Source organism: Hylobates moloch, unplaced genomic scaffold (assembly GCF_009828535.3).
Source record: "Hylobates moloch isolate HMO894 unplaced genomic scaffold, HMol_V3 SCAFFOLD_2, whole genome shotgun sequence".
Lineage (NCBI taxonomy): Eukaryota > Metazoa > Chordata > Mammalia > Primates > Hylobatidae > Hylobates > Hylobates moloch.
The window spans coordinates 70,823,921-70,896,009 of NW_026652277.1; the positions used below are offsets into that span (position 1 = coordinate 70,823,921).

General features: G+C 34.6%; 1 long non-coding RNA gene and 1 other non-coding gene across 2 annotated transcripts; both read left to right on the top strand.

The window, feature by feature from the left end:
* Positions 1 to 12,400: 12,400 nt before the first annotated feature.
* Positions 12,401 to 12,503, top strand: LOC116477270 (U6 spliceosomal RNA). Its single transcript, XR_004250419.1, has one exon. It is a non-coding gene; the product is annotated as a U6 spliceosomal RNA (small nuclear RNA).
* A 3,851-nt stretch (positions 12,504 to 16,354) lies between these two features.
* On the top strand, positions 16,355 to 37,555 carry LOC131381632 (uncharacterized). The gene is made up of 3 exons (XR_009210510.1): positions 16,355 to 16,405; positions 16,711 to 16,899; positions 37,449 to 37,555. It is a non-coding gene; the product is annotated as an uncharacterized LOC131381632 (long non-coding RNA).
* Positions 37,556 to 72,089: the final 34,534 nt, after the last annotated feature.

The window sequence follows — 72,089 nt, forward strand, 5'->3', positions numbered from 1 at the left end:
ATCAGAAACTTGAGTTTGATGAATAAACCAGTTTGCCTCCATGCGCAGCTCTCTTCCACATTAGATCAGCTGCTGCCTACTCCACTGACTAAAAATAAGGAAGAAATTCTCTCTCCCCCTCCCTTCAGCTGAACACTCAGCCCTTTCATAGTGCAATGCATCCATTAGATGCATACTCATTACTATTTGACATAGCTACAACAAATTTTAAAAAATGGTCTATGTATTCTAGTTTGTGAGCACAGCAAAATAAAAATTAAGGGTTCAACAGTAATTATGAAGTTAATACGAATAGGAGAAATTGACAGGTGGAGTTTTCAAGATCACAATCTGATGTTGAGTAGCTGGAGCTATGGAGCTGGCAGTGGGTGGAGAGAAAGGTAGAGAGGGCAGATAGATATACTATGTTTTGATTTCTGTTCCATTCCAGTGAGTAAACAAGGCATTCTGAATATTCTAGGTGTTCTTGTGATTCTAAGTCATCTTATAAATTTCAAAAAAGACTAAAAATAAGATGCATCTTATAGAAACTTCTCTACTTCAGAGAGTGTGTTGGCACATGAGAAAAACCAATGCAAAAACAAACAAAATCAACAAAATAAGTTACATATATTGACAAACATGTATTAAACCAGACTTAGCTTATGATTCAATTTCAAGTAAAATAAATAAAAGAACGGAATTAACATGCACTTATAATAATATATTATGTGTGGCCAGACGAGGTGGCTCACGCTTATAATCCCAGCACTTTGGGAGGCCTAGGCGGATGGATCACCAGCCTGGCCAACATGGCAAAACTCTGTCTCTACTAAAAATACAAAAATTAGCCAGGCGTGGAGGCATGCGCCTGTGGTCCCAGATACTTGGGAGGCTGAGGCAGGAGAACTACTTGAACCTGGTAGGCAGCGGTTGCAGTGAGCCAAGATCATGTCATTGCACTCCAGTCTGGGTGACAGAGCAAGACTCTGTATGAAAGAAAGAAAAGAAAAGAAAAGAAAAGAAAAGAAAAGAAAAGAAAAGAAAAGAAGAGAAAAGAAAGGAAAGGAAAGGAAAGGAAAGAAAGAAAGAAAGAAAGAGAAAGAAAGAGAAAGAAAGAAAGAGAGAGAAAGAAAGAAGAAAGAAGGAAGGAAAGAAAGAAAGAAGAAAGGGAAAAAATATTGTGTGTTATTCTTGATTCATTTTCTTTCAATGTATTGAGAAAATATCCCACTTATCATCACTTATTCTTGAGTCATTAGCATCTAAAAACAATAAATATGTATTCCTGGAGTTCACAAAATACAAAAAAAGCAATTGAATTTTTATCAAAATTTGATATAGATTAAAAGTCTTTCAAGTTTAATTACAACATTGGACCATGAAATTAATTTACTTGATTTCTTCTACATTAGAGAATGCACAATTCCAAAGATATACACTCTTTCCCCAGAAAGGGTGAAAAATAAATTTTCTATTTTCCCTTTATCCATTGTGTAAACTTTGAAGTAGACTCAAATCTCACTGCCTACACTGGTTACTTTTATTATTTCCACCATTACTTCTGCCAAGATTATTTATTTTACTAGATTTCTTGTTTGATTAGAAGGCAAATCTGTGTCAATGTGAGGAGCTGTATGGTGTTTGGAAAAGTACCAACTAATTGTAAACATACCTGGTTTCTAGTCATGGCACTGGCTCCCAGCAGCTCGATTGCTGCCAGAATTCATCTAGTACACTTGCTATATTCCAAGCACTTGGCAACGTTCTTGAAACATATTAGCTACTCAATGAATATTTGTCTGAAAGAATGAGAAAGGGAAGAAAAGAGTTGGAAGTAATTTAATGTTTTTGATAAATCCATTCTAGTTGAGAAGAAAGAGAATGATAGAAAAATCATTCTATAGACAAGTAAGTCAGGGTAACTAATCTGTGATAAGAAAACAAATAAAGAAAAGACGAATTAATATATAATTAATAGGACAGGATATAATTTAGCAGGGAAGCAAGGTAGGCCTCCATTCATTGAAGACATATAAGTCACATGTCCCCTGGCCTATTATAGCTCTTTAAATGTCAAAAAGACAAATCATCTGAGACTGAACTTATATCTCTGTCTTATCACATACCCAAATGTGTCCCTCCTACTATTTTACCCATCCCAAGAAATGGCTCTGTCATTCACATGGTTAGGTAGCTAGAAACTCTCGAGCCATCATTGTCACATCATCCTCTTTCAATTAATGTGCCCAGTCTGCCACTAAATCCTAATGATCTGACTTTCTATTATCTTGCAATATACATTTTCCTAAATTTTCATCCATACTACTACCTATACCACCAATTTAAAAATTTATCTCCACTTAAAAAAAAAAAAGTTTTCTATGGATACACTTTGGTCTTATTCTAATTAATACTACACTCTCACAGTAGATAAAGCAATATTTTCATAGGTAAATCTAATTGTGTCAGCTTCCTACCTTAAAATTCTCAGTGGCTTCCATTTTTGTTCATATAATGAAAAAGGAATCTCCTTATGGTACTCTGCAAAACCCTCCATGGTTTTCTTTCGGTTTCATGTCTAACACACCCCCACTCCCACCCTCTTTTCTTTCTTTCCTATTTTTTAAAATATTATTATTTGAGACTGAGCTTCTCTCCATTGCCCAGGCCAGAATGCAGTGGCACGATCTGGTCTCACTGCAATCTCCACCTCCCAGGATCAAGGGATTCTCGTGCCTCAGCCTCTCAAGTAGCTGAGGTTGCAAGCACCCACCACCATGCCAAGTTAATTTTTGTATTTTTAGTAGAGATGGGGTTTCACCATATTGGCCAGGCTGGTCTCAAACTCCTGACCTCAGGTGATCCGCCTGCCTCAGCTTCCCAAAGTGCTGGGATTACAGACATGAGCCACCATGCCCAGCCTCCCACCCTCCTTTCTTTTCTCCAGTGTCACCTGCTTTATTTTATTTCTCATCTGTTCAGCACAGCTTCTTCTACAACAGAACAATTTTTTTTTTCTGCCTGACTGTAAATTTCTTTTTTCTTTCCCTGTCCCTCCCTTTTTGCTATGGTTACAGCATATCAAACCAATAATTCTCCATTCTATCATCTTCTCATGAAAATCTTTAATAGTAATTCTCACCAAGTTAATTTTAGTTATCCATCCTTTAAAGAACTTACCATAGTTGCAGCTTCACATTTATTTGTATAATTGATTGATCATTGTCCATCATGCTCATTAAAATGCAATAAGAGAGCACAGTGTATGTATCATTTTGGTCATGATTTTATCTTTTATTCTGTATGGAGTTCCTGGAACATATTAAGTTATCAAATTATGTCAATTGTAAGCGAAGAGAAACAGGAAAGGAGAATGAAAGAAAGGGACACACCTAAGAACGTGAAGAGTGGGCTGGCAAGGTTGGGGTAGGGTTGTATGGCATTCAGTCCCTGAGGGACCTTAATATACTTACATGCGTAAGAATTCGGCATATTTTCAGAATCAAAAATCGGGGAACAGGAAAGAAGGGGCAGCATACGGGCTACACTTAGCATGACATACAAGGATGAAGTCATCCAGGGCTTGATAATCACTAAAAATAAATGTATTTAACAGTGATTGGCTAGTACATCGTGCTGAAATGTTCCAAACCCTTCACATATACTAATCTATTTAATCATCATCACAATCCTGTCTATTATATTTTATTATTCCCATATGCTGATGAGAAAACTGAGGCACAGAGGACATAGTTAGTTATTTAATAGCTTAATTAAGATGCTGCAACTAGCACAGAAATGAGCCAGAATTTAAAGCAAGTCAGTCTCACTACAAAGTCTGGGTACTTGAATGCTACACCGAAGAATTTGGATGTCACCATATTATTATAGAGTAGAACTATAATAGAAGAACAATAGATCATTTCCTTCACCCCAAAATTTTTGAGTTTTAAAATAAATCCATGTATCTCGCTCAATATCATTGTGCTGCCTTTCACAAATATGTCAGTTTTTTGTCAGTCAAACCCATTATCTTCTTTTTCTTACAATTTAAACTTTTGTTTTATTGTGATAAAAACACTTAATATGATGTGTACCCTTTTAAAAATGTTTAAGTGTATGATGCAACATTGTTAACTATAGGCGCAATGTTGTACAACAGATCCCCAGAACTTATTTATCTTTTATAACAGAAACTTAATACTCACTGAACGACAAATCTCATTTTTCCTTCCCCATAGTCCTTGACAACCTCCATTCTTTGCTCTGTTTCCAGGACTTTATATATTAAATACCTTATGTAAGTGGAATCATGAAGCTTTTGTCTTTCTGAGACTGGCTAATAGTGGCCATCAGAAAGCAGATCTCTTAACTAAGCTCACATCTGCAGAGATTAAGGACTACGCTTCTCAGGAAAAGGTATATGCCCTTCCTCTTCATGCAGGTCTTCTGGAATCCTGCACATTCCAAAGGCGTTTCCCCTTAAAATTTAGAAGGGTTCATGGTGATGTAGAACAATCTTTAGCAAAAAACTGGTAATACTGCTTTTTAAAGCTGGCAATTAATAGAAAGGATAGGGGGACGCTGAATAATTCTGGAGTTTAGGATAACTTTATGGTTTGTTTTCTTTAGCTTCAAGGAAAGTAAAAGCCACACTTGAATTTCATCCATATGTTCCTAAAAATGTTTATCTAACACAGTATCATTTCCAAGAAAAGTTCATTCTAAACAGTATAGGCAGGCCTCAACTAAATTTGTTTGTAGCCATTTTTTTTTTTTAAATAATCGGAAAGAGAAAAAAGCTGACAGAGTAATTTAGTAAGCCATCAAGGTGGAATGGGAATCGAATCAGAATTAAAATTCACAATGCCTACCCTTCTTCATAAACATTCACACACTTACATGGAAGACAAAACACAAAATAAATATGTGCATAATATTTTAACTTTAAAAAGTATAGGGATATAGATAAGTTATGTGAAAGAAGGTAATACATCTAATCTTTGCTGATGCTCAATAACTATAAATAAAAGTATAAATGTGTACATGACGGATGAATGCGTAGAAGATATTTTTCTTATATATAAAAATAAACCTCTTTAAAAATATTTGTGTGCACAATTCAGAACATATTATATACAAAATAGTTATTAAAATAAAATATGAGGATAATCTCACTAAGATAAAATGAGTTCTACTTGTATTCAGTTGGTTTATATATTGTAACCAGTGATTTGTCCTAGCTTTCAAGATACAACTTAAAAACACTTAGAACCCTATAAAATATTTTTAAGACAAAAACTATTCAAATTAGAGGATGTTAATTGTTATTCAAATTATTGTTACCTAATTCATTTATTATTTGATTTAAAATTCCCAGAGGACAGATGCAGCATTGTATAGATATTATTTAAATCAAACAATAGTAAAAGTTGAACACAAGGTTCACCAAATCTGACGTATTTCAATTAAAAAAACATAGAAATTCAAAAAATTTGTGATGTATGTACATTAAGGAACAAAAAGGAACTATAAGGAGGGCACTAAGTCCTTCTAGAGAATTTTATAAGTTGTTAATAGAAAGGAGAAAAAAATAGAGTGATTTTTGTATTAGAGTACTTGAGAGAACCTTGGAAAAATTTCTATTCCTAAGGCAGTTTTCACAGAGCATCAGATGGTGCCCTTGACAAAGATTGACGTCTTAAATGAGAAAGTTATAGAGCAAGTAGAGAAATTCAAGTCCAATAAATCACCAGGACCATATGGTATATATCCAAGATTTCTGAAGGAAATAGTGTGAACTTTCATAGATACAAGGGGAAAAAAGCATGAAATATAGCCTTAACTGCAGCATCTGCTTTTAAAGATTGGAAGACTACTAATTTAGTACATAGTATATGAAAGGAAAATATCTAGAAGACGATCAAATAAAAAAAATTCAATGCTTTCTCCTTGTACATGTGATATTGAGTAATCTTGGACATTTCTGTACTGTATTCTTCTCACTTTATCTTTCCTGGATTTCTTATTTAATAAAGCTTTTCTGTCATCTCTCTTGCTAATCTTGGCTATTTTCCAACTACATACTACTTAATAAGCCAGTGGTTGATACTCCTGGATATTGAAATTCATTTTCACTTGTCAAGCCAAAAACAGGTTAATTAGTAGTGTTATCACCCTGGTTCTTTCTCAGAATATTTGCAGTGTTTCTTTTTCTGTTTTTTTCTTTCTCTCTCTCTCTCTCTCATGGCGGTTGTGTTGTTGTTGTTTCGTTCTGTTTTGTTTTGTTTACCTGAAGATAAATTTAAATATACTATTTTTCAAACAGAATTGATATTGCTGTATTTTTTTTCAGCCATTTACTCATTCTGTTGTATTTCATGTGTTAATCAAGAAATCTGTTGTTATCATTTGAGAGTGTAAAAAAAAATAAATTTGTTTACTTTTTATTAATGTATCAGATACATACAGAAAAGTGTACTAATAATAATTGCTTAAACTCAATGGACTTCTACACATACACGTACTAATATGTGACCTCCAACTAAATAATCATAAAGCACGTGGTATCAAGAAGTCTCTTTACCCTCTGCCAATCAGTATATTCTCAAAGGTAATGACTATTCTGAATTCTACTATCCTAAATTAGTGTTCTGTTCTTTGATTTCAAATACATATAATCTTATTGACTATTGTCTGGCTCCTTTTGCTCCAAATAATGTCTGTGAGAGTCATCAATGCTACAGTATCTATTAATAGGTTATTCTTATTTTATTTATAGGTAGAATTCATTTTATAAAAATATAGTAATTTATCCACTGTCTTATTGATGGAAATTTGAGCTGTTTCCAGTTTTTGTCTCAAGTGTAAATAAGCAATAAATATTTTGTATTCATGTCTTTTAGGAAACATATGCACCATTTTTACTTGATTATAAACTTAAGAACAAAATTGTTAGTAATAGAGTAACCATTTAATTAAATTAAGTAAATAATACCAAACTGTGTTCTAACGTCTTAATATCGTTAACACTGAAATAGTAATATATATTTCAGTTCAGTTGTTTCACATGTTCACCAACACTTGGTATCATGAGTCTTCTCATTTTTATCCGTTAAGTGAGTAGCGCTATCTCATTGTGGAATTAATTTACATTTTATTGAGGAGTAATTATGTTAATACATTATATTAAGTTTATTCACTATTTGACTATGACTCTTTGTAAAAATACATATTAAGTTTTTGCTAATTAAAAAATTCAAGAGTTTTATCTTTCTCTGATTCCTAGAAAAACTTTACTTATTCTAGATTTGGGTAACTTGTTGAATTTATCATCTATTTATCAATTTATTCATTTGTATATAGATGTCATAAATTTTATTGAAGTTCAGTGAAGGTTTTTTACATTTGTGCTTTTGGAATCTTGTTTAAAAAAATCTTTGCCTGCATTAAGATCATATAAATATTTGCTTATAATTTAATCCAAAAGTTTTATTGTTTTACACTTCACATTTAGGACTATGATTCTTCTCTAAATATTTTTGAGTAAAGGGCTAATGTTTACATTTTTTTTCAAACAGAAGTCAATATTTTTCTGCAATATTTATTTGAAATACCAATGTACCTCACCGAATTGCATTGGCAACTTTGCAGTCAGTCAAACTAAACTGGACTCTGTAATGTTCTATTATTCTGTTGCTTACCCTGTGCCATAGGAAGAAATTTAAGGTCATAGCTTAGAACCACCTGAGGGTGCATAAGAACCTTCTAACTACTATAGTGGCGTCATCAAAGATTACTCAAAAATAACAACACACAAACACACACACACACACACACACAAACACGTACAATGAGAGACAAAGATTGAGAGGAAAGAAAAACTTAAAGCAATCATAGAAAAAATACTTGTCAGTTTATATCATCCATATGAAGAAAAATAGTAAAGATTTGTTTTCCATAATTCAGCCACAGAGAATTTTTAAAGCATGTGTCAGACAATGATAATCTTTTAGCTGACCACTACTGCTGTTTTTCATTGCATTTAGTTGCCCAACAGTTTACCACGACCTTTTAGCTCCTACATATTGTGGGTTATGACAAAATCTGCAACCTCGCCTCAAGCCACCTTCCTATGGTTCTTGTTTTAATCTGGTTTGTCCTGCTATAACAGAATACCTGAGACTGAGTAATTTATAAGAAATAGAAATGTATCTCTCACAGTTCAAGAGGCAGAGAAGTTCAAGATTAAGGGGCAAGAATCTTGTGAGACCCTTCTTGCTGTATTGTTCCTTGTCAGACGGTACAAGGCAGAAGGGCAGAGAAAGGGCAAGACAGAGGTAAAAGGAGGCCAAACTTGTCCTTCAATAAAAATCCGCTATCTTGGATGATGAACCTAATCATAAAATAATGGCATTAATTCATCCATGAAAATAGAGCCCTCATGGCCAAAACACCTCTTAAAGGTTTTATGTCCTACTACTCTCACAATGGCAAATAAATTTCAACATGAGTTTGAGAGGGAACAAACATACAAACCATAGCAGCTCTCAATGTTAAACCGCACTAGATTTTTCAAACAAGCTAGTGTTGTTCGATCTTAGCCTTTGAAATTCCTATTGCATTTGGGATACTAGTTCCCAGATTTTTGCTTTGCTAAGTCTTTTCTAACATTCCGGTGTCATATTACATTTCCAACTCTGATATATCATGAATCACCAAATTTAAAATGCCCCACCTCACTTGAGCCACCCCAACCAATTTCTATTATATCCTCCCATTTTATTTTATTAAAGCATTTGCCAATCTCTGAGTCTCATTTATGTATTTGCTTTACAATCAATTATTAACGTGTACTTGTTTTCTACTAACATGCATTTGTTTAAACTTTTTATATAAATTAATTTTAAGTATATTAATATTGGTCACAAGTCATATTTATTGACAATTTATATCTTTTGTCAAGCTCTAAAAATATAATGCAGACTGCAACACACTGAATGATATAGGATTGAACTATTTTAATAAAAAGATAGATTATTTCATTCTAAAATACACAGAGAGATGAAAAATAAATCAAACATAGAGGGTTTCTGATAATTTTAGGCTTAGACTGACTATGCAGAAAACTCTTGGAGTCGTCCTACTAGACAACTTGACACTATGTAAAATAATAAAGGCAAGTATCAATCCAGAATGTTTAACTCTTATAAAATGACAATAAATCATATAATAGCTAAGGATTGTTGTTTGTTTACTTTTTAAAGCATGAATATTTATGTGCATGTGTGGTGGGGGGCAGGTGGGTGTTTTACTCCTTTCACATTCTAGCTCCTTTGGAAAAAGTTTTTTTTGTTTGTTTGTTTTCTTTTTTTTTTTTTTTAGCAGTTGCTCAAAAAATATTCCTTGAAGTTATAAGTCACCTGGAATTTTAATCTAAGTGAATAAACTAATTATTTAACATGCTTGGTTCCACACACTGTAAGTTCACAAATTGCAAAAAAAAAAAACCTGTGTAATTATTTTTCAGCCCTTTATACTCACCCATTTTTGTTCTGTCATAAAATAATCATATACTGATTTTCCACAATCTTTAGGGATCGTAACTAGACTCATTTTAATTCTCACCATCGAAATATTCAAATATTCTACTTCTTTCCTAAAGATTTGTGCTAAAATTCTTAAAGGCCCACGTGGCAAAGAAAAGGCAATATACTGTCGAGAAAATAACTCATTACCAAGGTGAACAAGAGAATAATTGCCTTAGTTTTCTTATCTATAAAGATGAAGTATTGGCCTCTCTCTCTCCAGTCAATCACAACTCTAACTCTCCATAATTTTATGTATTAAAAATGAATAATATATACTAATGTTCTTCATAATTAGGATGAAATATTACTCTGTATTAACAGGAACAGTACTGGTGGCTTCAAATCTCCTCTTCTCCTTAGCATGGAGAAGTCTGGTGTTCCTCCAAAAATGGCCGCTACTTCCTGCCTGGAATACAAATGTTCAGTAATGAACAAATGTAGATGGTTCCTATACTAAAATTTTGGCAATGGTAGAGTCAGTGACAAAAGGTACATGTTTTCAGCAACAGCAGCGGCTTCTCTAACAACAACAGAAATAAGTCAATTAGGTCCTTAGCAGTTTCCACTCACACAGGGAAACTGAGGAGACTCTGGCAAAAACAGAGGGTATTATAGCCAGCCAAGAAGAGAGAAAATCTTACAAGATTGTGCAGGAAGAAACAGAGAAAGATAAGCCATTTGTTTCGGCGTGAAAGACTTGAAACCAATAGCGAGGGAAATGAAGCATAAGTTACATCTAAGATGTGTGAAAGGAAGAATTTTATTCTGCCAACATCCAAACTGTGATGAACAGTAACAACCAAGAATACCAGCAAGGAACTGTTCTCCAGATGCAGTAAGAAAGAAAAGTCAGCTAGGGCTACAATCATTTTAAGACGGAAGGTTTTTATTGTTTCTATCCATTTTCAGTAACAATTAAGCTTTCTGAACAACAGAAGTAAGCATTGGAAAACTTTTTTTAAAAAAGTGGGAAAGTATCAGTTTATCTTATCAGGTAATAAGCATGCTATTAGGAAATTGAAAAGTTTTTGTCTGATCTTTTAAGCTAAGAACTTTGGATAATATAATTTTTGTGTTTTCCTAGCAATGAATTTTCCTGACTTAGAGTATACTAGTAAGAGTATGAAATGCCTGCATAACACAATTCATTTTGAATTGTGAAAAGAATGTAACTAACTCCTTTTGATTCTTTTTTAATCTGTTAAAGTCTCCAGTGATCTTAATACAAAAGAATAAGGTAGTTCCAGGTCACTCAGACAGAAATCTCTCAGTTGAGCTTGTTCCATTAACAGCTAAAAATCTGCTTTCCTTTAGCAGTTTGGTCAATGCCTCCTTTTAGATCATGGTGTCTCTTTTGGATATTTTTTAAAGTTTAGAAAATAAATATAAGGAAAGGAAGAGTTTATCCTTTTCTAAAAATTAAGTATTATAAATAGCTCAGACAGGGAATTCCTACAATGCTTAAATATTTATTAATAAATTTGTTTGAAAATTGTGATTGAAGAAGCTGACTCTTAACATGAGTAGTTCTAGAAAAAAATGAAAAATAGAACAATCAAAAATACTACATATATATATATATATAAACTTTGCAGCTAGGAAAATCTTTGATTTATTTTTTCTTTAACCTACAGTTAGGTAAACCAAATATTCTTAACCTAGATATTCTGAAAAGTCAAGGATCTCTATGATGAAAGTCGTCTTTCTCTAAACATGCCCTTCGGCTAGTCCGAGTGTGGTGGTGATTACAACTGATTGATCACAACCAGTTACAGATATCTTTGTTCCTTCTTCACTCTCACCACTTCATTTGACTAGTCTTAAAAAATAACTGAATTAGTAAATAAATTTTTTATTCTCTCCAAACATATATCTAATGAGAAATTTTCCCCCTGTTATCAGTGAGAGGCACTGTAATGTAGAAAAAAAACCATTAATTTGGGCTTATATTCCAGATCTGTTATTATACAAAATAAGTTATAGTTGATCCCCCATTACTTCATCAGTACAAACAGAAAAACCAATCCTGCACTTCGGTGATAATAAATTTTTGTAAGGATATGGTATGATGGAAGTCAAAAGTCAGTTATCAAAAAATATTTTTCTGATTCTTTTTTGTGTCCCCTAATAAAGTAAAAGCAATAATCCTTTTTTTTTTTTTTTTTTGAGACGGAGTCTCGCTCTGTCGCCCAGGCTGGAGTGCAGTGGTGCAATCTCGGCTCACTGCAAGCTCCGCCTCCCGGGTTCACGCCATTCTCCTGCCTCAGCCTCCCGAGTAGCTGGGACTACAGGCGCCCGCCACCACGCCCAGCTAATTTTTTGTATTTTTAGTAGAGACGGGGTTTCACCGAGAAATAATCTTTTTACAAGTGAGAAAATGTATATTAAAATGAAGAACAAGTTATAAAAACTGAATTAAGAGGCCATATGAAAGAGCTAAAGTAAATTAGAGATTATCTAGCCTTAAACACAAGTTACAGATATGATAACTAGGCCTAGAAGAAGGAATCATTTTATTAGGGTCATGTTATATAATAATGGCAGAAATGGAATTACATCATGGTCTTCCAATGATTCCATCAATTAAAGCTTATTCTACTTGCCTTCTGAATATCCCATCATTAGTATCAGTAACTATTGATTAAATACATAAAATGTGAAGTCACAGAGCTAACAACTAGAGATTTGATAATGACTGCAGTTATTTGAGTCCTGCTGTAAATGAGTTTATATGATCTGGAGGAGGAAATGAAGGAGTAAAAAGGCAATCATTAATACAATAAAATAAGCTTTAAAACCATAAAGAAATTAAAACCATGTTACATTGTACTCATTTTGGCAGCATATACTAAAATTGGAAAAATACAAAGAAGATTAGTATGGACCATGAACAAAGATGACACGTAACTTTGCGAACCATTCCATATTTTTTGATAGTAAAAACACTCAACAAACTACGAATAAAAGGGAAAATCTTCAACCAGGTGAAGGGCATCTACAAAAACCCACACTAACACTGAATTTAATGGTGACTCTTTCCCATGAAAATCAAGAATCAGACAAAGACGTTTTCTCTTACAACTTCGATCAACATTTTCCTGAAGAGTCTAGCTTGGGAAATTATGCAAGAAAAATAAATAAAAGGCATGCAGATTGGAAAGAAAGAAATTAAACTATTCTTATTTGTAGACGTCATGATGATGTATATAAGAAAATTTTAAGCAGCCAATAAAAAATACTAGAACTAAGTGAGTTCAGCAAGTTTCAGGATACAAGATCAATATGCAAAAGTGAACTGTATTTCTAAATACTTGTAATGAAAACTCCAAAAATGAAATAAAGAGAGCAATTTCATTTACAATAGTATCAAAAAGAATAAAATGTATAGAAAAATATTTAACAAAAGACGTGCAAAACCTATACTCTGAACAAAATATAAAACATTGCCAAAAGAAATTAAGAATTTAAATTATTCTTAAAAATTTTATTTTCATACATTGAAAGATTTAGCATTATTAAGATGGCAATACTCTTAACTGATATATAGTTTCAATGAAACCTTTATCAGAATCCCTGCTTACTTACTTGTAGAAATTGACGAGTTGATTCAGAAATTTTATGGAATTGCTAGTGACCCAGAATAGACAAAACAATCTTGGAAATTAAAACAAAAACACACCAGAAGGATTCATCTTCCTAGTTCCAAAACTTACTATGAAACAATGGTATCTAGATACTGTAGTACCAGCACATGGATAGACACGTAAATCAATAGAAATGAGAGTCCAGAATAAACCCACATATCTATGATTAACTGATTTTGAACAAAGGTGTCAAGACTTGCCAGTGGAGAAAACTATTCAGAATTTTGATTCTGAATTATAGTTATTCTTCATAAATAATATATAGTTATTAATTTAATAATTACATCCAATAATTATCTAATAATAATATTACTATCATATTATAAACTGAATTATAATTATCATTAAACTTTAAGATGATCTGGAAATTGCACACATCACTTTTACTTATAAGCCACTGGGACAAACTTCTATGTCCAAAGCTACCTGTAAGGCAGATTGGGAAATTTCAATAACCAAACATACAAGTAATACACAAAGGTTCTTCTACCAAGTGGAAGAAAGGGTGTGTGTTTATGTGTGTGTTTGTGTGTGTGTCTGTGTGTTGTGAGAGAGAGAGAGAGAGAATACTAAAAGGCAATGGTTTGTCTCTCACAACTTCTCTATTAAAAATTTTCACATGATCTTTCATTATAATTGTGATCAAAATAAAGCTTCTGACCATGGTCTAGAAAGCATTATATTTTCTGACCCCTCATCTGCTGCCACTGTCCTCTTTGCTAATTAAACCCAGCTAACTTTCCTTCTATTCCTTTCTATTTCTATACCAAGCTTGTTTAAACTTAGGATATTTATATGTTGCCACTTGCTATTTCTTTGCATTAGAAAAATGCCTTCTTTCATATTCTCTCATGGTTAGGTCTTTCTCCTTATTCAATTTTGAGTTCTTTAGGGATGTTTTCCCTTGACCACCCAAACTAAATTATACTGAGTGCTATCGTTCTCCTGTTCTATCCTCCACCCACATAAAATTAACGCCACTAACTGTAATTAGTGCTTTCAGAAGAATTACAGTAATTCCCTTATGTAATAATCATCATTATTGCCTTCAACATGCTCTCATTTGTTTGTTTGTTTACTTAATATCTGTTTTTGCCCACAAAAAGTAATCTCAGTGAGAATAATCTTTGTATTTTTTCAATCATCTTGATGTCAAACAAGCAATAAGTAATTATGTGTAGAATGTGTGATAAAACTAGTAATTAATGTGATGGTAGAGGTAGTATATGAAACCAAAGACACATAGAAAAGGAATACTTTATCTAGGGTTGGGAGGGGGAGGACAAGTTTCCTGGAAAAACATCCTAAATGATTATTTTAAATTGGAGCCAACTGAAGCAAAGGTAAAAGAAACAATTCAAAAGGCTTAAAGGTTAAAAGAAAAAGGAAATATAATTTATTGAAGCATCTTCTTGAAGAAGTGTCCTAAGGCTGGGTTATTACTATTTTTGCCAACTTTACAGAGTTATGATTGGCAAATACAATTAGTTGTATATATTCAATGTATATAATATATATATACATATATATATATATAGTATATACATACACATTATGAACTTATCACCACCAAGTTAATTCAATTCTCATACATGTTATCTCGCATATTTATACCCACATTTTTGCGAATAAGAATCCTTAAGATCTACAAACTTAGCAAATTTCAAAAATATAATACATTATTTTTAACTATAGTCATTATGCTTCAGTTTGAATTCTAGAATTTATCTGATAACTGAAAGGTGTGCCCTTTCACCAAAATTTTCTCATTTCTCTAATCCCCCAGGCCCCAGCCCCAGGTAAGCACTATTCTACTCTGATTTTATGAGTTCAACTTATTTTTTATTTTAAATTAAGTGATATGATAATGATGCAGTATTTTGTTTTACTGTATCAGGCTTATTTCATTTACCATAATGTTCTTCATGTTTATCCATATTGTTGCAAATTATAAGATTTTATTCTTTTTTAAGGCTGAATAATATTTTAGAATGTGTGTGCATTTGTGTGTGTATCATGTTTTCTTTATCCATCAATCCAGTTACAGGCATTTGGGTTTTTATATCTTGGCTATTGTGAACAATGCTACAATGAATATGATACTCATTTCATTTTCTTTAAATATATACTAAGAAGGGCAATTGCTAGAGCATGTAGTAGCTATTCTTTTAATTTTTGAGCAAACTCCACACTGCTTTCCATTATGGCTATACCAATTTACATTCCCACCAACAATGTATAAGGGTTCCCTTTTCTCTACATCCTCTTCAACAGTTTTTGTTTGTTTGTTTGTTTGTTTGTTTGTTTTACTTTTTGATAATAGCCATTCTAACAGATGTGAGATGACATCTCACTGTGGTTTTGATTTATATTGCCCTGATGACTAGGGATGTTGAGTACCTTTTCCTATATCCGTTGGTCATTCATATATCTTCTTTGGCAAAATGTTTATTCAGATGCCATGTTATATAACACAGAAAATGGAATAATAAAATTCAAGACTGGAGAGGTAAGTCAGAGTCAGACCATAACAAAATTATCCATAGGGTGGTTGTCACTTTGTAAAATAGTCCTATGCTCACTATATGTCATATTCCTTAATTTTACTCAGATCATTAAAAGGCTTAAAATAGTTTTTTAAAAATATAGAAATAGCTCTAACAATTGCAAAAATTAACCTATCTTAAGTTTAAGCTTTCAGATTACATTTTCGTAGTGTCTTGGTACCTTATTATCCTGCTTCATAATGAATAGTTTCCTGCAGGTGTTCACAGCAAGAAATTCTAGAACATTCCATTCCAAATATTATGAGGGAAAATGTTTTAGCACTTTGTACAAGAGTACAGCAATATAGGGTCTATGTATAAAATGTCACATGCAATAAGCAAAAAAAATAAAGTCTTTGAAAATACCATGCATAGAGGAAATAGAGTCCCTGTAATATCCTAAAAAATTTCCGTGGAAGACATTAAACTTCCTTTTATTCAATGCTACCTTAATCTTTTAATACCTGTGTTTCTTTAACAAGGCATAAAGGTGTCCCACAGCCTGGTCTGAATGGTGTCTTTCTAAAGCTTCCTATGGAGAACTACTTCTAACAGCCCAGTGGTGATGGAGAGTTTCTTTCCGTTATTCAGAGTAAGAGGATTGAAGCTCGGCAGGAGGCGCTCACCCTTTATCCTACCAATGGTAAAGCACCATACATTGGCTTTACACTGATCTTCTGAATGAGATGAAAGGGTTTCATTTCTATTATGCATTCACATTTTAGCTAGTTTTTTTTTAATGCTATGGGATACCACATTAGAGAGCATATTTTCAGACATACCAGGATAAAACTGAAGCTCTAAAATCAAATGTACACTAACCTCACTGTTAAAACTTAAATCATTTACCTTCTATACTTTATTATTTATAATAAGAAAAAGGTTTAAACTTTTTGACTTCAAATACAAGTTTTCTTCTTCTTTTTTTTTTTTTTTTTTTCTTTTCAGAAATAGCCCTCCTCAGAGTTTCTCAGTCATTTCAGGGATGTTCGCGTCGTACCTTCCACAGAAAGTTACCAAATGGGCTCCTCTGCTGCTGCTGCTTAGCCTCCTTGCCACGTGGCCATCTTGAGCCCCATGAGATTACTGCATCATTCAGAGGCTATTCTAAGGACATTGCTCACAACAGCATCTGTGGTAGGTGAGAAAGAAGGATCTTCTCCTGTCTTCGAACCTTATGTGAGAAAGGCCTATCTCTTTAATCCACCACAGTTCAGCAGAGAAGCCACAGTAACTAATAATGAGACTTTACTGGATGTTTGATAATAATAAAAGGCTACTATTTTCTAGAAAATAACTTACAATACTGTAATTCATGGACAGCAACCTTCTGAGAAGTATCTCTCAAGCTTGATACTTCCCTCAATCCCAGGGTCACGAACGCCTCAGTCAACACCATGGGCGTGGCTCAATCTCCCTCTACTTTCCAGTGTAGTCTAAATTGTCTTCAAATTCAAAACCAAGAACAATATTTGTTCTTATCATTGAGCATAAGCCTATTTTTCCCCATTATTGGTGGCTTGACAGAATAATTAGGACAGAAAGGCCTTTTCCCTTCCAGAAAATCTGCTCTTCCACCTTAGAAATATTATCTGGGCTTAGAACTCTAGCTGAATACAGTCCCACGTTAATTCTTTTCTCAAAATCTGAGTAATCCAGATTTAAATAACACTTTTTGTAAGACAGCAGTGGCCCAGTTGAGCTGCAGCTGCATCAAGCTCAGTCCAGTTTTATTTTGTTTTGTTTTATTTTGTTTTACGATCTCTGCTCATTAGAACACTAAAAATATTGGGGTCCAAAATTACTTCATTATATTTTAATATAACAGATTTTGAGAGATTATTATATTTTTTACTTAATTGAAAATTTGATAAATAAAATCCATACTAAATCAGAAATACTGAATATGAGATGATTTGACTAATTCTGAGACTTTAATAATTCATATACTTTTACTAAGTGTTTTTTATATACTTTAAGTTCTGGGATACATGTGCAGAAGATGCAGATTTGTTACATAGGTATACACGTGCCATGGTGGTTGGCTGCACCCATCAACCTGTGACCTACATTAGGTATTTCTCCTAATGCTATCACTCCCCTAGCCCCCAACTTCCTGACAGGCCCTGGTGTGTGATATTCCCCTCCTTGTGTCCATGTGTTCTCATTGTTCAACTCCCATTTATGAGTGAGAACATGAGGCGTTTGGTTTTCTGTTCCTGTGTTAGTTTGCTGAGAATGATGCTTTCCAGCTTCAACCATGTTCCTGCAAAGGACATGAACTCATCATTTTTTATGGCTGCATAGTATTCCATGGTGTATATGTGCCATTTTCTTTATCCAGTCTAGCATTGATGGGCATTTGCTTTCCTTCAAAGTTTTTGGTATTGTGAACAGTGCTGAAATAAACATACGTGTGCATCTGTCTTTATAGTAGAATGATTTATAACCCTTTCAGTATATACCCAGTAATGGGATTGCTGGGTCAAATGGTATTTCTGGTTCTAGATCCTTGAGAAATTGCCACACTGTCTTCCACAATGGTTGAACTAATTTACACTCCCACCAACAGTGTAAAAGCATTCCTAATTCTCCACATCCTCTCCAGCATCTGTTTTTTCTGACATTTTCATGATCGCCATTCTAACTGGTGTGAGATGGTATCTCATTGTGGTTTTGATTAGCATTTCTCTAATGACCAGTGATGATGAGCTTTTTTTAATATGTTTGTTGGCTGTATAAATGTCTTCTTTTGAGAAGTGTCTAAGATTTTGAAAACAACTTTTACTTAAAGATTTACCTTAGTCAAGCTAATTTCACAAGTCATATTGCAAAGGCCTATGATAGATGTTTAAGTAAATATTATGGCAAACATTCTGCTTTTATTCTAAATACTTCAAAAATATGAGAATTCTTTCAGTTCAGATGACCATCTAAATAAGAACAACATGTAGAATGTTTTATAAAGGACCTGAGTTCTTCTCATTGTTCTCAGTCTTGTTGAAAACGAGATAAAGTGATCATTTAAAATGCATTTTAAATATCTACAAACTTTTTCATATTAAAATGTTAGATCCACATAATACACAGAAAAGTAAATATGTTTAATCTATTTCCTTTAAAACTTGCAAATTTATGTGAAATTAAGACAGGTCAAACTCATAGAAGCAGGGAGTTGAATGGTGGTTGCCAAGAGTTGGGGAATGGAGGCAATAGAGAGATTTTGGTCAAAGGGTACAACTTTCAGTTATAAGATGAATAAGTTCTGGAGATCTAATTTATAACATAATGACTATAATTAATAATACTATATTGCATTCTTGAAATTTGGTGAGACACTAGATTTTAAATGTTCTCACCACACACGCCAATAAAAGGGTAACTGCGTGTTGTGATGAATATGTAAATTAGCTTGGTGGTGACAATCATTTCACAATGTGAAATGATAACCATTCATAGTAAGGTTAGTAACTCTTACCTTATTCATTCTACATACAATTATTGCTTGGTCCTCGTTAAAGATTGGGAGCAACTACCTTTTGCTGGAAAAGAAGAAGGTCTATCAATGATCTCTTAGGCTTCTTAGCACAGAATGTATGAAGGCCAACATGTTGTCATGCTCCATCATTACAGTAGAAATTTAAATACATTTAGTACATGCAGTAATTATCAGTTAAGATACTCATTTTTGATGAATAAAAGTATTGGAAAAGCATTAAATTAATAAAATGCTATAAAATTACTAAATCTGTCCTGAATGTCTGAATATAATGTTACAGTGCTATGAATAATTTTTTTGAAAGCCGTAAGTCCAAAAGGAACTCTCACCCTAGGAGAAAAGGTAAATATTTATTACACATTATAATAGTAGTGGGATAGGATATATTACCTGGGTGATAATCCAAGGGGACATGAAATAACTATTTCTCCCGAGTGATAAAAAATTCATCTGTAATGAACTTTGTCTCTGCGTTGGTCTATTCTCCCTTCTACTAATGGCACTCTGATTCTCTTCTGAAGAATCATCTTTAATTTACTTTCAGTCCGTACAATCTTAGTAAGAGTCATTCTCCTCAACCTTATCCCAATTTTGTGCTCTAGGAATTAACCCATGACCAGGATCAAATCAATCAATTGTATATATCATTTTGGCATGTTCACTGTTTTAAGATTGACACATGACCCAAGTCTTAACAATGAGATCCAATTCTGGCTCCTGGAAAAATAAGCAACCTGTCACTACTGAGGCCATTAGCCTGCAACTCCAAAGATCTATCACATTGACAGAGCTCTTCTGAGAGTAAAAGCAATTTATATTTATATACATATAGATAATTTCTTCATATATATAAAGAATATGTAATTTATTTTTATATATATAAAGAAATTTGGGCAAAGAGAGGTAAGCCTTTGCAAATGTGGTTTGAGTTTCTGGAGACAGATATTGCTAAAAAGGAAATCTTTGCTGTTATTTTTCAGTTGGAGGAAATAATAAATTGTTCCTTTTCAGTGTTTGATCTCTCCATTTTAAAAAAATGTTTTCCTAAAACCATTTTTTTTTTCGTAATCAAGATTCTAGGCAGGGCTAATACTTTATCAGAAAGGAGTTTAGATGAGCTTTCAACATGCAGAGAAATTTGAACATTTCTAGCCAGAGGAAAAATGTAAACAAAGAAAATGATCCAGGGAAATACACTTAAGGTGTGATTTACCTTGACTATAACACAGGGAAACAGAGATTTCTTAATGGAATATATACTATACAAAGAGGTTTGGGGCAAGACCGTGCACATTCTTCAATGTCAGAACCAGAAGTTACAATTCTATTCTACAAGCAAAAATGTGTCGTAGACCATTTTAGATAGAGTAGGAGAATGACATGATCAGGTCTGAAACTCTGAAAGATTGTGCTGACAACATTTTACAGGATAGTTTTATAAGAGAAAATTCTGGAGAAAGAGTTTCAGGGTCATGTGGCTGACACAGGAATAAACCATTTTTGTGAAGCAGCTGTACCCAGAGGAGACAAAATAGAAGTGGATGAAGAAGTCTTATGCTTAATTCACGACTTTCTCTATTACATGATCATGCCGTTCACTTTTATTTAACGTGACTGCAAAACACATTACGATAACCATAGAGATGTCAGTGGAAACTAACATGTAGAACAACAAAATGGAGGTTACAGTTTCTGTGCTCAATTACTAGGAAATATAAACGAAAGCTATCAGAGATATCTCACATTAACTGGAGATAATAATGTGACGATCAGTTTGGCCACAGTAAAAACATATTGTTGTATGTATGTTTAACTTAAATTTTATATGATAATACCACTGTGAACTGTTAAATAAAATTGTTTTGAAATGTCATTTAAAAAGACACTACCCTGTCATAGATGAGCTTTTGCCTGAGGCATATTTGGCATAATTTGAAAAACAAATAATGTTGTAAAGAGTCCACTGCAATTCATTTTGTTTTATTGAAATTACAACTCTCTTAATGAGATGATAAACACATTTAGAAAGTTACAATGGTATAGGAGTCTAGGTCAAAATTTGAGTTTAAACTACAGTAATGATGATGAAATTTTAAAAGTGTGGGCAGATATGAAGACCATAAAAAAGATAGAATGGGATATTATCCAGGAGAACTTCCCCAACCTAGCAAGGCAGGCTGACATTCAAATTCAGGAAATACAGAGAATGACACAAAGATACTCCTTGAGAAGAGTAACTCCAAGACATATGATTGTCTGATTCACCAAAGTTGAAATGAAGGAAAAAATGTTAAGGGCAGCCAGAGAGAAAGGTCAGGTTACCCACAAAGGGAAGCCCATCAGACTAACAGCTGATCTCTTAGCAAAAACTCTATAAGCCAGAAGAGAGTGGGGGCCAATATTAAACCTTCTTAAAGAAAAGAATTTTCTACCCAGAATTTCGTATCCAGCCAAACTAAGCTTCGTAAGTGAAGGAAAAATAAAATCCTTTATAGTCAAGCAAATGCTGAGAGATTTTGTCACCACCAGGCCTGCCTTACAAGAGCTCCTGAAGGAAGCACTAAACATAGAAAGGAACAACCGGTACCAGCCACTGCAAAAACATGCCAAGTTGTAAAGACCAGTGATGCTAGGAAGAAACTGCATCAACTAACGAGCAAAATAACCAGCTAACATCATAATGACAGGATCAAATTCACACATAAAAATATTAATCTTAAATGTAAATGGGTTAAATGCTCCAATTAAAAGACACAGACTGGCAAATTGGATAAAGAGTCAAGACCCATCAGTGTGCTGTATTCAGGAAACCCATCTCACATGCAGAGACACACATAGACTCAAAATAAAGGGATGCAGGAAGATCTACCAAGCAAATGGAAAACAAACAAACAAAAAAAGGAGGGGTTACAATCCTAATCTCTGATAAAACAGACTTTAAACCAACAAAGATCAAAAGAGACAAAGAAGGCCATTATATAATGGTAAAGGAATCAATTCAACAAGAAGAGCTAATGATCCTAAATATATATGCACCCAATACAGGAGCACCCAGATTCATAAAGCAAGTCCTTAGAGACCTAGAAAGAAATTTAGACTCCCACACAATAATAATGGGAGATTTTAACACCCCACTGTCAACATTAGACAGATCAATGAGACAGAAAGTTAACAAGGATATCCAGAAATTGAACTCAGCTCTGCACCAAGCGGACCTAATGGGCATCTACAGAACTCTCCACCCCGAATCAACAGAATATACATACTTCTCAGCACCACATCGCACTTATTCCAAAATTGACCATATAGTTGGAAGTAAAGCAATCTTCAGCAAATGTAAAAGAACAGAAATTATAACAAACTGTCTCTCAAACCACAGTGCAATCAAACTAGAACTCAGGATTAAGAAACTCACTCAAAACCACTCAACTACATGGAAACTAAACAACCTGCTCCTGAATGACTACTGGGTAAATAATGAAATGATGGCAGAAATAAAGCTGTTCTTTGAAGCCAATGAGAACAAAGACACAACATACCAGAACCTCTGGGACACATTTAAAGCAGTATGTAGAGGGAAATTTATAGCACTAAATGCCCAGAAGAGTAAGCAGGAAAAATATAAAATTGACACTGTAACATCACAATTAAAAGAACTAGAGAAGCAAGAGCAAACACATTCAAAAGCTAGCAGAAGGCAAGAAATAACTAAGATCAGAGCAGAACTGAAGGAGATAGAGGCACAAAAAAACCCTTAAAAAAATCAGTGAATCCAGGATCTGGTTTTTTGAAAAGATCAACAAAATTGATAGACTGCTAGCAAGACAAATAAAGAAGAAAAGAGAGAAGAATCAAATAGATGCAATAAAAAATGATAAAGGGGATATCACCACCGATCCCACAGAAACACAAACTACCATCAGAGAATACTATAAACACCTCTATGCATATAAACTAGAGAATCTACAAGAAATGGATAAATTCCTGGACACATACACCCTCCCAAGACTAAACTAGGAAGAAGTTGAATCCCTGAATAGACCAATAACAGGCTCTGAAATTGAGGCAATAATTAATAGCCTACCAACTAAAAAAAGTCCAGGATCAGACAGACTCACAGCCGAATTCTACCAGAGGCACAAGCAGAAGCTGGTACTATTCCTTCTGAAACTATTCCAATCAATAGCAAAAGAGGAAATCCTCCCTAATTCATTTTATGAGGCCAGCATCATCCTGATACCAAAGCCTGGCAGAGACACAAGCAAAAAAGAGAATTTTAGACCAATATCCCTGATGAACATCGATGCAAAAAGCCTCAATAAAATACTGGCATACCAAATCCAGCAGCACATTACAAAACTTAACCACAATGATCAAGTTGTCTTCATCTGTGGGATGCAAGGCTGGTTCAACATACACAAATCAATAAACATAGTCCATCATGTAAACAGAATCAAAGACAAAAACCACATCATTATCTCAATAGATGCAGAAAAGGCCTTCAACAAAATTCAACAGCTCTTCGTGCTAAAAACTCTCAATAAACTAGGTATTGATGGGACGCATCTCAAAACAATAAGAGCTATTTATGACCAACCCAGAGCCAATATCATAGTGAATGGGCAAAAACTGGAAGCATTCCTTTTGAAAACTGATACAAGACAGGGCTGCCCTCTCTCAGCACTTCTATTCAAAATAGTGTTGGAAGTTCTTGCCAGGGCAATCAGGCAAGAAAAAGAAATAAAGCGTATTCAATTAGGAAAAGAAGAAGTCGAATTGTCCCTGTTTGCAGATAACATGATTGTATTTTTAGAAAACCCCATCATCTCAGCCCAAAATCTCCTTAAGCTGATAAGCAAATCCAGCAAAGTCTCAGGATAAAAAATCAATGTGCAAAAATCACATGCATTCCTATACACCAATAACAGACAAACAGAGAGCCAAATCCTGAGTGAACTCCCATTCACAATTGCTTCAAAGAGAATAAAATACCTAGGAATCCAAGTTGCAAGGGATGTGAAAGACCACTTCAAGGAGAACTACAAACCACTGCTCAATGAAATAAAAGAGGACACAAACAAATGGAAGAACATTCCATGCTCCTGGATAAGAAGAATCAATATCGTGAAAATCGCCATACTGTCCAAGGTAATTTATAGATTCAACGCCATCCCCATCAAGCTACTAATGACTTTCTTCACAGAATTGGAAAAAACTACTTCAAAATTCATATGGAACCAGAAAAGAGCCTGCATCGCCAAGTCAATCCTAAGCCAAAAGAACAAAGCTGGAGGCATCATGCTACCTGACTTCAAACTATACTACAAGGCTACAGTAATCAAAACAGCATGGTACTGCTACCACAACAGAGACATAGATCAATGGAACAGAAGAGAGCCCTCAGAAATGATGCTGCATATCTACAACTATCTGATCTTTGATAAACCTGACAAAAACAAGCAATGGGGAAAGGATTCCCTATTTAATAAATGGTGCTTGGAAAACGGGCTAGCCATATGTAGAAAGCTGAAACTGGATCCCTTCCTTACACCGTATACAAAAATTAATTCAAGATGGATTAAAGACTTATATGTTAGACCTAAATCCATAAAAATCCTAGAAGAAAACCTAGGCAATATCATTCAGGACATAGGTGTGGGCAAGGACTTCATGTCTAAAACACCAAAAGCAATGGCAACAAAAGCCAAAATTGACAAATGGGATCTCATTAAACTAAAGAGCTTCTGCACAGCAAAAGAAGCTACCATCAGAGTGAACAGGCAACCTAAAGAATGGGAGAAAATTTTTGCAACCTACTCATCTGACAAAGGGCTAATATCCAGAATCTACAATGAACTCAAACAAATTTACAAGAAAAAAACAAACAACCCCATCAAAAAGTGGGCAAAGGACATGAACAGACACTTCTCAAAAGAAGACATTTATGCAGCCAAAAAACACATGAAAAAATGCTCATCATCACTGGCCATCAGAGAAATGCAAATCAAAACCACAATGAGATACCATCTCACACCAGTTAGAATGGTGATCATTAAAAAGTCAGGAAACAACAGGTACTGGAGAGGATGTGGAGAAGTAGGAACACTTTTACACTGTTGGTGGGACTATAAACTAGTTCAACCATTGTGGAAGTCAGTGTGGCAATTCCTCAGGGATCTAGAACTAGAAATACCATTTGATCCAGCCATCCCATTACTGGGTATATACCCAAAGGACTATAAATCATGCTGCTATAAAGACACCTGCACACGTATGTTTATTGCGGCACTATTCACAATAGCAAAGACTTGGAACCAACCCACATGTCCAACAACGATAGACTGGATTAAGAAAATGTAGCACATATACACCATGAAATACTATGCAGTCATAAAAAATGATGAGTTCATGTCCTTTGTAGGGACATGGATGAAACTGGAAAACATCATTCTCAGTAAACTATCGCAAGGACAAAAAACCAAACACCGCATGTTCTCACTCATAGGTGGGAATTGAACAATGAGAACTCATGGACACAGGAAAGGGAACATCACACTCCAGGGACTGTTGTGGGTTGGGGGGATGGGGGTGGGAGAGCATTAGGACATATACCTAATGCTAAATGACGAGTTAATGGGTGCAGAAAACCAACATGGCACATGGATACATATGTAACAAACCTGCACATTGTGCACATGTACCCTAAAACCTAAAGTATAATAATAAAATAAAATAAAAAATAAATAAATAGATTTCCCTAAAAAAAAAAAAAAAACTACTGTAAGACCACACCCAAGAAGTGGCCACATTTTTTTTTCTATTGGGCTTGTGAGCTTCCCAGAATAAAAGTAGGAATAGGAAATAGAAAAAAAAAAACCCTGCACACTGTGCAAGTGCACCCTAGAACTTAAATTATAATTAAAAAAAGAATAGTTAAAATTTTAATTGATTCACTAAAATTTGGGAAATTAATATGAGAACGCATTTCTAATAGATGAAGAAAATATTTATTTAACTGGCCTTATAACACTATGCGTGGATGATATCTGGAATGACAAAGGCTCAGCTCCTTAAAGGAGGAAAGTCCAGACTTATTAATATTCCAGATGATCCAGAAATGGAAGGAGAAGGAAATTAGGAAGGTTTAGTTAAAACTGGAGAAAGAGGGAGAAGAAATCGGGAAACATCTAAAACTTTCAGTAACGTAAATAGAATCTACCAGATGTTTATTGTGAATCCTATAGCAACCGTTGGAATAAATATATAGATAGATACAGTTGGTCTAAATTGTTGTAAAGGAAATACACTTGAACGCTAAAACATTTCTCAAATAATTCAAATGCAGATAGACTAGGTGGTGTATTAGCATTCTCCAGACACAGAATCAATATAATTTCCTTCTTTATTTCTTTTCTTTCTTTTTTTCTTTACCTGAGAGAGATTTATTATAAATAATTGGCTCACAAGATTGTGGATGTGACAAGTCTCAAGGTGTGCAGGGTGAGGCAGCAACTTGGAGACCCAGGAGAGCCAATGGTGTAGTTCCAGTCTGAAAGCTGGCAGGCTGGAGAGGCAGGAAAAGTCAATGTTTCAGTATCAGTCTGAAGGCAGGAAAAAGCTGATATGCCAGTTAGAAGGTAGTCAGGCAGGAGGAATGCTGTTCTACTGGGGCCTGCATCAGCTTTCTTTGTTCTGGCACTTTCACCTGATTGAATGAGGCCCACTCACATTAGGAAGGGCAATTCACTTTACTCATTCTGCTGATTTAATTATTAATCTCAAGAAAAAATCCTTGCACAAACATACAATATTGTTTGACAACATAGCTGGGAACCCTATGTCCCAATGAAATTAGTGCCTAAAATTAACCATCAAGATGAAAAAGGAAAAATACAATCGATATAACAAATAGAAAACATACAGCAATATGGTAGAGTTAATCTCAGTCATATAAATTATATTAAATACAGATAGAGAAATGCTTCAATTAAGAGAAAAAAGTGAATTAAAAAGTAAAATTAAACAATGTGTCATTAAGAGGAGATATGCATTGAAAATGAAGTAAAGATAAAAGCAAAAATATTGAAAAAGATTACCCTGAAAGCATTAATCATTAGAAATCTGGATATTATACCACACTAACTAGACTTCAGGGTGTACAGTATTATCAGACATAACAAAAGGCATTTCATAGTAAAAATCATTAAAATCATACCATCAACAACAAAAATGTGTTGTAGATCTAAATATGTATGAACCTAATATTAGAATTTTTAAAATATATTAAATATAAGCCAATGGACTGAAAGAACAGAGAGACAGATAATTATAGGACAGTAATATTTCATAGAACAAATAGAAAATGAGTAAGATAGAAAACTTCAAGAAGATGAAAAACTAACTCAAACTAATTTATATTTATAAACCACTACAAACAACAATTATACAACAAATTATTTTCTAGTACAACAGAGTGGTCAGCAAGATAAATTGTGTGCTGGGCCATAACGTCTCAATAAATTTAGAAAAAATGAAATCACACAGAATATGTCCTCTCATGTTAAGGGAAGTGATTATTTGATATTTAAGGTTTTCGTTGTAAAGATTTTCCAGTCCACTTGAAGTTCTATGCACTGTTTCACATATAGTGTAGTTAATTTCTAACAAAGAACTTAAAATCATTTCCCTTGTTCCTTGTGTCATTTCTATAATTCGTTTAGCTTATCCATATGCAATAATCACTCACTACATTGGGGTTATTATGACATTAGGCAGTTATCTTTTAGACTCAGAGAGTTCAGTCACACTCCTATGGTAACACGGTTTAAAATTTTGCAATTGAAACTCATACCCTATGCACAGAATCAAGTGCATTGGTGTTCAACATTTTTTTCAAACTCTGTTCAATGTCAACGTCCCTCTTGCCTTGCAGAGGCTGAAAATATAAATATAAAATTCCACAGACACCTTTGCAGCAACAGTTATGGATAATTAAGTGTTCACCCTCAGGGACATTCAAGTGCGATTTAGAATACAGAGTGAGGCAGATGTCACTCTTCTGCTAATTATTCAATTACTGCTGGCAAGTCCATTGTGAGGACATCTGAGTTTTCATTGTCAACTTCTTCATAATAACAGCTTCATGGTTGTGAATTTCTCTGGTTATAGCTTTATCTGCCCATGGATCTGGAGCTAGGACTTATGGTTACAATTGTCATTTCCATAGGTAGTTTTCTGATTGTAGAAAAGTCAGTAATGCTCCAGTGGCCCAATTCTCTAGCGTCATTTTAAAAGTCAGTCCTGACAACTAAATCTATAGTGCATTTATTCAGAAGCCTTGGTGATTCTTTTGGCCATTTACATTCCTTTCTTCGGGAATTAGTGCACTATTTAAAGTACAGGCTAAGCTGCTTTAAAAATAAAACAAAAAAATAGAATGGTCCAGTCAAAGTAAACTAGCATTTCATCTTTCAACTAACAGTCTAAAAGTTTGTAAGTAGTCCAAGTTGCACCCCCACAAAAAAAATTTCTAAGTGGTCATGCGGAGACCCAGTTCCCATTTTTCCTGTTGATCTGTACTCCCCTAACTTACTGACCTCATCTGCAAGGCTAAAACAGTTCACAAGGACCTCAGCCACATTCGAACCAGTGACACTAAGAAAGAGGAGGTAGAGGTCAGGCAGTCTTCTTGTAAGGATGGCATACAAAAGTTGCAATTCCCAATTCTTTTAGAATTCATTGGTAGTTACTTAGTCATAAAGCTTCAACTATTGAAAGATAAGTTAGGAAATATAGTGTGTGCTATGTCAGAAACCTCGGGGGATTATATGGCCAAAACAAAGAATGAGAGAATGGGTATTGAGGGACAATTACAGTATTTGTCACAATAAGTTAAATAAATTCTATTCTCGACAGTGAAACATGAGAAATACATGCTGGGTGGCAATAATTCGTATAATAGTGTGCTCTCCATAATAATGTAATTCATTCATTCCTTGAATTAAAATGTATTGCCACCTACCACATCAAGTTATATAAAAACAGTGGTTCCTGCCCAGAGGAAGCTTATTAAACAGTTTTAAACACAGATAAGTAGACAGTAAAAATAATAATGTAGCTAATACTTTGAGTCCATATATGTGTCATGCTATTTAACTGCTTTATGGTTTTGTTAATTTTGTAAACTCCAATAATTTAACGAGGTACTTATTATTACATCCATCTTAATGTTAAGAATTCTGAGACACAGACAACTTACATTACTTGTCTAAGATCATAGAGGTAATTGAATTGGAGAAACAGAGTTCAAATTCAGATATTATTTTCCCAGATTAATGTAGTTAATCCTTATGTCATACTGGGTTCCATTACATGTGGAAAAGTACTCAGATGAAGCAATTACTGAACACCACAGATGCTCGTAGGACAAAAAGTTAAAGTGACATTTTGGCATTATTTGTGATTCTGGTTGCAATGTGAAGGTGGGGAGGATGTTGTATATTCATACAATGTGATATTTCTTAGAGATAGAAGGAAAAAATTACTGCTACGTGCAAAACCAGGTGTGAATCTCAAAAACAAGAGTGTATATTGTAAAATTCTAATTATATGAAGTTCTAAAGGGATAACATTAATTTGGTGTGAAAAACAAAATATCAGAACAGATATACCCTCAAGGAGGATGGCTGCAAATACCCCCCAGAAGTGTGGCTGATTGACTGAAAAGGGCAAAAGAGAAATATCTGGGGGTGAGGGAAAAATGCTATAATTGATAAGACAGCGTTATGTTAAACCTACTTATATTTTACAATTAAATTGTGCATTTCACTTGGTGTACATTTTACTTGTAATTACGAGCTTTTGAATGTTAGCAATGGTGAAGATTAAATATTTTGTAATATCTTTTGTGCATTCTAGGCCTGAAGAAATAAGGAACTATATTAAGGTTAAAAAATAGAAAATCATTAAAACTTCCTTTCTTAACATATGTAGGCCACAGGAGACATGGAAGAAGACAGAAAAAGAGTTAATAATCTCTATCTGATTTTTGGCTTGATCAACTGAAAAATGTAGGTGCTATTTACAGAGATGAAAGAATGGAGAAAGAAGAAATAGGGAAAATATCTAAAGGAAACAGATTCTGATGAATATTGAATCCAAGCAAGTGGATGAATTCTCCCAGATAAAGGATATGAATTAAGAAAAGCAAAAATAATATTTTAGTGTTATTGATATTTGTGGAAAAATACAAGTTACATGGAGAATCACGATTGAATATCCAGAAAGCAGTTCTAACAAGTGAAATGGCAGGATTATACTTTTTTTCTACATAACATTGGTTCTCAAACTTTAGTATGCCTTGTCATCACACACCTGCAAGGGTTTTTGAAGTACAGATTTTCACAGATTATTGGATTCTAACTCCAGTTTCTAATTCAGCTATCTTAATGTCAATTATTTTTTGTGAGATGATGAATATTAAGATAACTGAAATAAACTGAAATGACCCAGTCATAATCTGTTTGTTTTATATCTTTATGGAAATGCATGGTGACTACTCCTAAAATGAAATATGTGTCATTGTATATGGAGTTATATACACATATAAATATACACACATCGATATGTATAAATATAGATGTGTGTACGTGATATAATCTTTCCAGTTTATTATATTCTTCCAAGTTTGCTATGACAAGCCTTTTCTTCTGTTTGCCTGTGATAATTGACAATATTTGTTATAATAAAATTAATAAAAATATTCTTATATAATAATTCTGTGATCCATTTTTCACAAAAGAATCATAACTGTGTCTCTCCAATGTCTAATATTTTTGCTTTCTAAATTAATAATTATACTTTCTCTTTTCAGGCTTGCTTTAATCTTTACTTTTAATGGCAAAACCACAATTACTTTTGCACCAACCTAGTAGTAATAACTGGAAAAATAAATAGATGCTGACCTGACATTCTAATTGCTATCGTAGTTACAACTGTTATAGTAGATATAATTGTTATAGTAGTTATAATTGTTATAGTTATAATGTCAGGTCTGCATCTATTTATTTTTCTAGTTATTCCTATTAGGTCGGTGCAAAAGTAATTGCAGTTTTGCCATTAAAAAATATTAGGCAAGCTGACTCTTAAATTAATAGTATAATAAGACAGCAAGACTTCATGGGATTTGTGAATATTTTCAGTCATGCTCTTGAAGAGCATAACATAAAAGAACATTTTGCCTCCTCTTTTACTGATTTTCTATTGCATATTATCTATTTCACTTTGAAAACTACTGATAGATCTTACATGTCAACATCTGTTCAACTTGATAGCTAGGTATTAAATATATCCTATATACTTCATATTGTATTTTGTATTGGGAGAGTATCCATAAAATAATTATAAACTAAGGTATTTTTTAAACTAGTTAATAATCTAACAAGCTCCATTGCACATAATATCTAGGTTCAAATTCTCATCTACATGTTAGGGTTATATTTCGGGATATGTGTCTCTAAACATTTTAATGTTTAAGAGAAATGAAATTTCCCTTCTATATATCTCACCCAGAGTTGATGTAATGTAACCCATTTTTATTGAGTACCTCACTATGGTAGTTATCAGTGATAATAAATAAACAATGCACTAACTTTCACCCAACCAGTTGCTTTTGGAAACTTGAAATGTCCTGAGAGTGCAGAAAGCATAATCTTATAAACATTCTGGATTACAGAAGTCAGATACTGTATGGCCTCTGACAGGAATCTCTGAATCTCTTTGAGTACAATTGTTATAGTTTTGAGGCACCTTGGGTTACTGTGGTTCTACAAGCCCATCATTATCTACCATAGGCACTGCTGCCACCTTTTCTCTCTATCTTTGTCGGTCATTGGCTTGAAATTCCGTAACTTGCAAAGTGGTCTGAGACCTTAAAGGTTCTAATAGTGTCTTTGTAAATTTTTAGCTAAATTTCAATAAAGGAAAACAAAGTTACAGCACTTGTGATTTATTATCTTACAGTTTTAAATGATCTAAATCTTCAGAGAACTGTATCTAACACATAGTACATATTCCAAAATTTTTAGCTGAATCTGAATCTACATATATAATCAGAGCATAAACAAATGAGATAAGTAAAAATGTGAGGCAACATGAAATTAAAAAGGATAGAGATGACAGTGAGATTATGATAAAAGGGAAAATAATACTGTCGGAAGAAAAAAATATTATAACTAAAGTCTAGGCCAAGGAGTAATGTTTTATAAATGTAATTAAACCTAGAAATTTGAAATCACTGGGAAACCACTGAACATTTTTTTTAACTAGATAATAAGTTAAAATCCAGTGTGTTGGTAATACACACTGAGGAGGCTTATCTACATCGTTTTTTGTTCATAAAAATTTACTTGGAACCTGATGTTAGGCACTAGGGATTCAGACGTGATAAGTTACAAAATACACTTGTCCTATAAGGGATATATTAGATTGGTGCAAAAGTTTTTTAATGGCCATCATTAAAAAGTCAGGTTACAACAGGTGCTGGAGAGGATGTGGAGAAATAGGGACACTTTTACACTGTTGGTGGGACTGTAAACTAGTTCAACCATTGTGGAAGTCAGTGTGGCGATTCCTCAGGGATCTAGAACTAGAAATACCATTTGACCCAGCCATCCCAATACTGGGTATATTCCCAAAGGACTATAAATCATGCTGCTATAAAGACACATGCACACGTATGTTTATTGTGGCACTATTCACAATAGCAAAGACTTGGAACCAACCCAAATGTCCAACAACGATAGACTGGATTAAGAAAATGCAGCACATATATACCATGGAATACTATGCAGCCATAAAAAATGATGAGTTCATGTCCTTTGTAGGGACATGGATGAAACTGGAAATCATCATTCTCAGTTAACTATCGCAAGGACAAAAAACCAAACACCGCATGTTCTCACTCATAGGTGGGAATTGAACAATGAGAACACATGGACACAGGAAGGGGAACACCACACTCCAGGGACTGTTGTGGGTTGGGGGGACGGGGGAAGGATAGCATTAGGAGATACACCTAATGCTAAATGACGAGTTAATGGGTGCAGCACACCAACATGGCACATGGATACATATGTAACAAACCTGCACATTGTGCACATGTACCCTAAAACTTAAAGGACAATTTAAAAAAAAAAAGTTTTTGCTATTAATTCCAATGGCAAAAATCACAAGTACTTTGTACCAACCTGATACTATATACATTGAAAGAGATTTGTAATATTAGAAGAAATATTTATATAGAGGTAGTTTTAAGTATGTCATAATTACATGAAATAATATACTAATCCTGATTTCAGATGGCATTTTTGAAAAACTGAAGGCTTTTTAAAACCTAAGCTGCTATCTCTAATTTCCCATTCTACAATTAATTTCATAATTCTTAAGAAAATCTATGCTACTTTATAGAAAAAGACACTCTTAATAATGACCTCTGCAAATTTATCTAATTCATAAATTTATCAACATTTCCTCCAATCTTGTCAGAATTTTTATTCTCTTTTATTTCTTCTTTGCCTTGTTTCTTGATAAAATAGCTTTTATTCCTTCATCTTCTTTATATAACTCATTACATGCTGACATCTTTCTACACAATTATACTCTGATTACACTTACTAAAATTACTAAGAGTTTAGAAGTCCAACTGTCTTTAACAAATTTATTTCTATTCTTTTTTGCATGATTTAACAATTCCTCTCTCTCTTCTTTATATCTTTGTTTTTCTTTTTAATCAAGCTTCCAGGTGCCATCCATGTGTTAGAAATAAATAGGCAAGACAAAAATTATGAGTAACATTGTTACAAAAGTCAAGAGACAAGGTACAAAGAAGAATTTCCAACTATTACATATCTATAAATGTTAAAAAGAAAAAGGTATAAAGAAGAGAGAGAGGAATTGTTAAATCATGCAAAAGGGAATAGAAATAAATTTCTTAAAGACATTTGGACTTCTAAACTCTCAGTAATTTTAGTAAGTGTAATCAGAGTATAATTGAGTCCCAAACAAGGTGTCACAGCTCCCTGAAGGGCTGCAGCTCTTCTTTCCTTCTTGCTGCTAGAAACGTGATGAGCAAGGAACATGTTTCAGCCCTATTTGTTACAGTTTTTTCAGCCCCACTATTCAGCGGTTCCCGTGTTCTTATCCCGTGCCCGGGAAGAATTAGGTATGTGGACAAGTGGAGGGTGAGCAAGGTGAAGAGAAGCTTTATTGAGTGATAGAACAGCTCAGAGGACACCTGGAGTGGGTAGCTCCTCTCCACGGCCAGGGTGTCCTGACAGTGTTCAGCATTCCGCAGAGAGGAGACACCGGAATGGGTAGGTACTCTATGCAGCTGGCCGTCCCAATGTCTCTTCAAGTCTGGCTGAATCCAGGGCTTTTATGGGCTTCAGAGGGAAGTGCATGCTGACTGGCTCCTGGGTGGCCATGGGCAGGCCCAGAAAAAGCACCGTAAGTTTCCACTCCGGTCCAAGGACTGGCAGCCTGGCCCCCAGGATTCAGGCCTTCTCCCGCTTAAAGGTGGGGCTTCACCAGGGACCCACCCCTTTCCACCAAGGAGTCTGCCCGCCTTCTACCACTGATGATGGTGCCCAGGATTCCCTCCTGTGCTTGTCAGCACCCAAAGTCTGGAGTCAGCACTGCCCGGAGCTTGCTCACACCTGGCCGGGTTGCAATAGCTTTGATCTTGGCCTCAAATTTGCTATGAAATCAGAGTCGGTGCTGGGAGTGGGGAAAGGCCAGGCAGTGGGAGCAGGCACCTCTGAGCCTGAGAGAAAGGACAGTCCTTTCCAGTTCCTTCCCAAGAGTGCAGAGGTGCCTGAGTCCACAGCTGCAGCTGCACTCAGGAGGGTGGGGCTCCTGCCTGCTCCCAGCCGGAAGAGCATAGGGATGCCCCGGTCGGTATCCGTGGCTAGGCAGCCGCAGCTGCACCCAGGGAGTACCCGGCTCCCGCTCTGCCAACTCCGAAGCGGGCAGGGTTCTCGCTGGCTACATGGAGTGCACAGCCTCTACTGCACGTCTCTCACTGAAGCCAGCATTATGGCTGCAGCAGCACCAAACAGGCCACCGCTGCCATCCATAGGATTTTTTTAAATGTGTTTGAGAGATGGTAGTGTTATTTTCAAGCTAAGCGATATTGGAAAAGGAGTAGATTTTGAGCAATGGTAATAAATTCCAAGTTGGCGAATGTTAAGTTTTAGATGTCTGTGAGACATCTCAGTGAAAATATCCAATAAACAGTGGAATATAAATTTCTTGAGTTGAAAATAAGATCTGGATTGGTTATATTGCTAAGAAAGTCATCAGCAGATGCAACTTGCCTTGAAAATTTCATGCTCACAGTATCAAGTGTATATTGAAGTTCCATCAGGATGCTGCACAAAAACCTAACCTAAAATGATAAGAAAAACATGAGATTCAAATGGTCTCAAATCTTTTTTCCTCTTTATTTCTATAAATGATATTACTAAATTTCTAAAGTTAGAAAGTCCAGAGTCATTCTTGACCATCTTTCTTTCAATTCTACTAAATAAAAATATCTCAAATTGTTCAATTTGACTTCATCTTCCCTCTCACAGATTTAAATCAGTGTTTCATCACTTTAACTACTATTACAGTCTCCTACAGAGCCTCTCATTTACAATTCATTTCCCAAGTATTATCTTCTTTTATGAATTTCAAACCCTTTCAACTTTCTTCTGCCTGAAATATCTTTATGGAAATTACTCATTGCTTTGTTTCGATTCTTTTTTCCTTTCTTCTTATACATTTTTCCCCATCTGCCTATCTATCTGTAGATGTAGACATTTAATTATTTATATTCATTGACCTTTAGAAGGTATGTCATTTATTATGAAATTACCCTAGGATACTGATTTTAAGTAATTTCTACAATAAAAATTTATATCCATAATATCTTTTAACTATTAGTGAATCTTTTAACTTGGTACTGTTAGACCTTAATATCAGAAAAATGGTGGCTGATAAAATAACTAACAGTGATTATCTTTATTAAATAAGGTATTTCTTCATGGAGAGATTTTGCAATTAGCTACTTAGTTCAAAAGGCACATATCTAGTGGTGACATGTGGCACTTATAATTACGTGTAAAATTATACACTCAGGTATGTTGAAATTTATGTTTAGATATAAAGACATTTATGGTTTGATTCCTATTTATTGACATCAACCAGATTTGAAAAGTTAAAAAGCTAAAAACGACAAGAAGGAATGAAGCTACAAAAGTTGTAAGGACATTCTGAAATAACTACAGTTGTTTAATTTGTTTTAATCAGAGAAGTCAGTAACAACAATAACAAGAAGACCATTAGAAAACAAAGGATTTTTCAAGGATGTGGCATTTGCACATGTGAAAATGGAGAAGGATATCACTAAAATAGAAATTTTAGCATATATATTCTAAAATAGAAAAAAAAAGCTTCCAAAATCTTACTTAGAAGTTAATCAAGATATTTATATGTTTTATGTCTGTTTGAATTCATTGAAACATATACTATAATTATCACTATGTAGTATTAATTGCAGTTTATCATAATGTATTATACATTAGAAGTTTGCCTAAAAATTTATCTCAAGTGTTCTCACACACAAAAGTAAATATGTGAAGTGATGGATAGGTTGATAAGCTTGATTATGGAAATCATTTCATAATATATGTACATTAAAATGTCATGTTTACATTTCAAATATATACGATGTTTATTTGTCAATTGTAACTTAATAAAGCTAAAAAAATCAATGTAGTAATTAAACTAGTGATTATATTACATGTATTATATGTCATCCTTAGTTGTCATAACATGTTTAAAAATAGTGCCCAGTAAAACCTTGACTAGGTGACTGCTACATTGAATTATAGATTTATGTGAAAACAGAAGTTTAAAAAGTAAAGAAAGAAAAAGTTCTTTCAGCAAATATTTGTAGAACATTGTGCTTATTATGCACTTATGTTTGTTTTTAATGAAACCTAAAAAGAATATGAATTAAATCACATTGTATTATATGAAAATTTATTCATCATCAATCATGTTTTGGGGAGAACTTATGTTTTTTCATGGACATAGGTTAGGACTATGGAACTTCAGCAACTTATTTCTTTTTTATTTTTTGCAGGTTATGAAATCAAGTGATAAAGCTGAGAGACATGAGTTTCCCTCAAGAGATGATTTTACATCCGTTTTGAAATGTTACAGAAAGATTTCTGTTTCTCTTATATATTTACACCAGTGTTATTTATAAATTTATTTACTTTTAAAATAAATATTAACCGAGAACATATTTTATACTAGGTACAATTTTAATTTTTTAATTTTTATCATAGTAGGTATATATATGTATATATAGTACATGTGACGTTTTGATACAGTCATACAACACGTAATAATCAAATCAGGGTAACGGGTATCATCACTTAAAGCATTTATCATCTCTTTGAGTTAAGAACATTATAATGTTTCCCTTTTCATTATTTTAAGACATACTCTGAATTATTGACTGTAGTTACCTTGTCGGTGCTATCAAATATTAGACCTTATTCTTTCTTTTCTTTTTTTTTTTTTTTGAGACGGAGTCTCGCTCTGTCGCCCAGGCTGGAGTGCAGTAGCGCAATCTCGGCTCACTGCAAGCTCCGCCTCCCGGGTTCACGCCATTCTCCTGCCTCAGCCTCTCCGAGTAGCTGGGACTACAGGCGCCGGCCACCACGCCCGGCTAATTTTTTTGTATTTTTAGTAGAGAATATTAGACCTTATTCTTTCTAACTACATTTCGTACCCATTAAACATCCCACTTTCTCTCTCCCTCCTTGCTATCCTTCCCAGCATCTGGTCAGCATCATTGTATTCTCAAACTCTATGACTCCATTGTTTTAATTTTTAGCTGCCACATATAAGTGAAATAATACAAACTTTGTATTTCTCTGCCAGGCTTATTTCACTTAACATAATGTCCTCCAGTTCCGTCCATCCTGTTGCAAATGACATGGTTTTATTCTTTTTCATGATTTAATGACATCCCACTGTGTTTATGTATCATATTTTCTTTATCTGTTCATCTTCTGATGGAAACTTAGGTTGATTTCAAATCTTGCCTATTGGGAATAGTGCTCCAATAAACATGGGAATGCAGATACCTCTTCAATTTATTGATTTCCTTTCTTTAGGGTGTATACCTATCAGTGAGATTGCTGGATCACATGATAGTTCTATTTTTAGTTTTTAAAGAAACCTCCATTTCTGCTTCTCTATAGTGGCTGTAATAATTTATGGTCACCAAGAGTGTATGAAGTTTCCCCTTTCTCCACATCCTCACCAACATTTATTATTGCCTGACTTTTTGATAAAAGCCATCTTAACTGGGCTAAGATAATATCTCACTGTAGGTTTGATTTGCATTTATCTGATAATTAATTATGTTGCACATTTTTATATACATGTTGGCCTTTCCATATGTCTCCTTCTGAGAAATGTCTATTCATATATTTTGCCCATTATATTATTTTTCTTATTGAGGTGTTTGACTACCTTGTATATTCTGGTTATTGAACCCTTGTCAAATAGGCAGTTTGCAAATATTTTCCCTCAGTGTTTAGGTTATCTGATCAATTTATTAACTGTATCCTCTGCTGGAGAGAAGCTTTTTAGCTTGATGAGATCCTATTGGTCCATGTCTATTTTTGTTGCCTGTGCTTTTCAGATATTACTCAAGAAATCTTTGTCCAGACCAATGTCCTGGAAAGTTTCTGCACTATTTTTTTCAATACTTTCACAGTTTCAGGTTTTAGATTTAAGTCCTTAATCAAATTTTGATTTGATTTTTGTATATGATGAGAGATAGGAGTCTAGTTTCATTTTTCTGCATGTGGATGTCCAGTTTTCTCATCATTTATTGGAGAGACTGCCCTCTCCCTGATGTATATTCTTGGCACCTTTGTTGAAAATGAGTTCGTCGTAGATGTATGGATTTATCTCTGGAATTTCTATTCTGTTCCATTGGTCAGTGTGTCTGTTTTATGCCAGTACTGTGCTATTTCGCTTAAAACAGCTCTGTAGTATAATTTAAAGTTAGGTAATGTGATTCCTCCGGTTTTGTTCTTTTTGCTCAGGATGGCTGTGGCTATTCTGGGTCTTTTGTGGTTCCATATGAATTTCAGGACACTTTTTTTTATTTCTGTGAGAATATCATTGGTATTTTTTCTGTAGATTGCTTTGGGTAGTATGGATATTTTAACAATATTAATTCTTCCAATTCATGAACATAAAATATCTTTACATTTTTGTGTCCTCTTCAATTCCTTTTATCAATATTTTATAGTTTTTATTGTAGAGATGTTTTACATCTTTGGTTAAGTTTATTCTTAGGTATTTTATTTTATTTGTAGCTTTTATAAATTGAGCTACTTTTATAATTTTTTGTAGATTTTTTCTTTGGCATATGGAAATGCTACTGATTTTTACATGTTGATTTTGTATCCTACTACTTTTCTGAATTTGTTTATGAGTTTCAATAGTTGTTTGAAGGAGTCTTTTGATTTTGCTAGACATTAGATCATATAATCTGCAAAAAGAATAATTTGATTTATTTTCAATTTGAATACCTTTATTTCTTTCTCTTGTCTAATTGCTCTAGTGATAACATCCTTGGATAAATCCCACTTGATCATGATAAAGGGTCTTTTTATTGTGTTGTTGCATTTGATTTGCTGCAGTCAGTTGAGAATTTTTGCATCTATGTCCATCAGAGATACTAGCCTATCTCTGACAGGCTGGCCATCAATAAAAATAGTTTTTATTGATGTTGTTGTATCTTTGTCTGGTTTTGGTAGCAGGAAAATACTGGCCTCATAGAATGAGTTTGAAAATATTTTCTCCTCTTAGATTATTTGGAATGGTTTCAGTGGAATTAGTATTTGTTCTTCTTCAAATGTGTGGTAGAATTCAGGAGTGAAGTCATGGGGTCCTGAACTTTTATTTGATGGGAGATTTATTATGACTTTAGTCTTGTTACTTGTTATTGGTTAATTTTGGTTTTAGATTTCATCATGGTTCAATATTGGTAGGTTTTATGTGTCTAGGAATTTATTCATTTCTTCTAGATTTTTCAATTTTGGCATATAATTGCTTGTCTTTAATGATCTTTTGAGTTTCTAGGTTATCAGTTATAATATCTCCTTTTTCATCTCTAATTTTATTTGGTCTTCTCTCTTCTTAGTCTGGCTAAAGTTTGGGTTATTTTGTTTATTTTTTCAAAAAACCAACTTTTTCAATAATCTTTTCTATTTTAGAATTTTGTTTATTTCTGCTCTGATCTCTATTATTTATCTTTTCCTATTAATTTTGGCTTGCTTTTCCTTGTCTAGTTCTGTAAGACACATTGTTAGGTTATTTATTTGAAGTTTTTATTCCCTTTTGATGTAAGCATTTACTGCTATAAACTTTCCTTTTAGTACTGATTTTTGTGTATCCCATAGGTTCTGGTATGTTGTATTTTCATTATTTTTTTTTTCAAAACATTTGTCAGTTTCCATCATAATTTCTTTATTGACCTACTGGTCATTCAGGAACATTTTGTGTAATGTCTGTGTTTCTGTACAGCTTTCAAAGTTCCTCTTGTTACTGATTATTCCATTGTGGTCAGAAAACACACATCTTAATTTTATTTCTTTGAATATTTTGTATCACCTAATGTATGGTCTATATTTGAGAGTGATCCATGTGCTGAGGAAAAGAATGTATATCCTGCAGCTGTTAGACGAAGTATTCCGTAAGTATCTACTAGGTTCATTTGATCTATAGTGCAGATTAAGTCCAATATTTCTTTGTTGATTTTCTGTTTGGATGAGCTTTCACTGCAGAAATTAGGGTGTTCAGGTCTCCAGCTAGTATTGTATTAATGTCTATCTCTCTCTTTAATTTTAACATTTGTTTTATATATCTTTGTGCTTCAGTGTTCAGTGCATATATATTTACAATTGCTATGTCTTCTTGATAAGTTGGTCACTTTATTATCATAGTGATATAATTTTGCCCTTCTTTGTCTCTTTTGATAGCTTTTATCTTGAAATATCTTTATCTGTTATGAGTATAGTTACTTCTGCTGTTTTGGTTTCCATTCGTGGAATATCTTTTTTCATCTTTTTTTTTTTTTTTTTTTTTTTGAGACGGAGTCTCGCTCTGTCGCCCAGGCTGGAGTGCAGTGGCGCAATCTCGGCTCACTGCAAGCTCTGCCTCCCAGGTTCACGCCATTCTCCTTCCTCAGCCTCTCCGAGTAGCTGGGACTACAGGCGCCCACCACCACGCCCGGCTAATTTTTTTGTATTTTTAGTAGAGATGGGGTTTCACCGTGGTCTCGATCTCCTGACCTCGTGATCCGCCTGCCTTGGCCTCCCAAAGTGCTGGGATTACAAGCATGAGCCGCCGCGCCTGGCTCATCTTTTTATTTTAAGTCTATGTATGTCTTTATAGTTGAAGTGAGTTTCTTGTATGTAGCATATTGTTTGACCTCTTTTTTAAAAATTTATTCAGCCACTTTATCTTTTGATTGGATAATTTAGTTCAGTTACATTCAATGTTATTATTGATACGTAAGGATTTATGACTGCCATTTTGCTATTGTTCTCTGGTTATTTTTTGATTCTCTGTTTCTTCCTTTATTTCTGTCTTCTATAAACATTTTTTTTTTCTGGCAGTATGTTTTAATTTCTATCTTTTTAAATTTTTGTGTATTTCTTGTATTTTTTTGTAATTTGAAGTTACCGTGATTGCAAGTAATATTTTATAACCAATTATTTTAAATTGATGACAACTCAACTCAATACAAAAAGCAAACAATCGAACCAACAAAGGGAAAACTAAAACTTCACACAACACCGTTCCTCCTACTTCTTAATTTTTTGTTTATTTCCGGTTATGCTTTTTTATAGTCTCTATCCCTTAAAAAGTTCTTGTAATTATTGTATTTTATGTTTTTTTAATTATTCCCACTCAAGATATAAGTAGTTTACACATCACAGTTACAGTGTTGAAATATTCTGTATTTTTCCAAGTACTTACTGCTACCAGTCTATTTTGTATCTTTAGATGATTTCTTATTGTTCATTAGCATCCTTTTCTTTTAGATTAATACATTCTCTTTAGCATTTCTTATACGACAGGTTTTTTTTAATTTTATCATTATTATATTTTAAGTTTTAGGGTACATGTGCACAACGTGCAGGTTTGTTACATATGTATACATGTGCCATTTTGGACAGGTTTGATGTTAATGAAATTCCTCCACTTTTATTAGTTTGGGAAAGACTATTTCTCCTTCATGTTTGAAATATATGTATATATATTTTTTCTAGATATAATATTCTAGAAGAAAAGAGTGTTTTTTGTTTGTTTCTTTCTTTCTTTTATTTAACAAGTTGAATATGTCATCTCACTCTCTCCTGGCCTGTGAGGTTTCTACTGAGGAGGCTGTTGTCAACATACTGGAGCTATTTCTTATGTCATTTGTTCTCTTATATTGCTGTTTTTGAATCCTTACTTTATACCTAACATTTAGGACTTTGATAATTAAATGCCTTGAGGTAGCCTTTTTTGTGTTAAGGTCTCTTGATGTTCTATGACCTTCTTGTATCTAAATATTTATATCTTTCTCTAAGACTAAAAAGTTTTCTGTTATTATTTCTTTGAATACATTTTCTTACCTGATCTCTCTCTCGATACATATATATATATATGTATGTATATATATATGTGTATATATATATATGTGTGTGTGTATATATATATGTATATATATACACACATACTCTTTAAAGAGTACAGCCAATACCTCTTTGATTTGCCCTTTCAAGACTTTTTTGATCTTGTAGGCATACTTCATTCTTTTTTTCTTTTTTTTCTTTTTTCTCCTCTGTGTATTTTCATATAGCCTGTCTTCAAGTTTACCTATTATTTCTTCTGCTTTATTAGTTCTGCTGCTGAGTTAGTCCTGTGCATTTCTTACTTTTCCAATTGAGTTTTTCAGTTGCAGAATTTCTGCTTGTTTTTTAAAAATTGTTTTAATCTCTGTTAAATCTCGATGATAAGATTCTGAAGTCATTCTTGATGTTATCTTGAAGTTCTTTGGGCTTCCTTCCTCAAAACAGATATTTAAAATTCTTTGTCTAAAAGGTAACTTATCTCTTTCACTCCAGGATTGGTCACTGTTGCCTTATTTAATTCATTTGGTGGAGGTCCTTTGTATTCTGGATGTTCTTGATGCTTAGTGGATTTTCACTGATGTCTGAGCATTGAAGTTTTACATATTTACTCGAATCCTTAGTCTAGGCTTAGCTGTACTCATCCTACTTGAGAAGGCTTTCCAGATATTCAAAACAAATTGAAAAATGTGAGTTAAGTCTTGGTCGCTGCAGCCCAATCAGCTCTAGGGGACATCCCAGGCCATGTAATGCTGTGGCTCTTGCAGAATCCTAGATGTATCACCTTGGTGGATTTGGATAAAATCCAAGATAATTTCCTGGATTACAAAGCAGAGTTTCTTATTTTCTTCCCTCACTTTCCTCCAAACAGAAGAAGTCTGTCTCTCTATGTGCCGTGGTGTCTGGAGTTAGGGAACGAGTGATGCAAGCAGTTCTGTGGCCACTGCAACTGGGTCTGTGATGGATCAACTTGAGCTCACCACGGTACTGGGTATCACTTAAGTCCTGTGGGGACTACTACCTGGCTACTGCTAATGTTTATTCAAGGCCCAAAGGCTCTTTTGTCCACAGGTGGTGAATCCTGAGAGAACTGGGTCCTTCCTTTCAGGGCAGTGAGTTCCCTTCTGGCCAAGGGTTTATCTAGAAAATGCCATCCAGGAGCTAGAACCTGGAATTGAGAAGTTCAGAAGTATGCTTTGTGCTTTATTTTACTATGGCTTAGCCAGTACTCAAGTTTTAAGACAAAGCCCTCTGTACCCTTCCCTCTCCTTTCCCCAAGTGGAAAACTAATAATAATAATAATTCTCCCTTAGCTGTGCTGCCTGGAGTTGGAAAACGGTCAATGAAAATACTCCTTTGGCCATTACAACTGCTGTCTCCATGTCACCGGCACTCCATGTCCATTGGCTCCAAGGCCAGAGCAGCATGAGGACTTCACCAAGGACTGCAGTCCTTTGTGGCCTGACTGCCTTCCAAATTTATTCAGGACCCCAGGGCACTTCAGTCCATTGATAGTGAAGCTAGCTGAAACTCAGCTTCCTTCCACTGAGACAGAGGATTCCCTTCTGGTAAGGGCTGTTTTAAATGCTCTCTCCATGGGCTCTGGTGAAATTCTGCCCTGTGCTGCCTTCCATTGTGACAGAGTAGCACTAAGTTCCAATGCAAAATCCCAGAATCATTTGGCTCTCCCTCCACATTAAATACACAGATTCTCTCTCCTTGAGGCACTGCCAAGGGATGGGCGAAGGATTATGTAGGCAATGTAACATTGTCTTTCTACCCTCTGCAGTCCCTCTTTCCTTGATATGATGTTAAAACCAGGTTCTGTGATTTCTTACCTGATTTTTGGTTCTTGTGAAGGTGCTTTCTTGTATGGATAGTTGTTCAATTTGGTGTTCCTTTTGGGGGATGATTGTTGGATGGTTTTATTTGGCAATCTTGCTCCACTTTCTCTTCTCCTGGTACAATTTCATGTGAAGAGAACAAAATAAAGGAAAATAAAATAAAACTTTGCTTTCATAAATCTTATATTCTAAAGGGAGGTATACATAAAATAAATAAGTTAAACATATAATGTGTCAAACTATAAAAAGTCATTGGGACAAAATAAAGTATGAATGATGCTGATGAGAAAGAAATAGGAGAATTTATATTTAAAATGACATGCTTGGAGGATAACTCCTGAGAAGACAGCATTGAAGCAAACTTCCAGGAAATTAGGCAGCAATCCCTGTAGTTACCTGGGAGAATGGTATTCCAAGCAGAGGTACAGCAGATTCAAAGTCTCTGAAGCAGAGATCTTGGTATGTTCAATAGCAGCAAGTTGATCAGCATTGCTGGAAAAAAAAGTGAAGGAAGAGAAAGAGTAGTGGAAGATAAAGCTAAAAAGTCAACAGCAGCTATAGGTCATTAGGATTTTGTGTAAAAGAAGAGCAGAGTAACAATGACCTAACATATGCAGCATATTGTTCTGACTTCCATGTTCTTTATAGATTTGGGGTTGGTGGTAGAATAGGAAGCAAGTATGTGAGAATGGATATTACTAAGAGGCTATTGCAATAATTCAGTTAAGATATTTTAGTAGTTTGGCTTGTGATATTAGTAATGGAAGTAGCAGGAATCGTTTTGATTCTGGATATTTTTTAAATAGTGCCAAAATTGTGAGCTATTTGGATGTGAGAAGCGAAAAAAAAAAAAAAAAGAAATCAGGAATCAAAAACGGCAGTCATTTGGCCAGCACAACTGAAAGTGGCTCTTCATAAGGAAAATAAGATATATGTTACAGTGAACTATTTGGTTTGGTCAATGAGCTATATGTAATAGAAGTGTGAGCCTCAAATATCTGAGGCAGGTCTCAGTCAATTTAGAAATTTATTTTGCCAAAGTTAAGGATGCATACACGTAACACAGAAACACAGCCTTAGGTGATCCTGACAACATATGTCCAAGGTGGTCGGGGAGCAGCTTGGTTTTATACATTTTAGAAAGACAGGAGACGTCAATCAATAGATGTATCATGTACATTGGTTTAGTCTGGAAGGGTGGGGCAACTCAAAAAGGGGAGGAGGCTTCCAGGTCATAGGTGGACAAGAGACAAATGGTTGCATTCCTTTGAGTTTCTGATTAGCCTTTCCAAAAGAAGCAATCAGATTTCCTTTTATCTCGGTGAGCAGAGGGATGATTTTTGATAGAATGGGAGGCAAGTTTGCCCTAAGCAGTTTCCAATTGACTTTTTCCTTTAGCTTAGTGATTTTGGGGTCCCAAGATTTATTTTCCTTTCTCAGAAGTCATACCATTAAGACAAATGAAATAAAGATAAGTTAATGACTGAAGTGGACATTTCAATTTGAGAGTATTGAGGTGAGGTGGTTTCTGGAAATAAGATTTAGGAAAATGCTGCCCAAATAGGTGGGCTTAATTTTTCCAAAACTGAGAAAATAATATGAGGAACAGGATTGGGGAAAATGATCAGTAGTCCATCTTTTATGTATCTTAAGTTTGAGTTGCCTATTACTCATGCAAGAGGATATGTTTAATAAGCTATAAAATGTGACTCATTATTATATATTTGATATTTAAAGCCATTGACCTATATGTTAACAAATTATGAAATAATGAAAACAGATGCTTTAAGGACTGGAGCTGGAGCAATTCAAAGTTTTGAGGACTGAGAGATGAACAGAAACCTTCAATGGGGAAAGAGGAGAAGTGGAGAGACAAAAAGGAGAGATTTTTGATCCAAAATTTAAATATTGAAAGTGTTTCACTTGATGGAATGTTGTAAAGGTTGTTAATAGGCTAAGAAATACTACCATTATAATTTACCCTTGTGTTTAGTAATGTAATGAACAAGTGTGAGAAGAGCAGTTTCTAGAAATGGTGGCCACAGTAGCCAGAATTTATCACATTCAAGAAAAAATGAAAGGGGAGAAACTGGAAGACAGGAGCTGTTAATATTTTTCAAAGATGGAAAGTTTTAAAAGAGAATGGAGAAATGAAGTTAGAACAAGTTTTATTTGTTGCTTTGTTTTTACTTGTTTAAGAATGGCTGAATTTCTTGTGGTCTTATATGCGAATAATGTTTACTCTGGAGTGAGAGAATAGCAATAAGAAGTATTGAAGCAATGTCTTTGATTTGGTTTGAGGAAATGACATATAAGTAGAAGCGTGTGATATGGTTTTGTTCTGTGTCCCCACCCAAATCTCATCCTGAATTGTAATCCCTATAATCCCCACGTGTCAAGGGCAGAACCAGGTGGAAGTAATTGAATTATAGGGGCAGTTTCTCCTATGCTGTTCTCATGATGGTGAGTAAGTCTCACGAGACCCGATGGTTTTATAAGCATCTGGCATTTCTTCTATTTGCACTCATCCATCCTTCCATCCTGTGAAGAAGCTGCCCGTTTCTCCTTTGCCTTCCACCATGCTGGTAATTTTCCTGAGTCCTCCCCAGCAATGCAGAACTGTGAGTTAATTAAACATCTTTCCTTTATGAATTACCCTGTCTGGAATATTTCTTCATAGGAGTGTGAGAATTGAATACAGGGTGACATCACCTGGGTACCTGAACAGTCCCCATTCATATTAAGAGTGGAAAATGGAAGATAAAAGAAGGAAAGTTAAGAAATTATCATCTCAAGAAACAATAGACTGAAAGGATTTAAAAATATAATATAAATACCAGGCAGCTCAAAGGACCCACTTGCAGTTGATAGTCATGTATATAATGTGAGGCTATTCAGTATAATTTTGTTTGTCAGTGAACCATGTTCAATTGCACAAGCCCTGTAAATAGCTGGTATTTGTCTTTGAAGTTTTACCAGCTGAGTTGACCATGCCAGAGAAGAATGAGTAATTTGATGGTGCTTGTAAGGGTGTGATTATATTGATGAACCTTGGCACACAAGGAAATTAGCATATACTCTGTATCAGAAAGAAACATTTGGTTTCAACAGTGAGGTATATATCATAAAAGTCATGTGACTAGAAGAAATAATATAGAAACAAACAAATAACTGGAGATTTAAACATTAAATTTGAGGTATGAAGGGGATGCAGTTACTGGAAATAAAGAGGTTTAGGGAAGTACTCTCCAATAAAAATGTATGTGATAATGAGAATGTTAACATAGCCACAATAGCCACTACCACATATGACTAATGTCCTTCTGATATGTGGCTGCTGCAACTGAGAAATTAACTTATTTTAATAAACTTAATTTATACAACCTGCCTATAGCTATCGGTTAATATATTTGGTAGTGCAGGTCTAGGAGCTGCTCATAAGAATGAATGGTTGAGGAATATTGGAGTAATATCAAAAATAGTTTTAGGGAATGAGCTAGAAGGAGAATGAGCTAGAGATAAAGGAGGAATGGCCACAATGAGAATAGATGAGTATCCTCTATAGTGGGTAATGGGTGGTATAGTCTGCTGCCATGAAATCCAAACCTAGGAAATTTTAGGAAGCAAAGAGAGAAAGTTCTAGATTCTAGAGGTGGAAATGAGGTTCAGTGCAACAAGATGTGTGAAAAGAAAAACATTCATTACTTGAGAGGGCTGCATGAGAAGTCATGTTCTCACAGGAGAGACATGGTTCAATTAGAGTAATAAGGTGAAGAAAGCCTTCAGGGAATAGATTGAATATATATAAGATATTTTGCTATAAAAATATACCCTGAGTTATGGATGGCATGGTAGAAATTTTTTTAATATAGGAGAGGTGGGAGTTGAGTTATCAATTAAGTAAATAAACAAATAAATAAACGAAGTCTTATGGGGATGATAGTTCAGAGAATGGGGAATGGCAGGGGTAAAAAGTACAATAAGATTAATCCTGATTGTCACAGGACAGATAGACTTTGTTGTACCCTCTTGGGTCAGTAAGCACATCAACCTTTTCATTCAACAAATGCTAATTAACCATCGGCCATGTGCTGGACTTCCCGCATGACTCCAGGCAATAAATGGACAGCACCTAAAATGGACATGGTTTCCCCTCTAATTTTCTGCTAAATTACCTCTTAGGGTAGTGTATTCTGCAATCTTACTACCTGCTGTGTAAACAAATATTTCGTGCGATGGGTATTCTTCTGTTTTTAGGTATTGTTCTCCTGTTGATTAGCATCCTTTTTTCTTTCAAAAAGAATAGATAAATCCTTTTACTCTCCCCTTAAATGATCATTTTCGGTTTTACCCACTAAAATCTCAAATTATTTTAGTTGTACTTTACAAGCCATTCTTTGGCTGCATTATGATCATTTAAAATCTTCATAAAACTTTTAGAAAACATAAAGAGCAAATGTCATGACTACTTGATAGATAAAAGCAATGAGGACAATTGAAGTAAACTGAGCCTCTATTCCAGATATTATAATAAAATGCCATCATCAGCAAAACCCTACATCATTCCAAATGCTAATCTATCAGTTTTACAAAATAGATAGAAAATGTTTTGTGTTTTGCTTCTAATATAGAACATTCTATTGTCCATTTTGGACACAGAAACAAAATGATCTTATTTGCACAGGAAAACGCAGTCATAATTAAACATCTGTGCTAGAGTGTAACCACAGCACACAGAGCCTTTTCATGATTCCAAATTTGAACTTGCAATGCCAGTAATTAATTAATTCATAAATACAATGGACATTTTTTCCCCTTTCTTGTCTTACTTGACTTGCCTCTCAACTTGAATTTCTTAAACTTTCCTTTCTGAAACTATTCCTTCTGAATTTCATGACACCACTCTCCCCAGATTTTCTCTGCATTTTTCTTTTGAATACTTTCTCCTAAAAATTAGTATTCATAGATTATCTTTCCCCTCTTAATCCTAGATATTCATACCCTCTCCCACTCTTCTAATTCTTATGCTGATGACTCCAGATCAATATGTATAATTGATCTTTATCTTGAATTTAAAAACTGCCTACTGGATATCTTAACACAGATCTCTAAAGGCATCTTAGACTTGCTGTGTCCAAATTGAACTCATTGTATTGCCCCCTTCCAATCCTCCATATTTCCTTTTGTTTGTTACTGTTAATAGTAGAAACATGACACATTCAGACCAGAAACCTGGGGTTAACTGCTTCGATTGTTCCCGTTTCTCATTATTCCCTCTCGACATAGGCATTTGCTTCCCTTATAGTGTAATTCCTTCTTTGAATACCCAGTGTCTGACACCTAGTAATGCTTAAAAATGTCTGCTAAATTTAGTTGAGTGATGGAAACTCTTAATAACCAGTGCATTGTGTAACATTTCTCCATGATACTCTAACGTTTCAATGATCTACAGAGCTTGCTCCAGTTTCAAAGAATTTTTAAATATATTTTCCCAGTCTGCCTTTTTGATATTACTTTAGCTTTTTACTTTTTTAATAAATGAAGCTTCCAGTTATAGCATAATACCAAACTAAATTCACGAATGGAAAATTGCTTACCAAAATGGATTGACCTACTTTGACCAATTCACCCAACTCCCATAAGATCATTTTGTTATAATAGAAACAGATAATTTGGAAATCTGTTTAAAGAAAAAAAGAGATAAAATTTAATTTGAAGAAAAATATTTATTTTGTATCATTATAATAATAATAAATTGCACTATCTCAGCCCATTTTCATAAAAAGGGCTTTTTTGTTAAAATGTCGGTGAAGGTTCAAGCATATATTTCAAACTTAGTATGATGTTAAAAATTAGACAGTTTTATAGTTATTTATTTGTTTCTATGTTAGGCACTCACACTTTCCCTTTTCTTAATAACTAATGAAACAAGGAATAACTTAGTTTTCATTAATCTTAATACACTTTAAAATATTCAGCCAGTGCCTACTCATTTGTCCCTATTCCAGAAACTAATTCAACAAAATTTGCTTCCATTCGTACTACCATAGCAAACTTCACCACACTGTACCAACTCCCTCCAACTCTATTTGTTGAATGAAAACCTTGCACTTTTTTAGAAAATGAATGTCTTATTTATTTATTTATTACTTTTTGAGACAGAGTTTTGCTCTTGTTGCCCAGGCTGGAGTACAATGACACAATCTTGGTTCACTGCAACCCCAACTGCCCAGATTCAAGCAATTCTCCTGCCTCAGCCTCCTGAGTAGCTGGGATTACAGGCATGCACCACAATGCCTGGCTAATTTTGTATTTTTAGTAGAGACGGGGTTTCAACATGTTGGTCAGGCCGGTCTCAAACTCCTGACCACAAGTGATCTGCCCACCTCAGCCTCCCAATGTATGGGATTACAGGCGTGAGCCACCTTGCCCTGCCAGAATGTCCTGTTTTTGCTCTCTCACTCTCTCTTTATCATTTGACATTTGACTTTATCATTTTATGCTGCTGTAACAGAATACCACAGACTGAATAATTTATAATAAATAGAATTATTTTTGGCTTACAATTCTGGAAGCTGGAGAGTTTAAGAGCATGGTGTCAGCATCTTGTGAGGGCCTTCATGCTGTGCCATCCAATATAGAGGGCAGAAGGGCAAAAGAGCATACATGAGACATAGATCAAGGAAGAACTGAGCTTACTTTTATAACAAATGCACTCGAGATAATAGCATAAATCTAGTATGGAGGCAGAGCCACCATAACCTAATCTTCTATTAAATGTTTCATCTCTCAACACTGTTGCATTGAATATTAAATTTATATAAACTTTGGGGGATACATCCAAATCATAACAGTATGTATTGTATTTTTAGACAACATCCAATGAGATGGAGTTACACTATTAAAAAGGGCCACCCTCTGGAAAATTCACTTTTTTTTTTTTTCTCTTCCCTAGTCTCTGAATTATAATACAGAAGTGATTCAGGTTAAATTTTTTAACTCTGTTGATGCAAACTTTTGTTTGGATGGGTTACTCCAATGTCTAGATTGAAGGGAGGCATGAGAAACAGGTAGCAGTAACCAACCCATTAGCCATAAAGTAAGCTGTATTCTCCAGTGAGATTTTTTTTTTTTTTTTTTGAGACGGAGTTTTGCTCTTGTTGCCCAGGCTGGAGTGCAATGGCGTGATCTGGGCTCACCGCAACCTCTGCCTCCCGGGTTCAAGAGATTCTCCTGCCTCAGCCTCCCTAGTAGCTGGGATTACAGGCATGTGCCACCACACCTGGCTAATTTTGTATTTTTAGTAGAGATGGGGTTTCTCCATGTTGGTCAGGCTGGTCTCCAGTGAGATATTAAAATGATGTCTGATAGCTTATCACCATCTACCTGTCTCCCATGTCTTATTTAACCCTTAGTTAAAAACACAGAATAAAGAAAGCCGTGCAACATATTAAATTTCTGCAGTTCCAATAACATTGAAGATAGAATGAAATTTTGGGAAGTAGAAGAAAGTAATAGGAAGAACATTTTCCAATGGCTTCTGCCCAATGCTCAGAGTAGAGTGTACATCCTGCAAATAGATTCAAGATAGCTGTGATGATGGCAGTTCACTTTGAGACACATATTCTTCAAGTTACACAGTCATTTTAATAAACTTAAAATGTAAGCATTTCCTTTTCCAATATTTTAAGCAGCACATTTTGTTCCATTTATAAACTCTAAGTAACCTTTGCTTTCCTTTTTCTGAAAGCTCAAGTCTAATGGGAGTAAATGATTATAATGACATTTAGCATTTCTAAAATATTTCCCTAAAACTTCTCCATAAATAGTGACCATTGATGTTTCTATGAATAACTGCATATTAAAAGTGGAAAGACTTGAGTCCAATGGGAAAAAATCAGCATTTTACCCAACAACATGTTCTCTTATAAACTTTATTTTTATAAATGCTTTTTCATGGAGTCTTTGTAATTACACAACCCAAGTATTAATAGTTTATGCTAAGTAATAATCATACAGTATTAACTACTTTATACAATGCAACTAAACATCCATGTATAAAATACAAAGGCTTACTGCTAAACCTATGACATTATTACCTTGATATCTTGGGATGTACTAATGTCCCACTTGATTATTTGCAGCAAAATAATTAAGAGAGAGGCCTCTGTTAGACTGCCTGCATAGAAATCCAGGTTCCGAAAATTTCTAGCTGTGTGACATTGGTTAAACTCTTTAACCTCCTTAACACTCAAATGTTTAATTTATAAATTGAAAAGGAAGACATTACTTATCTCACTGGGTTATTGTAAAAAAGACAATAAAACAATCAAAATTGAAGTCAGACACATAGCTGTGCTCAGTAAATGTTTGCTATCATTGTAAAAATCAGGTTGGGGTATAAAGGCTTATAAATTATTCATTTTTATGAGTTAAAGGTGATTCTACAGAAACTAATGCATCTAAAGTGCTGGAAATACAAACAACAACAAAAAAATAGATCACTTGCAAATTACTGTTCACATATTATTTTTACAACAAGCCACAATCCAAGTTATCATTTAGTATTGCCACGGTAAGCCAAATAACTGCATCATCTGGATTCCAGGAAGGCAGACAAGCATGCCATTGTATCAAGGAAGTCAGCTGCTGATCATCCAACTAGAGTAGAACTTTAAATATTAAACCAGTTTCAAAAGTAATGTTCTAGTTTATTTTTAAAAATCATATGTGTTTATTATAGGAGAAAATGGAAATAATGTTGGTGTCCTAAAGGAACTGAAGACTTAAGTTTCCATAAAAATTACGTATATTGGTAGCAATGATAACTTGATGGTGGCCACAGAATGTTTGTTCCTGAGAAGTAGAAGTAAAACTGTACTAGACAGAACAGGTCAGATTAACTATTGTGAGTGCTATACCAGAAACCAGCCTGAACCTCCCATTATAGTGAAGAATTTATGTGCACAGATATGTGATAATGTGCATTTAAAACACTTGAATAATTGAATTGAAATATACAATCTGTACAATTTTTCAATAAATATTTTTATTATATTTAAATTAAAGTTGTATATTTGGTAGATGGTCTACACCTAAAATAAATGAACTATAGTTTAAATAAATAAAAAAGTGTTAAGATTTCTAGAGTGGGGTCTATATTATGTAATTATTGCAAATGTAACAAATCTATGCATCTTTGAGATAGAGGTTCTGGTAGAGTACACTGGCAGGACTTCTCTTTATTTGGATGAAATGGGAAAATAGACAAGAAGAATGTTTTAATATATTACTATGTCACATCTACCTAGGTAATTATTTTTATCATTTTGAACAAGCTGATCTAAACCAATTATTTAAAATGTGATCCTCTTTGCACACAATAAGTCTGATGCCTAAAAAGTGAAAAGGAACCCCAAAATGCTAACGTATATTCTGCAATTTTCATGTTAGAGCACTGGGGTCAATTTGACTCATGCATAGGGATTTTAAGTGATATGAATTACATTAACCAAGTTAATCCAATAATTTTTAGGTCCTTATTTGCATATTTATAAATAGATACATCATAACTAATAGATAAAAGTGCAATTCTGTGTTGATCTATGACCCCACTTATATTCACCATTGATTGTAAATATTTGTGAATTAGTAAAATGTACCCGGACATGGAAGGGTCAGTGATGAGTTTCAATCCTATCTCTGTTATCTTCTGGCTTCATGCTTCAGTAAGTTATTTTTCTTTCTGATATTTATAAGAAAAAAAACTCGTCAAGAACTTACTTTTTTTGCCAGTTCTAAGCACGTATTTTAGTATATATTTGATCATTTTATATTCACAATTATGATAATAGGGATGTATTATATATAGGGGGGGAAATTAAAGCACATGTAACAATGAAGTATTGTGTCCCAAAACTCTCATAAGTAGTGGAAAGATTTTTTTAATTACCCTATCTGGCTCATTTAATGAGTCAGAAAACTGAACAGTAGACAAATTAAGCAGGTAGCAAGAAAATGGACCTGAAATCAGATAATTAAGTATCCAATGAAATGTGAATAATTGTCTTTAATGTTTAGGAGTCTCATGGAAAAATAGGAGTTCTTAGAATTAGTAAGAAAAAAGCAATAATATGAAAAAGGATACACCACTACAAAATAGATTTTGTTTTTATTTTATTTAGTTTTAATTACTTATGATAATATTTCATTATGTATCAATTAATGTTCTGTAGCGTAGTGTATAAAATTAGCAAAGTCTTCAGAATACAAGAATTTCAAGTAACAAAAAGCTATTAATTATTTTAAGAGAAATGAGATAGTTCATTTTTTTTGAGAGAGAGGATTTAGCATGAAGATTAGTTGAAATTAAGTTCCAACATATTTTAATTAAAATGTTATGTGCATTTATTAAGCATTTACTCATAATGTATTTTAAGAATTTATTCTTTATTTAAACAGCTTATCAGATACAATATAAGCATAGGAATATGGGAGTTAAATCACAGTGGACAAAAAGGAAAATCATCAGAAGACAGTATTTCAAGAGTCACAAAGAAACTGTATAGACAGATTGTTCTAAAAAAATTAACATTGTAAGACTTATTGTCTTTATATTATTCTTTTTATTTTCAGATGGTATGAGAGAATAAAAACTAAATATTATATAAATTTACCTGAAACAAAGGGTATATTCCTGAACAGTGCAGTACATACAATTCCATATACAAACATGTATTTTTTATTTCCTCCTTTTCCCTCTTTAAAGTACAACACGAACAACGTCAACTCTTCTCTGTCTGCTAAAAATGTATTTTTGTATAAAATATTTATGAGAATGAATGTAGAAAATCATGCAGGGAATAGTTGATTTAAATAGACAAGTTTTGGAAGATATAGATTAAGTTGATTGGTGAGAAATGAAAGATAATGCATGAATGGGGGTAGATGATAAAGGATGATGGTTAAGAACCCTGAAAATTTGTGTATTGAACTACTCAGTGTGTTAAAAGAAATAAAATATGAAGATTATATCACTTAGGAGAGAACATAAGATGGTCTGAGTGTCAAAAATGTAGCACACTTTGCAGAATGCTTTGCAGTAGCAATGTGAGTGGCATAAAATCATAAAATAAATAAAACGTTGCTAAACCTCCTGCCCCATTCTTGCTGAGACTTCTAAGAAAGTAATTAGCCTTTGCAGATGTGTGGGAAAAGAAGTATCCTGGAGGACAGTCAGATTTATTACAAGCAATTAGTGGAATGGCACTGGGAAAAGGAATGGGATGTTCACAATTTCAGGATGGATTGAAGGTTCCAGATGGCAGAGTGCAGCAGAATGAAAAAGAAATGGTGCAAGAAAAGTATAGGCAAGAGTAACCATATCGTTCATCAGAAGATGATGAACTGAGGGTTTCCGTTTTAAGGTGTGGACTAAGATGGCAGGAATGATGTAGCATAAATTTGGAAATATATGCCATAACTGGAGGAAAATTCAGATCATGTGACAGAGGCCCCAGGAATATGACAGCCATTGGCCTCTTCAGCGTTTGGCAGCCTTTCCTCAGATGCAAATGGAGAAGTAGCCCCAGATTGAAAGCAAACATAAGTGATCATCTTGTGAAAGAGTGCTAAGGCCATTAAATAAGAAAACATATTTGCAAATGCTTTGTTGATTAGAAGAAAAAACATCTGTTCCCAGAAGGAAGCAGGGTGGAACGGTAGGAGTATTGCAGTCAGAGCCTGAGGAGTTGGGTATTCAACCAACAGTTACTAGCCATGCAATCTTGGGAACATTATTTAAAACTTCTTGAGTTCAGTCCTTATTTCTAAAATGTAGATAAAACCACCATGGCACATGTATACCTATGTCACAAACCTGCGCGTTCTGCACATGCATCCCAGAACTTAAATAAAAAACAAAAAAACAAAAAAACAAAAAACCTCATGGTGTTCCTGAGACAATTAAATGAGTTAACAATGACAAAACACAGTAGGCTCTCAATAAGTACCAATCCCTATTCTCCGTACTATGGTACTCTTTTTTTTTAATGTAATTTAATTTAAGTTTTTTATTATACTTTAAGTTTTAGGGTACATGTGCACAACGTGCAGGTTAGTTACATATGTATACATGTGCCATGTTGGTTTGCTGAACCCAGTAACTCGTCATTTAACATTAGGTATATCTCCTAATGCTATCCCTCCCCCCTTCCCCCATCCCACAACAGGCCCCAGTGTGTGATGTTCCCCTTCCTTTGTCCATGTGTTCTCATTGTTCAATTCCCACCTATGAGTGAGAACATGCGGTGTTTGGTTTTTTGTCCTTGTGATAGTTTGCTGAGAATGATGGTTTCCAGCTTCATCCATGTCCCTACAAAGGGCATGAACTCATCATTTTTTATGGCTGTATAGTATTCCATGGTATATATGTGCCACATTTTTGTGACATCTCATAAGTACCTTCTTCCTGAGCAAAACACCTCTTCATCTTGTAAGCATGGTCAGCTTCCACTCTGCACCCTCTAAAATAAAATCATTTGCATTATCTCTTAGTGAACAGATTAAACATCACCTCTCTGTACTATCATAAAAGTTTCTCCTGGGCTGGGCACGGTGGCTCACGCCTGTAATCCCAACACTTTAGGAGGCCTAGGCGGGCGGATCACGAGGTCAAGAGATCGGACCATCCTGGCTAACACGGTGAAACCCCATCTCTACTAAAAATACAAAATAATTAGCTGGGCGTGGTGGTGGGCACCTGTAGTCCCAGCTACTCGGGAGGCTGAGGCAGGAGAATGGCGTGAACCTGGGAGGCGGAGCTTGCAGTGAGCAGAGAATGCGCCACTGCACTCCAGCCTGGGCGACAGAGCGAGACTCCGTCTCAAAAAAAAAAAAAAAAAACAACAACAAAAAAAGTTTCTCCTTAATGCTATTGTAGAACATATCACACTTTATTGTAATTATTTGCTTACAAGTATGTCTCACACGAAACAGTGGTTTTTTTAAGGATTCTGATGATCTACCACACATATCTGAAATTTCCCGTTCATCATGAAGTACCTTAGAAATTATATATTCTAAAACATTTAAGTAAATTGAATGAACCAGGTGTTTTCCAAGTCTCTAATTTTGAGTAAAGACACTTGACTGACTTGTAGAGAACACAATAAAATCAGCACTACAACTAAGTATACAGGGAATACTGCGGAGAAATCCAGAATGATTGTCCTCCTAAGTTTCTTGACTGGAAATTTCGAGGAAAACCTTTTATCACAATGTTAGAAAAGCAAGCCCACATTTACATAATGGAATTGCTTTCATAAAGCAAAATATCTCTACATTGTAAATACCTAATCTGATAAAATAAGTTTACATTATTAAAAATCCAACTGAAGAATGTTGAAACTATTATTTGTTCTAACAGATGTTTTTAAGTCATAGCATGACCAAATTAATTGATTGTAAACTTTTAAGAAAATAAGAAACTAAAAGCTCATCAGTTTTGTAATTGAGAGTAAACTTTCACTATTACTTAGCCAACCTGCATGGCAATCCATTTTAAACTGTTCATTTCAAGAAAAAATAGTATTTTTGAACAAATGATGTATATATTATTATAAGGAGATTGCAAAAACATAGTTTGCCTTGCAGTGACTAATTTAGGATAAATAAAGCAATTAATCTGAAAACACAGTGAGCATCTCTCAATTGAGTGAAATAACCTATATGCAATATAGGTTGACTCGGCAACTGGATTTATATTTAGAAAACTTTCCAGTTTCATCAAAAGAATCACTTCTCTGAGATTTATGTTTTATTCATTCATTGATGTGCCAAAACCCTGATAATTTGGGATATTTAATTGCATTGGTCCACTTAGAAACAGCATGTGCAATTGGGCAACTGAGAGTTGGTCTTTATTTATTTTAAGTTATTTTAGCAAAATGTTTGTAGATGTTGTATGAGGATGTGTTGTATTTAAGTACAAGATTTGGATGGATATTTATATGCCCTCTGAGGCTCTGTCTTTGCCCAAACCACAATGAAAAAAGGAATAATTTCAAATATCTATATTTTAAGCCCACAATGTTTGACCCAGTGGTAAATTAAAGAAAATCGGTGAATGAATAACTCCAAAAATCAGTTTGAGGAACAAACCTTTCTCGGCATGAAGTATGAAATGTAGAGATCTTTTGCTTCATGAAAGCAGTTCCTTTATGTGAATGTAGCCTTGCTTTTTCAAACATTGTGATGAAAAGGCTATCTCTGAAATTTCCAGACAATCAAGAAATTTGTGACAAGGACAATCATTCCAGATTTCTCCACAATGTCCACATTCAAATGAATCATACTCAATAAAATAATCCAACATGTGATTTGTAGGTCAGGGAACAAAACTAAGCATCGATATGGTAATAACTCATACTTTCCCCTGAAAAGCATTTGTTTTTCATTATTATTGAAAACATTGTGTGTTAAAAATTATTTTAAGGTAAGCCTCTTCCAGACAGCTTATTATGTGGTTCTCTTAACTAAATAAGTAAACTTTAGACTTTTAGAAAAATTCAAAAAAATCTTGTACAATTTTATGCTTTTTGGGAAGTTATAAAAAATATTATTTTATAAAAATCACATAAAGATGCAACATCTATAGGTATGTGATGATCTCTAGAGTTGCATTTTCCTTTTAGAAAAAAAATGCAATTTTACTTCTCAACAAGTATTCCACGTGTCTTCTCATATTATAACCTCTATTCCAGTTAGGATGGGATTGGGCAAATGAACTGGGTGCGCCATTCGAGTGTATCACTGTCCGGAAGAAAGAGTTTTTACGACTTGACTTCTTTTATTATTATTATTCTTATTTATTGTTTTGACAAGATAGAGCCCACGTATTGAGACAGAGCAGACAGAGGCAGCCTAGACTACCTATATCACTAAGTGGAGATCCCTGTATTAGTCAGGATTCTTTAGAGGGACAAAACTGATAGGATAGATGTGTATATGAAGGGGAACCACTCCTGGTACCAAAATTTGTATTAGTCGGGGTTCTCTAGAGGGAGAGAACTAATAGGAAAGATGTACATATGAAGGGGAGTTTATTAAGGAGTATTGACTCACACAATCACAAGGCGAAGTCCCACAATAGGCCGTCTGCAAGCTGAGAAGCAAGGACGCCAGTCTGACTCCCAAAACCTCAAAACTAAGGAAGCCAACAGTGCAGCCTTCAGTCTGCCAGGTCTGTCCTGCAGACTCTGGCCAACTGACGGATGGAAGGAGTACTCAGACACAGGTATGCAGTGTAAGAGCAGCTAGGGGACTGCCTGGCTCTAGTGGCCAAAGTGCAGCAGCACCAAGAAGCTGGAGCTGCTAGCTTTTATTGAGTGCAGGCATAATGCTGAAAGCCTGGAGCACAAACAACCTGTAGGTAACTAACCTTTATTATTCCCCTTTCAGGGAACGTCATGCACATGGATGATGAAAGGTCAGTTCCTGGTCAACATAAGTAAACAAGCTGGTTCAAGATAAACTCTCCTACATTCCCTTCTACCTACTCCTTGCCCTCTGCCACAGGCTTATAGAATGGCTACCTTCAGCTGTTCTCCCCTGAAGCTTTGCAGAGCCTTCTGACCTTTGAGAAGGCCTGCTCCTTTCCCTATAGTTTCTCCCACCACTCTGACTGATCTCCTACATCAGTCTGTGGCCAAAGGCCAAAGAGCTCTTGGCAAATCACTGGTGTTAAGTATGAGAGTTCAAAAGCTGAAGAACCTGGAGTCTCATGTTCGAGAGCAGGAAGCCTCCAGCACAGGAGAAACATGAAGTCTGGAAGACTCAGCAACTCTGCTCTTTCCAACTTATTCTGCCTGCTTTATTCTACCCACACTAGCAGCTGATTAGATGGTGCCCACCCAGCTTGAGGGTGGGTCTGCCTCTCCTGGTCCACTGACTCATAAGTGAATCTCCTTTGGCAACACTGTCACAGAAACACTCAGGAACAATGCTTTGCATCCTTCAATCTGATCAAGTTGACAATATTAACCATCACAAGTCCACCCCTTGTCAACTTGAACCCATACACGTCTCCTGAAATCACACATAATCTTCAAATAAAGACAACAATAAGATAATAATTATACTAATGTAATTCAGCTATCCTTCATACAACTAGAAGTGCACTTATCCTTAATCTAAATGCTATTACATAAAGTTAACAACACTTAAATGCTGATATGAAGTCAATAAATCTTATGTCAAATTGGGCAGATGGAAGGAGTCTAGACTGCCTAAATCACTGTGCAGAGACCTCCAACAAATCACACCTGATTTTTTCATAAGGGATAGGTAATTTTTTATGTTTTAAGGCACTGAATTGTCTGTTGTTATGTTGTTGTGACAGCTCAGTTTATTTACTCTTACTAATACACCTAGGGATATCCAAAGTTCACTGGAATAATGAAACTAAGTTCGCATACCTACTAATTTATGGAACTGTTTCATGAAAGTTGGTCTTCTGAATGTAAATCTTAAGCTTTTTACTTGCTCTTAAAGCAGTAGTAGAGTTGTGGAAGAGATGTGGTTATACTTCCAATCCTGAAGAGACTAATGATGCAAGAGAGCTGAGTTAATTGATGAAAAGTGGACTCAGAAGATTTGGTAGAGAATGAAGAAGAGGAATATTAAACGGCTTAGATTTTAAATGAAGGAACACCTTTTTATCTGTGCACAAATTAAAACAAGGAATGATTGAAGATACACACACACTACAGTATCATAAGGCCTAAAATTCTGTGAGCTGCCTTGACGTCTTTGAACCCTCAAATAACCCTAAAGGTCTAACCATGAGTTCCAACGTCACCACCAGTAATGTCCCCTAGCCTGTGGGAAAGACTCTCCACCAGACTACTTTCCCTATCATAAGAACCAGGTGTACCTCACCTAGTTTTTAGCCAAATAGGTTTTTGGTTGTTTTTGAGACATAGTCTCACTCTGTCACCAGGCTGGAGTGCAGTGACATGATCTGGGCTCACTGCAACCTCCGCCTCCCAGGTTCAAGCGATTCTCCTGCCTCAGCCTTCCAATTAGCTGGGACTACAGGCGCATGCCACCATGCCTGGGTCATTTTTTGTATTTTTAGCAGAGACGGGGTTTCCCCATGTTGGCCAGGATGGTCTTGAACTCCAGACCTCGTGATCCACCCGCCTCGGCCTCCCAAAGTGCTGGGATTATAGGCATGAGCCACTGTGCTCTGCCAACCAAATAGGTTTTACTTGCCTGCCAGCCCATGAAATTTTCCACCCAAGGCAATCATACCCCACTCAGGATCCAGGGTGCACACCAATGCCTTATTATGACAAAGCCTCCCTCTCACAGTTCCTGCTGGCTCGCTCTAATCCTAACTGCAACCCTCTATGCCACTGAGTGGCTTACAGTGGCCTCCTCCCCAGGCTATGAGCATATATGACTGATACACTGCTCTCAATCTCATCTGTCCAATGTGGGTTTTTGTATGTTTGGCCATCTTATACCATTTAAGACAAAGAAATTCCTCCTTCATCAACATTGTGAACAGGAAGTGATCAGAATACACAGACACACATGCACACACACATATACTGGATCATGCTTATACAGAATTTAATCAACATCTTTAGCAAATGAAGATATCAAGATTAAGGATCATGAAGGCAGGGAGAAGAGAAATAGATGCTGCACAAAGCATGAACAAGAGTTAAATAAAGGTAAACAAACTGAAAACAAAAATCACCGAGAAGCTTTTGGGCTGATGGGGAAGTGACTGTTTTCAGTAAGTATAAAGTTATTCTGGTAAAATTAAATTGTTTCATGTGATCCTCCAGAAATACTCAGCAGTACTCAAATAAGAAGAAATAAAATGAATGGTAAGATCTATTAATAGCTGGAGAGTGTTGAAATAGTTATAACAGAGGGACATTTAAAAAAACTGTCAAACTTGCCTTAAACACATGGAAACAAACATTATGAAATGTGTCATTTATTAGGGCTGCATTGTAACAAAAAGAAAAACTTGTATTTTTGATGTAGATTGAGAATACACTGAAGGAGATATTATCATTTGCTAGGTAGTTCACATCCTGCCCTGTGTGTTTAAGAAGATAAATACATCCGCTCTAAATTTTGCACTTGCAATGTTAAAAATGTTTTACTTATATGAGCTCTAATATAAGTTTTCTCAAATTAATTGGTTTCACGGACTTTTGGGTAAATGCATTGTAATTCAAAATAATAAGAGTTGAGTGCACTGAAATCAGCAAGCGCAAACAATACTGAGATTAGAAAAGTTTCAAAGTTATAATAATGTTTAGCAACAAGAGATAATATAGTGAACAAAACCACTAAACTTATTTCCAAATGTGAGGGCAACATTATAACAAATCATAACTGTATTCATAGCTTATATATCTCTAAAGAACATTACATTAATAATCATTCATTTTCTCTGTCTGATTGTTTGAGCTCCTTCACACAATTCCTGCATGGGAAACAGATGGACTTATATTTAAATAATTTTTACAGTTGCCATACTTACGTAGGCATGCTGAAATCTTTCTAAGGTTATAAGTTAAATAATAATCTCTAAAACTTTGGGGTATTAAATAGTAATTATAAATAAGTAATATTTATAAGCAACATCAGGAAACAAGTTTAAGTCAAGTTCCTGTATTAAAATTGGCAAATTAGCCGGGCGCGGTGGCTCACGCCTGTAATCCCAGCACTTTGGGAGGCCGAGGTGGGTGGATCATGAGGTCAGGAGATTGAGACCATCCTGGCTAACACGGTGAAACCCTGTCTGTACTAAAAGTACCGCACCGCCCGGGTGTGGTGGCGGGCGCCTGTAGTCCCAGCTACTCAGAAGGCTGAGGCAGGAGAATGACGTGAACCCGGGAAGTGGAGCTTTCAGTGAGCTGAGATCGCGCCACTGCACTCCAGCCTGGGCGACAGAGCGAGACTCCGTCTCAAAAAAAAAAAAAAATTGGCAAATTAATTCATTTATTTAAGCTTTTAGTTCATATGTGTTTATATGGTAATAAAATAATGGCAAAACCTTAAAAGCAGAGTGAGTATGAGGCATACATAAGTGAGATGATAGGCTGAGTGTTACCACTTATGCCTCTTTAATATGCTTGTATTAAAACAACTAAAAAACTAACAATAAACCTGTCATGTCAGAACAGCAGCATTACTTTAAATCAGACACCTTTAGGACGCAGAATTATACTAGGATTTAGATTTCCCATGGGAATGTATGATAGCAATCATTTAGGTTGAAAACATAGACTGTTTCATAACTTTCAAGCATCTCCGCAGTATTCTAATACCATCTATGTAAACCCCACTTTGCAGTATATCAGTGAAATATTACAGCTGTATATGGAAGAATTCTGGTGTTCCTAAGATGCTTATAAAAATGTTCAAGTGCTCTTGTATGCAGGTAGATATCATAATAAAGTGTTACCAGTTCTTGAAGCCATTCTGGAGGTATTTATAAAGAGCGTTAGATCCTTGTGATGTCATTTACTTGATGTCCTTTGGTTTAAGTTAGAAAATAAAAGCCCATACAGAAATTACTTGACTACATATTCAAACCTCTTGCTCCACACCTGGGCAAGCTGATGAGAAAGCCAAAATACCCCTTCCCTTGGTGACAAGTTCAAACTGTTCAAATCCCAGCCCATGCGTGCAAAACCCTCATCAACACTATCTCCTAAGGAAAAAAAAAAAAAAAGCCAGTCTTCTCTCCTTGGTCTCTCAAATGGTTTTCAAACCTGCGTGGAAGCCTACCCTGCTTTCCCTAGCAAGCCTCATTTTGTGAGTGATAAACTTTCATACTCTGTTGGGGCATGTGTGGTATTATCGGGTGGTGGGGATCTATCCCAACTTCGCAGAATCAGTACAGCACGAATGAACAAAAAATGGAAGAATATCCTATTAAGGCAAATGTACTAGCCAAAATAGTTCATTATGACACTCTTCATTCTCTATTTTTAACAACACTGTTTCTGTCACTTATTTTTCCAAAACAAAGCCAAACTTAGTTGCTTAAGAGGTTTGCTTCTGCTTAGGATGTAGAAATCTCAAGAATTGCACGACCATCCCAGTGACAAGAAGAAAAAAAATAAACCTGGTTATTCTGTCCCCAAGGAACAGGGCATAGCTCGATTGCTTTTAGGGTAAAGGCAAAAATCAGAAGCTTTCCCCCACCCCCACCCTGGCAAAGTAGGGCTAGGAAAATCTTTTGGATCCAGGATACTGAACCAAAACAAAAAGATACACAACCACTGATTTTGTAATTATGGACTTTCCTATGTTGTCATCAAAGAATTCCATCTGCATAATTTCTAAGTTTTGCTATTTATTGAGGGTTTTGTTAGTGTTTTATGACTGAGCGAAATTATATATTTTCTTTTCTCAAGTTTCATATGTCACTATATTTTAATTAAGTGAACACTACTATCTCTTTTTTTTTTTTTTTTGAAGTGGAGTTTTGCTCTTGTCACCCAAGCTGGAGTAAAATGGCCTGTGATCTCCACTCACTGCAACCTCTACCTACTGGGTTCAAGTGATTCTTCTGCTTCAGCATCCCAAGTAGCTGGGATTACAGGCGCCTGCCACTACGCGCAGCTAATTTTTGTATTTTTAGGAGCGACAGGGTTTCACCATGTTGGTCAGGATGGTCTCTAACTCCTGTCCTTAGGTGATCCACCCGCCTTGGTCACCCAAAGTGGTGGGATTACAGGCGTGACCCATCACGCCCGGTCATGTATGTTCTTTGGATTGTATTCATTTTAACCTGTTTGGTCTATCAAGAATCAAGATGAGGGGTATTTAAAAATTTTAGTAATGTGTTTCTATTTCCTTTTTTACTTCTTGTCTTCTTTTGTCATGATATTCAGTGATTTCAAGTATGCTGCATAGATATCATTGACTATGTCACCACATCGAAAGTCGACCCTCTAGTATTATTATAAAGTAATTTATAACTTACTTAGCGTAATGAATAATCTTAGCCTAATGAATTTAATCTTAGCATAATGAATAATAATGGTTTATTTTGCTTTGTTTTCTGATTTTTTTTTAAACATTTGCCTCACATGCTAATCCCAATCCTTACATTTTCAATATTTTCTAAAACACTTCAATATAGTTTGTAACCCGAGGATGATTAATATTCTGTTTTGAGATGCAATAGGATAAAATTACCTTTAATAGATGAGTTCAGACCACATATGTTCTTTGACAGTCTTATTTTTGCCATACAGGTTTATTAGAATCTCAACTTTGAAACCTTTAAAAATCACAAAATATTTATTTCTTTGTCTTTTGTGTGTATGTTTACATGTATTTTGAGTGAATATTGAGTCTGTAATGTTTGTTTTTCTAGTAGCTGATTTCACGAACTCAATTTTACATGTTACCTGTTAATCTTCTGTTTCTTTAGACAGCATTTTTAATCTGTCTTCAAATAAGCACTGTTACAGCTAGCACATTTTCTCCTTTACTGTATTCTTATTTCTTTTTCTTTTGCAAAATTACAAATTTATTTGATTATCTTGCCTCTCATAATTTACTTTAATTTTTTCCAATATAATTGATATGTACTATAAGAAAAATCCTTTTTTTAGCAATATAATTTAGGAAACCATCATATACTACCTCACACATTAACTTTCCCATCTGTGAATTTTTGAATTAATAGTTTATTATTATTATGATTAAGTGTTTTAATATTAAGTTCTGTTATGTAACAATATTATTAATATTTTTGTCCCATTTGAGTTGTCTTATTTACTACTCTAAGTTGCTTTCGTGTGACCCCGGCCTCTTTGCTCACCTTTCAAACAAAATATTTCTTTGAAAAGAATTCAGGAGAAAACTTACATCCTCAACTTATTCATGAAATATGTGAAGAGGATATGCATATATTCATCTCTTAAATGAATGATAGTTTATACGGATACAGTTTTGGAGTCACTTTCTTTCCTTAAGGACTCTATGTTTCACAGCATTGACTGTTGCAATGAGAAATATCAAGGGTTAGACTAAATTCTCTTCATTATATCTTGGCTTTGTCTTCAAAATGGCCCAAGGCATTCTTTCATTATCTTTGAATCCCAAGGTTTTTTTTCTTGCTTGCTTGCTTTTTTTTTAAGGCAGGGCATTTTAATAATTATTTAGTTTTAAATTTTCACTCCCTCAACTCTTATGTTCTTTTCTGAAGCAGTTTAAAAAGATTCAAACAGGATCCCTTCCTACTGACTTAAAAAAGGGACATTTTTGAACACCAATAAGGTTTATAAGTACAATGGGTTAAAGTGCATTAAATTTGGTAAACACGTAAATTTATAATGATACTAAAAATAAACACTCCTTGATTGCTTTTGAAATATATGGAGAAATTAACTGATTATTTGGGAAACTGAGAAATGATTGAAAAGAATCAACCATTTATCTTACCCTTTCTTTATGAATTTTACCTAGGGTAACACAATAGAAGAGAGAATTTTGAAATATAAAAATATTCTATTTCACAATTAAAGAATTTTGCAACACATAAAAAATGAACGAATGCAGACAATTGTCATAAAAGGCTGCTAAAAACACATAAAGGAATAACAAGACATTTTCTGTTTTATGAAGGAAATATATAACACCTCCTAGGATGTAGTCTTGCCAAACACCAGCCTCAGCGATTCTCTGGATATAAATGCCAATTTTCAAGAGCTACATTAAGAGAAAAATATGCTAAGCCACAGCATAGGGAAGCAATTCCAAATCATAGGAAACCTTATGAGAAAAACGACCTTTTTGTTTGTAATAAAAACAGCAACAAAAATTGCAAGGGAAAAAAGATGGAGGGAAACGCAAAAGATTAAAACCATCTTTGAGACAAAATACTCCTAACAAACGGAGCAAAAGTAAACTTTATCAAAAAATTTGAGTAATACGAATACTGATAATATTAAGGTATTATTGTTTTAGTACTGATTTGGGGTGTGGGCCACAGTAGCATGGGAGTTAGGTGTAAAAGTAGAGTCCTTGTCACTCACAAATGCATAACACCTAATTTATAGATAAAATGATGTAATTTCTGAAATTTGATTTAAAAGAACATGGAAGGTCATATGGGTGGTAGTAGAGGGAAAAGTAGATTGTTTTTAAATTGATGTTATTTTTAAGTTTTATAAGGGGTACATAGGTATTATTTTATTCTTTTTCTTGTGTGTGTGTGTGTGTGTATATATATATGTTTTACATTTTCCATTGAAAAGGCAAAATAATATTATTTCTGGTAAGAGAATTTGTTTTTATTGTGGGGGGAGTCAGAATGCAAAGCAAAGAAGAATATAGGATACATTTCATGAAAATGAATTTTGGATCCATGGATCCACACCTACAACTTTGATTATAATTTTGTCATGAATTAGAACATGAAGTGAATTTACATAAAAGAAATGAACAAAGATGTTATCTGGCATAGTATATTTGATGATTATTAATTGATTTTTTGTTAAGTTCTCAAGTGTCCTTAATATTATTTGAATACCTTGCTGGAAAAGCTTCAAGAGTAAATGACAAGGGTAATCTATATAAAACTCATACAGATTTAACAATCATTATATATGGGGAAAGACAGAAGAAAATTATAATATTTTAGAGGAAAAAAAGATGCTAATGAGAAATTAGTCATGTTCATTATCCTTAAACCTTGCCTATTTTACTTTCTGACTCAATTCCAACCAGATAAAATAATGCGCATTTTTAGGATACCCTTCTGGAAAAAATCAGTGATTTGACAAATTATTTTGACTAATCTTTAGAGTCTTTATTATATTTTGATGCATTTAAATTAGTTCTTAATATATATGTGTCATACAATTCCATCTTTTCAAATATGCTCTCTTTGTGTTGAAATAAAAACTTAGTACCCCTGATTGTTTCAGCCCTCTATATTCAAAATATTATTTTTAAATTAATGACCATTTAGTCATGTGGGGTGTATTTCTGTGTCTGTTTTGACAGAAGGAGAGGGAAAGGGAGGAGAGAGAGAGAAAAAACATATGAAAGACAAGAAATGATGATGGATTGATGTGCAATTTAGTATCTTCCATGAATATTAATATTGATCCACTATTGCAGTATATTTTCCAAAGACATTCCAGGAAATCTGTCTGTTTTCAAAAGATACAAAACTGTCAATGGTTTTAGAGAGCTATTTTAATTATTTTGGTAAATATTTTCTTACCAGCTTTCGGAAGTTACAGCCAACAAGTGAGTATACCATTGCATCTATAGACAGAATCATAATGCTTCAGGAGTCATCATCTTTGAAGTTAACATGAATAAATAGTTCTGAAAAGAAACATGAGTGCCTCTACATGCAAAATATGTATATACTTTTGAGATGAAGTTTCATTCCTGATGCCCAGGCTGGAGTGCAGTGGCACAATCTCAGCTCACTACAACCTCCACCTCCCAGGTTAAGTCATTCTCCTGCCTCAGCCTCCCAAGTAGCTGGGATTACAGGCACTCATCACCACGCCTGGCTAATTTTTGTATTTTTTTTTTAACAGAGACAAGGTTTCACCATGTTGGCTACGCTGGTCTCGAACTCCTGACCTCAGGTGATCTGCCTGCCTCGACTTCCCAATGTGCTGTGATTACAGGTGTGAGCCACTGCACCCAGCTTCTAGATGCAAAATTTAGATCAAGCTTTTGCAAGACTCTTCTGGGGTGTATTCTTCAAAAAATAATTATTGCATATTATGGTTCTACTGAATTAGTTTTGAGTGTTTATTTTTAAAACTTTAGACAAACAAAATATATACACCTTTTTTTCTCAAAATGGATATATTATTTAGAATTATTCATCTCTATAGTAGTAACTCTAGAACCAACTGTCAACCATCATGATGTTTAATTTTTATTATTTCAATACTGATGATCGACCACTAAACAATTTTTAATAAAAAATGTCATTCAATTATTTATAACTCTTTTGAAGCATTACTTTATAATTTGATGTAATTTTTCAGTAATCAATTTTTATCAAATTTGATTCAACAGTGCACAGAATTTTGATAGACTGCATTAAGAAAATGTGGCACATATACACCATGGAATACTATGCAGCCATAAAAAAGGATGCGTTCATGTCCTTTGTAGGGACATGGATGAAGCTGGAAACCATCATTCTCAGCAAACTATCACAAGGAAAAAAACCAAACACCGCATGTTCTCACTCATAGGTGAGAATTGAACAATGAGAACACATGGACACAGGAAGGGGAACATCACACACCTGGGACTGTTGTGGGGTGGGGAAGGGGGGAGGGACAGCATTAGGAGATATACCTAATGCTAAATGACAAGTTAATGGGTGCAGCCCACCAACATGGCACGTGTATACATATGTAACAAACCTGCACATTGTGCACATGTACCCTAAAACTTAAAGTATAATAATAATAATAAAAAAGATGAAAAGTAATAAATATTTTCTACTAGAACAGGTAAAATTCACGTATAAAGATACATATATGACCCAAGGAAGCATGCTCTGAGAATCTAATACTACAAGATGATACTAATATACTAATAGCTTTCTTGGTAAGGCTATTTTCTTATATTATCTGAACCAACCGAATAATAGTTTTAGATGGCAACTGATTAGCTTTGTTTCTTATATTCTCCAAAAAATATACACACACACATATATTTTCATGTGTATATATTCATTTTCCACTTATTAATATTTATTTTTGTTTTTTCTTTACTATCAGTTTTGCCCAGTATTTTATAAAAATAAAATGACAAACAGTAAAAACATATTTTCGGTAGACTGGAAATAGCTTGATCATAAGATACATTTCCATTTTCCTTGCCAACACCAAAAATTGCAGCAAGCACAACCTTTCCAGCATAAATCACATTAACAATCCCTGGTGTGGAGATGATAATAGTTTATCACTTAGGTTGTCAATGTGTTTGCTTTTGGGAATGAAGTAAAAATCAAGTTGCCTGAGATCCCCAATATGCTGCAGCACAATCGGTGTACTCCCCTGAGCACGCCAAATGTTTTTTGATATCAACCTTTTTGGGCTTCTCATTTAAGTGGGTAAATTTTTGATATCAACCTTTTTGGGCTTCTCATTTAAGTGGGTAAATTCCAACTAGATACAAAGTATCATCTTTAAAATTCTGAATGCTGTAAGTTCCCTAGTATGTTGTAAAATAAATAGCTGTTATATGAGGACATTAAAATCAGCATAGTAATGGCAATGTTTTTAAAACATGTACTTACATATTTAATGAAAATAATAAAGTTACAATAAAATAAATAGGGCAGAAAAACAAATCATGAAAAACAATGAATAAAGAGAGAAATACAAGTGATATTGCTATATATATGATTGGAAACACAGTGGGTATCCATAAACCACATGGCCATTGAGATCCTTGATTCACTTTGCCCAATTGCTTGGATGATGGAGCAGAGAAATTTGATTGCTGATTGGGTTATCCAATCGGTTGCTAGGAAGACCTCATAACCAGACCAATCATTTGCAGTCCAGTTATTTTGATTACCCCATAACTCAAATTGCTCTTTTCATAAATTCATTCAGTGCTCAGATTTAAACTTATAAGTGATTGAAGTGATCAGGCACATCAAAATGATCACAGTACTCAATTTTAGAACATCAATTTGATGAATGAGATGAGAAAAGAAAACTCTTATTCTCAATATCTAAGAACTGATATAACAAGTGAAATTTTGTCTTCATAACATAAATGTTCTCAGCACTGTTCTTTTTTTTTTTTTTTCTTTTTTTGAGATGGAGTCTTGCTCTGTCACCCAGGCTAGAGTGATCCTTCTGCCTCAGTTCCCAAGTAGTGGGATACAGGACCAGCCACCATGCCAGTAATTTTTAGTAGAGATGGGGTTTCACTGTGTTAGCCAGGATGGTCTGGATCTCCTGACCACCTGATCCGCCCGCCTCAGCCTCCCAAGGTGCCGGGATTACAGGCGTGAGCCACCACGCCCAGCCAGCATTGTTCTTATTTCTAAATTAAAATCTGAATAATCTCTTTGAAACTTCCCATAGCTGACCAAATATTGGATTACTGAGAGAAGTCAGGGAAAATCACTTTATTTCACTGCTTATGAAAGGAGACTGAATTATTCAT